The sequence below is a fragment of the Ixodes scapularis genome, unplaced genomic scaffold (genome assembly GCF_016920785.2).
Source record: "Ixodes scapularis isolate PalLabHiFi unplaced genomic scaffold, ASM1692078v2 PGA_scaffold2__306_contigs__length_199485367, whole genome shotgun sequence".
Lineage (NCBI taxonomy): Eukaryota > Metazoa > Arthropoda > Arachnida > Ixodida > Ixodidae > Ixodes > Ixodes scapularis.
In genome coordinates, this window is record NW_024609857.1 from 12,127,956 (window position 1) to 12,200,044 (window position 72,089).

The window sequence follows — 72,089 nt, forward strand, 5'->3', positions numbered from 1 at the left end:
CAAAAAAAACAATGAAATAGTAGAGCAGCATTGATTGTGTGAAATGTAAATCTATAGTGATGCTCCTGCAATTGTGGCCATATTTCTTCATTTTCATACACCAGCTGCGATTCATGCATTGCCTGCCCGTCAACCATGTCGGAAATGTCAGTTGAAGTTTCGCCTGCAGCTACAGGCCATGCCTCAATAAAGAAACAGGTGAACGCCAAGTAGAAACGAGCGCGCCGACAGCTAACGTCGTCACAGCCTCCACAGGGCGAGTCGGGGAAAAATTCTGTCCTCACCGTGACATCACCCCGGTCGCCATAAGGGGGCGTCACGCAAACTTCTCGAGGCTAGTAGTTTTGCAGTAGCTTGTACCTTAAATCGGTGACAGGTTAAGAATCCAGGGGAAACAGCGGCCCCTCTCCAGTAAGGGATGGGACGAGTTTCCCTTCCAACTCTTAGCCTGTCAAAGACTACAGGTACTTCGCACACTGCCATTTGGGTACTGGTTTTATCAGCTCTTGTAGCTTTCAACATCCCACTTTTCCATTGCAATGGCCCCAGAGGTGCCACAGCAAAAAAGAATCAAACACGAAGTAACATTCTGGATTGCATTTATTATCGAGTGACAACTGCATTAGAATTGAAATCATCGAGGCACAACAACACAAAAATAACCTTGCACTTGTAATGGATTGAACGAACCTTGTTCAATGGCACCAGGTTAAATGAGAATGCAATGGCTGGGCACAAAAAATAAAAAAAGGCAACAAAAACATAAGAGCCAAAGGTACTGGAGTAGGAACATTTGCTTACCAAGATCACAGTAGCCAGTTAACCAAGCTTCGTTTGGTTAACGAAGCTTGGCTAACTTCAATTACTTGAGCCAAATGCTCAGAGTGAGCATTAAACTTGGGCAGGCACTGCAGTATTGTAAATATACATTATGTAGTAACAAAAACACACAATAAAAAAAAACTATTGCAATCGTGTTGCTTTTCACGCTCTGGTTTCTTGAGATCAAAACAAACTCTGTGCCATTAAAACAGTCACGAGAAGCAACATAATGCTTCAGACAAAGAACATGGCCTCCTTCATGAGAGATTGCACAGAGATGGCAGCATCGAGGAAGTCCATTGATGGTAGGGAGCCACCGGAGCTGCTGCCAGCAGAGTCGTAGATGTCCGAGCGGGCATCCACATAGCACTTGGCCCTCTGGGTGGCGTGGTGAGCATAGTACACAGGCACTGGGATGGACACCGAGCGTGCACAGCGGGCATACGTGTGGCACAGTCCATAGGTCAGCTTCTGCAGGGCATCTGCAGTGAACTCATTGTCATCCCAGAGCACATAGTAGTGTGCTGGCCTGCTGGTACCCTGGATTCCGAAGTGGGAGCAGAGGAAGAAGTCGAAGTCCACCGGGTGAGTGACGGTGGTGTCGATCGTAGTCCCCGGTGGGATGTTGCCGCTCTTCCCGCAACCGTCCCGACGGTTCTCTGGCATGAATCGTGTGTGGTGCCGCTTCTGCACGGTCAGAAACGTGATGCCTGGCTCGTACCCAGCTTCGAGCTCCATGCAGGCGGCGCGAATTGCAGCTAGCTCGTGGTCTAGGACCTGGCGAAACTGGCCCTCACTCACACCATCACGGTAGAACAGGATCTTGTCTGGGCGCACCTGGTTATTTGCAATGTAGAAGCCCAGCAGCAGCTCTTTGGCAATGCTCTTCATATCCTCAATGATCTCCACACGGGCCTTGACCTCCATGTTCTGCTTCTGGATCCGGAAGGCAGTGATGTAGCGGAAGGCAAACCGATCGGTGCTTGCCACAACAGCTGCGATTGAGGGCCTGTTGAACTCCTTGGCACCAGGGTGAGTGACGTCGGCACCCATCACAATGACCGGCTTGCTAAAGATGACGGACTTGACAGACTTTGGTATAGTGTTATTCACACCGCCAAGCTTGGCATTTACTTTCTGCAAGATGTTGTTGACCAGCATCGGATTGCACTTGTTCATGATGCTCTTGTCCGTGACACACTGAGTCATCACCCCAACCTCAGTCTCCCCTGCGCTCTTGAGTTCATTGTAGAAGGGAGACTTGTTGACCACCACCACAAAGATGATTTGTAGTCCTGGAATAGTCTCCTTCTCCTTCCTAAGAACATTCAGCAGGCGATTAGTCTGACCACATTCCTTGATAGCCTGGGGTGGCTCCACAGACATGCCAAGCTGCTTACCCTGGGAGATCACCATGGAAACAAACTTCTGGATTGCCGGTAGAGGACAGAAGCGGGTGTTGCACAAGCTCAGCACAGACCATTTGGTCATGTTGACAGGTCGGTAGAACTCCGTGTCTTTTATCTCCCAGGCACCATTCCTGGGGCTCACTGGAACGTTATCTTTGTAGAGTACGTCGGGAGCTGGCAGCACTCTGGCTTGTACCTTCACTGGGTTGGTGCTGATGCGGATGCCAAAGTGGTCCAGGTACTCCTTGTTGTTCTTAATGCAGTCTTGAACAGCTCCCTGGATGTTCTGAAAACGCTCTGCTGGTGGGACTGCAGCCTTCTTCACAACTGTTGCTGTCTGGTTCTCATCCAGCTTCTGCCGGCAGTGCTGGCCATCGAGAACTACGCACACCTCCAAGGGAATGTAGTTCTTCCTCGTGCCCACTTCGATGCACGGCAGGTGGGGAAAACTCAGTGGGCGATACCTGGAGGCAAAGTAAGCTGCCACAGTGATGGGTGGATCTCCAAACTTTATTTCATTCGCACTTGCCCTTGTCACCCTCTCTATGACATACTTGCGGGGGTAGGGTAGATGAGTCACTTTTACCTTCAGCGTCTTGAGCTTCTTGTTCAGTTTGACAAACTGGGTATCATCCAGCTTTCGCGACCGGTTCAGGTCAAGGTTTCCTCTACGGTCACCGAGCACCTTGGAAACAAGCTCGAGCAGGGGGCCACCTTCAAAAAAGGCAGTTGCCACCGTGTTGACATTGAGAAGGGGCTTCCACTGAGCGGGCCGCACGCTCGTCTGATAGCCGTGCCAAAGTTCCAGGCCACCTCCAATGCTGCTATAGTTCCTCGGCGGAGCGAAGACTGACCTCCCGACCATGGCGTGCACAGTTGATGGCCCGTACCGCATGACAATGTCAAATGCCTGAACAACTGCCTGAGGGACTTCCTTCAACTTTTTGTCATAGACAGCCTGGAGCAGGCTCATGTCTAAGGTGGCAGCATACTGAATGGAAACAACGAAGGTATCCGGATTCCGGCCTTCCTCCTCCATGGTCACGTTGAAGACCTTCTTCTGGAAGTTGAGAGAACTCCTGGTGTACATGTTCTTCTGGCCGTCAAAGACCGGCAGGTTGCCATTCAGGTGATGCTCGTGCTGGCGGACAAGCAGCTGGAACACGCGTCTCTTGCAGTCCTTTGAGATGACTGACTGAACTGCCCCCGAGTGGCGGAGGCTGCCGATATCCACGTCGTAGTGGTAGAAGAGCCCAGTAGGAAGCTGAAGCTCAAAGTGGTTGGCAAGAATTGCAATGGGGTGACCGTCTCTGCCATAGCCCGGACGTGCAGGAAACGCTCCAGCACGTGGAGCAAGTGTGATGCCAACCACGTCGCTGCATTGCACGAGGGTAGTCTTTCCATTGCTCAGCACTGGCTTTGCCTGGTGCTGAGTTTTGCAGAGGTCCCCCGGCCTGGGCGGTGACGCTGATGTCGGTGATGCTAATTTTGGTGACGGTGATTCAGGAGGTGTTTCAAGGAGAGGTGGTCCAGGAAGGGCACGTTGCAGACGACACTGTTGAAGAGCTCGTGTCGCCTCAGTCAGTAATGCTTAAAAAAAAGAGGAGAAACAGAAGGTTCAGCGTAGAAACAAGGCAGAAAACAAAGAATAGCTGTATGTTGGCATATAGCTAATAAATGTGCATCCTACTTATACTATGATATTAACCACTAGCGAGCTCCATATATGAACAGCAGTGGCATAGCCAGGAATATTGGGGAGTTTTAGAATAACGCACTGAAGTTTAGCGGACGCTACGTTAAATTTAGTGCTTGCATTAGTGCACGCTACACAAGAGTTTTAGAATAGCGTTTCTCCTCCACACTCAAAAATTCCAAGCATCTTGCACTCGCAACACTGTCACTTTTACAACGAAATTACAAATCACTCATCGCGCATACATAATTGGAAAGGACCGCATTGAAAACGTTACGTCAACAAAGGAGGAACTGATGAAATGCACTTGGGAGCAGCTAAAACTACATTCTGGAGCAGGCTAGGAGCAGTTCAGATCAGTTTTCATGGCACTTCAGCTTGTGTCTTAGACAAGCACGGGAGCAATTTCGATTGTGCTTAGCAGCACAGATGAACATGACTGGTCGGGACCTAGGTAGATGGGATAACAGTGTAACAGATGCGAAAGCTTGAAACTTTGTGAGCCTTAATCAGAATAAAAAAGCAAGTACCATATGGTTCTGAAGATAGTGTTCTTGATATTTTCTGAATAGCTTTCAGCTGCTCAAAATACAAACTAGCACTGCTTATCGCACAACCCACACATGCTCGACATATTAATTATATGTGCGAACCACGTGACGTGCGTAAGCAATGGACGCGCGGTAGAATAGGGCAACAAATTTCAAGTCTATCTTATTGTGCAACTCAATATCGAAGCAGCAAACTATGATTAACGGAGTTTTCGTACTGGAAGCGATAAGCAGGAGCAAGGTTAACAAACGCCGAGCAGATCTACCGCTTGCGTGAGAGCTGTTGGCCGGCAAGGTTTCGGATTGGACAAAGGTTCAAACGAGTGCATTGGCTTTACTTCCATACAGCCGAGAGCCTAAGGCAGCCAAAAGGCAGAAGCCTGTGCATCCAAATGCTGGCTGCCTCCTCAGATGTATGTTAACAACTAGAGAATACATGTGAATGAAACTTCTATGCACAGATTTATTACACGTTTCAGTTCTATCAAATCACGATTTATCTTGCGAGAATGCAGTTCCAACTTCTAACGATGAAATACTAAAAGGAATCTTTTGCTTATTTGTTTTCGACTGGCTGCATCTGGATACCGGGCCCCAGAGCCTCAGGCAATCTGATGCTTAACGACTCGACCTCACCTTGGCCGACTTGCTTAACCGCCTACGGTTGAAGAACAATCCAGTCGCAGGTTGTGTAGCGCCTGGAATCTGACCCCCCCGAGTTTTTTCGTGCGCTTCCGATTTGGGATACACAAGAATAAACAGAACAAAGGATTGCAAGGCCGACAAAGCTAAACGCGCTCACTGTTGCCAATCGAGTAGAGAAAAACTGAAACTAAGACAAAATACAATTTTTTTGGCGCACGTTTTGCGATTTGGCGCAAAATAGCGCGAGACATTGGCTGTGGCGCAGTTTCCGCAACATGGCGCAGACAAATGTGCCTGGCGCAAATGGCGCAGCCGTTCCACCCCTGCGTCAATTAAATACCTCCGCGTCCACCTACAGCTAACTTATCATGCTAACTTACCTTCATATTGAACATGTATCCCGTAAAGCTTTCAGAGCTCTTTGTTTTCTTAAACGCCCTTTATTTCAAGCTAACAAAGAAACTAAACTCCTTGCCTATACTACCCTTGTCAGGTCGCAGTTGGAATATGCACCCATCATATGGCACAGTCATCAGATTTACTTAATCACGGCCAGTCTAGAGCGGAGAGGCGCGTGCTCTTCTTATGGCCCTCGCTCTTGCTGAGGAAGCAATGCGATTTTTTCTAGTCGTGTAATGCCACTACTTGCCACGTGAAGGCGTCTGACTATCAACGACAAGTCGGCCTCAACTGCTGTTTGTAGCAGACATTTCCGTCATAGTGACTATGCTGCTGAGTGCCACATCAAAAAGCTCCTTCCGGGTGCCGTGCCGACCGTCTTTGAAGACTCTTTGAAGACTATCCATCCGACCTGGCGCCAAGGGCGAAGAAGCCTCGCAAGGACCCTGTACCTCGCGATTCCCCACCCCCTCGGAAACCAACGAAGCGGAAAGCCGAAACAGCTGAATACTCGCACGACGTTTGCGATGTGTCGGAGGGCGTTCCCGACTAGAAACCTAGTGTTTGCACACAAACGACAAACAATGACGCTCAGCGAGCAAGCCGTTATCTTTCCATGATCGGAAGACTTCGCTCTCAGGTCGCATACTACCGCTCCAAGAGCGGGAAGCTTCTGCTGCTTCTGCAACAGCTCGCTACACTTCTGTCAAGAAGATTGCTGCAGATTCGGAGAAGGGAGAAAAAAAGGTGCTGTTTCTTCTTCACCAGATAAAAAGCTACGGGAAGAAATGGCTATGCTACCCCGAAGAGATCATCAGAGAATGTGTCATAAGGAGATTTCTTTCGCCAAAAGGCTATGATCATGCTCGAGCATCGAAACTTCTGACACTTCCAGCAAAGTGCACTCTTCAGAGATACATAGGCCAAGTCCGACATCATCGGGAATGAGCGCCGCCATAAAAGAAAGGCTGATTCACGAAGCCTCAACCTCAGCAGCAGGCAGCACATGGCGCCGTTAATCATTGACGAAGCTGCCATAAAGCCTAAGTGCATTTACGACAGGAAAGGTGATGCAGTGTTTGGCCTCGGGGACAAACCGGATAGCAGTACGCCCTCTAGCTCAAAAGAAACGTTTTTGAGTTAGAGGGCGGCTGGTGCGACTCTTGCGCCCTCTATCAGCTAGAAATTTTCTGCCACACTCTTGGACTGTGAAGAACCTACGTTTTTGCGGTTTTTGCATTCGACGTTTTCTCACCCCTCTTGAAAGTTTTCACTTAATTTTTTTTATGCCTGCTGCGTACCCTTTCTGTGTTATCTTCCATTGTGAGAAATAAGGCTGGCAAGTGCCTGCCATTCAAGCGTTTCTGCTTTCTATTCACAGGAAACGAAGGAGGTGAAGGACGTCAAACAACCCTCGACGCGATTTTGCTAACATTTTTCTCCCCCCTCCCAGAGATAATCCGCGTAGAATCCTCAGTCATCTCCGAAAATAGTTGTCCGGGTTGGGGTGAGAAATGGGTCAGTCCTGTTTGTTTCTTTGCCTTGGTGTGGTTGTGAAAAAAGAAAGCTCTCCCCAAAACGTGCCCCAAAACGAAGTCATCCCGGATTCCGTTTGATCGTCAAGATGTTACTGTCGTCGACTGTGACTGTTATTTGAGATCTTTCTCAAATAAATTCTTTTCGGATAACGCTGCATCGTGTGGTACGTACGATATATTGTTTGAATGTTAACACTTCCTCAATTGTATGTCCGTGTCCTGTCCATCGGTAAACACGTTATTTGTGAGCGTGGAAAATGCACGACTTTCGGCCCTCTTCTGTTGCAATTTATTTTTGACAGCAAAGCGCTTTGTCGTTTCACATGCGGCGAATCATGCGGCGCCGTCAAAACTTCTCTTAAGGGAAAAAAAAAAAAACACAAATAACTACTATACATTCCAGTCGCATTCATTCTGTCGTGCGCATACCCAACAAAAATAGTTTACAATGCTTTCTCAATGTCCTCGGGAACATACATGTACCATGAAACACAAAATATAGCGGGAAAATGCGAGAATTTAGCCGCCAGCAGAGTTTGAAACTGCGCCTATTGAAATCACAGTCCACTCTGTTAGGGTTAGGAGGGACGCCGGTGAGAGTCTAGCCTCAAACTCTGTGACTGGGCTCGAAAACGGTTTGTGGCCTCCTTGGGTCGAGTGATTTTTGGAAAGGTGTATACCCCTCAAACCTAGAGAAGATGAATGTGCTTCGTGCCGTGCAAATATTCTCCCTACAGGTAACTGCAGCCTTAGAACACCTTCAAGGAAACTCGTGCGGTGATCCTGCTCTTTATGTTTTCAAAGACGCAAGCCTTACCATTCATTTCATGAAGACAATGAAGGAATGGTTTGACATTCATGACACGACCTATGCAGGAAGTGCACAGAAGGACGACCCTCGACTGGTGTGGCTAGAAAACTAGTTTCCATGCTACGTGAAGAGCATCCAGGAAACATCCGTGGCTTCAGGAATGAATGCTTTCACAGATGAGACCTTCCAAGCCTTGCTTTTTAGCACAAAGTCAACTACAAAGTTCCTTCTAGCAAAAGGCGCCAACTTCGTCCTCACAAGAAAGCTTAACAGCGACCCCATCGAAGCACTTTTTCGGAGAATAAGATTCATGTGTGGTGGCAATAACATGCTCGATGCAAGGGCTGTGACGGCGGCTCTAGATCACATTGTGAAAGAAAAGGCTCTGCCTGCTGCAGGGGAAGTCAAGATACCCGAGGCTCACACCGAAGACCTTGCTCCAGCTCTACCACCAGCACTAATTGAAGAACTCGGAGGCCTAAGAGAACATCCCGGTGCTCCTTCACGCTCTGACCTACTCTGGACTTTGGTACGTTGGTGGGTATATTGTGAGGCTTATCAGTGACTTTGGATGAGATTCTTGTGTAATGCTTCTAACAACAAGCAAGAAAAATGACCTCTTGTTTATGCTTGTGCAAGGTCAAGGCAGTAATGGACTCTATTACCCAAAGCCAGAGTTGAGCAAATCTTCTCCGATCCCTGCAAGTACTGATTGAACCGTATCTTCGCAACTAGCCCATTCTGAGCTGCCCAGAAGGTGTTGACAACGGTCACGCCAAGCGGTCGGCTAGTTTGATTTCTGAAAAGCTCAACAGGATCCTTCTCGTTAACTATGCCAGAAAGGTTACGGACAATAATGATACGCCGTCTGCCTATGTACATAAGCCGCCGAAAAAGCATTTCAGGCTGTAAACTTGTAAGTCTGCCTCATGTAATTTTTCGTGGCGTACTGCTTCAAAAAGCCTACTTGTTTAGCGTGAATAAACACGGTGCATTGTTACTATGTGTCCCCGAAATGGAAGTCAGATTGTGTTTTTATTTTTTGTTTGCTACAATAGCGTGCATAGAAGACTGACGTTATAAGCACTACAGCCCATGACCACGTTCAGATTCAAGATTTGTTGCGGCTGAAGCGCGACACCTCCCATGGTAATTGGCTTATCTTTTAAAAAAATATATATAAAGCAGAAAGATAAATATCTCTGTGGGTATTCGGTTTTCTGCCGTGGAGTTGTTCTAACCAAGCGCAGTAATTCCTAAAACTCGCTCTTGGAGCGTACGAAGCGCGATAACACAGAAAACGCGCGAGTGCAAAGCGTGCCTCGTACGGAGGGCAGGGGCAGGGCGGTAGCACCCCCACGAGCTGCGGCGACAGGGAGAAACGACCCCTGTGCAAAGGCCGTAAGAAGAGCGTGCGCCTCTCCGCTCTAGACCGGCCGTGACTTAACCAACCGTATTTAGGCACTTCAAAATAAAGCTGCAAGATTTATAACCCACCACTTCTCCCATACCTCCAGTGTGTCTAACATAAAATGTAACCTCAACCTAACCCAACTGCAGTACAGACAATGTATTGCTAGCATGTCATTTTTCCACAAGCTTTATCATGGATCATCTCCCTTTAGGACCTCATTCAACCTGCACATCGTATTTCGTCTAGCGTAGATCACTTTAAAGTACTACGCATCTTTGCCCGCACTAACATGTTCAAGAAATCCCCTCTGGTTCTTGCCGTCTCCGAATGGAACAGCCTGCCTAGAGAAATCGCATTAATCACTTCACCCGATATGTTCATTAGTTCTTTAAGTAATATGTACCAAACTTATATAGTGCTGCTTTGTGTCATGTTTTCATATAGTGTTCTTGTTACTTATATTGTTTATTGCTTGTTTAACATTGTTTATGATAAACTATGTAATAATTTTTTTTTTCCACTTGACCCAATTGTATTAAAGGGACACTGACAGGGTATTTATGCTCGCCGAGGTTTTTAGTTGTATGTGACATATGAGAGCTCAACTACCCAGAACAGAATTTGCGGCTCGAAATTCGGTTTCTTTCCGCCCGAAAACTGCCGATCAAGAACTGGCCGGTTCGAGTCTCGCTCACTCTCTTTTCCGCGGTCACGGGCCGTTTTCTAAGGTATCGATGCGACCACCAAATTTAATCAAAGTCGTAGGTCACTGAAGGCACACACTCAATATTAAAAATATAAAAAAATATAAAACCCATTTTTTGTGGCTTCTAAAAAGCTGCAAATACGTTGATTGAAAAAAAAGTTCCACAGACAACCGGAAGCATTCTGTGCGTGCGTCGTTTCGCGTATCGTGGGACTCGCAGGGACGGCGATGGCAGCGGACGACGGGCGTGGGACCTCTATTTCAGAACTGTCGTTCGCGGTACCGGCGAATTTTGTCTGCCTTTAAAAGAGAAATTTGGGACTGGTCAAAAGAATTGGTATTCATCCCGTACGACACGCCCGACCACCAAGCCGATTTGCACGAAGACGTCGCCGAGCCGTCGCTCCCTTCTCGTGGCTGAAGACATCGCTCGCGCAAACGTCAAGCGCGACGTGTCTACTTCGAGTGGAATATGCACGCGTACGATTTCTTTACTAGGTGAGAATGTCGCGAATGCGTGGTGCATCCCGACTTCGACCCGGGAGTGCTTTTGCTAGAGGAAAATCGGCAGCAAACTTTTCAACTTACAGTTTATCGGCTAAATTATTACTAAGGAAAGAGATACCCGATTTTCGATATGCCCCAGTAGCTCAGTGGGAAAGACGTCCCCTTCACACGCGGTAGAGCCTGGTTCGATCCCCCGTGAAACCCTTTTTTTTTTTTTTTTTTTTCTAAATACTTTTGATGTCTACATTTCTGTTTTTTTTTTTTTACAATTATTACTGAAGAAACAAAAACAAAAAATAAGAAACAAATTTTGTGGACGACACGTCGCTGAATTAAATGGTATGGGATTTCCTTTTTGACACCTGCGAACTCAATGTAATCACTTTCCACAAAATGCAAGGAGCATATAAATCAGGTACCGTCCGCTTCCCGAGGTGCCCGTAAATGGTCTACAGGAATTGCAGCCAGCCATTGGTCCCGATCCCGTTGATCTTTCGGAAACTCTGTCGCACAATGCCACTTCTGTTTCGGACGCGGGACATGTGAGCCAGCTCTTCACGCAACATCTTGGGTGTATTCTTTTCGGAGCCGATCAAAATTCACCACGGGCACTCACTACTCATCTCCAACTCCTCAATGTACAAAACAACTCATCTTGGAGTACAGAACAACGAGCGGAACAAACATAACTGCAAAAGAATCCCACGGCGAGCAGTTCCCATACGCCGCATGTCGTCTGCTACCGGGAAGGAGAAAAAAACAAGAAAAAAAAAAACACACGGTCGGGTGCAGCCACGTGACTTCCGCCACTCCACTCTCGTCTCTCCACTTCTCCGACCTCCGTCAGGTTTCGGTTTCGGTTTCGAGCAGTTGCGTCTTTTGGCTTTATTAAAAAAATACGGTACTCTGTTGCAAAATATTAATTGGGTAGTCCTCCGACACCATAATGAAGCGCCTGGCAAAAAATTAAAAATAAATTTTGGGGGGTGTCAGTGTCCCTTTAAGCTTTGTACTATTGCTTCCCCCCCCCACCAAATAATGCCTGTTTGGGCCTTTAGGGCAAATAAATAAATTAAAGGTACAGTCACAGTATTTATTTCACATGCAATGCTGCAATTAAAAAAAAAAAAAAAAGTCTTTTGATTTAGAGTAACATTTCAAATTTGTTTAAACATTAGAATGAGACGCGAGCAGTCGACCGGCCGTGTCTGCTTGCGTCGCCTCGGCAAGAGGTCTCTTGTGTACTGACCTTCGCACACCGTACCTTCACCAAGAAATGTTTGCGCATCGCAAGCTCAGTGATGTGATTGGCCTAAGCCATTTTGGAGCAGCCAAAACAGTGTTTTGGAGCAGGAAATGTCGCTTTTGGAGCAGCCAAGAGAGTGTCTTGGAGCAGCAAAAGTGGCTTTTGGAGCAGCCAAAACAGTTTTTCGGAGCAGAAAAACTGACTTTTGGAGCATATATTCTTAGAAAATTAAATATTTGTTTTAAGTGCTGGACAAACGAAGGGCACTTTGTGTTGAGTCGTGATGTGACGTGTTGGGGCGGAACTCGCTGCTTGTGTTTTTGCTGCTGAGACATCCCACAAGTTCACAGTGCTGTAGGAGTTGCCAAGCAAATCCGTAAAAAAAAAAAAATTGCTATTGTTTTACTAATTCTTAACGTGGCAGATTTTTATTAAAAAAAGTAAGCAAACGTAAAACAACGCATTGCAAGCGTCCCAGCTGGTGCCTCTGTTGCAATCATGTTCACATGCACGTAAGGGCAACTTCGGCAGGCTTGCAGTTACACGTGCTTCGTCGCGCGGGCGGTGACAACGGCTGTTCGACCGAAACCGAAACCATGCCACTCCGCGCTCCGTCGCCAACTGCATGGTTCCCAAAATAGTATGCAAAATGTAACTGTCCAGCATACGACAATAAACAGTCCAGCGACACGTGCTTGCCAGGCCGGCAGGCGAGGTACAGGCTAAACACACAGAAAAAAAGAACCTGAGCGTATCGATGCAAGACACTGCGAATCAGAGTCAAAAAAGTTCTTGGAGCGCTTCGTGCAACGACTGAACTCGTGACAAACAAGCACGCTGTGTGGGTTCAGCGTGCAGACATTGCCTTCTTTGCTTTAGCTCACTTCTCTTCACCAACTTTCTTTCGCGGCAGATTTTTCACGTACCGGGGTCCCTCTCGAAAGAAAGCCCACCAAGAAAAATCTAAGTAATCAAAACTTCGCCATGCAGTCATTGAGTTAGAGAGGGATTTTATAGCAGCGTATGATTTAAACAAGAGCAGGAATGTCGATGCGTTTCAGTTTAGAAAGCGCCATATCTGCAGCGACGTGGGGACGGCAACACACGACGTCGCGCTTCAGCTCAAAACGTAACTCCCGCCGCGCAAAAAAGTGGTTTTGTTTCACAGCATGACGGCATGTTTGGCACCCGATACACTAACCTCCGAGAGTCCGCACACGCCCGCGTCTACCGCTAAAAAAAAAAAAAAAAAAACGCGAGACGAGATTCCCGAGACGAGTGCACGAAACGCGAGACGTCGGGAAAACTCGTGCAAGACCAAGTAGACGATTGACACAGGGTACTTTGTGTCGGGTGGCGTCTTGTGCGACCTAGCTTACGCATGCTCAATTATGGTTCTTAGTTTAGTTTCGTTTTTGAAAGGCGACCAAAATTGCTTCTTTGGCGCAGGCTTGGCGCAGATTAGCCATATTTCGGTGAAATGTAGCAGGATGTAGCAAGGTTAGCCCCTTGGTGCAGTTTGGCGCAATTGGCGCAGCAATCACATCACTGCAAGCTTCATGAAGCAAGTGATCGTTGCGAAACCACGTCGTCCCGTATTGAAAATCGAAGTCGCAAGGATGCCACAAACGTCGCGCTAATGACGCCGCCAAAGCGGCCACATACATGGTCCTGGGAGCCACCATTTAACTGTGCTCGTCTTGGCTTTACCCAAGTCGTAATCACAAATCCTGCTCGGAGAAGCGCAAGGACTTTGCGTACGCACACAATTTCCAAAAAATAGTGTGCTCTATTCAAAGTATGCGAAGCGCAAAACGTGGTTAGTGTTCGGCGCATGTGCAGTGGCGACGACGCTATTCTTTGCGTACGCCAAGCGTGTGCTATTCTAAGACTCCCTATTATTCTGAGAAGGGGTGGGGGCTGTGTGGACGCTGAAGGCAACATTACTGAGGATGTACGAGGGTGTAACTGGCAAGGATGATTGCAACAATAAGCTTGTCCAAGCTTCCACTATAGGAGAAGTCATCCAGTTGTTAAATCTCATCCGCCTTTCCACTGAATGCAGTTGTGGCAACTTTGAGATGTGGCACTTAGTTGGCTTTCTCGAGAAAATGACTGGGTGCGGAACTGGCAGCAAGTGACAAGCCCCCATCGAGGATTACCTCGTGCGATTGAGTCACATTTCCAGTAAAATATTTCAGGCTTACACTACACTTCCTTTCGTGTAATTTTTGAGAACCGCTGCAGCCACATATTGAGGCCAGAGCGAAGCACAGATTGGACACGAGTCCTGCGTCACCGTTTGGCTGGAACTTGCAGACGCATAGACTGACAGAGAGTCCGCAACCAAGCACCGACTCAGCACTTGTGTCCAGCGTAATTTGTACCCTGCACTGGCCATCTACCAGAGGTCAACATGAGGCACAGCCATGCTCCGTACGCTGACATGTGTCAAGCAGCACCCTGAATTGATTGCTAAGCTTCATCTTAACCACGAATGTCCTGGTGACTTGTGCGATGTAGTCAAACATGGTAAAGCGGTACCGTGTGAACAAGCCTTTACCCAGGTTGACAAAGTGCGCTCGCACATATGGCGCAGAGGTGTGCATAAGGAAAGACGGAAGAGAACAAGCTCCTGCTTCAGAGGAAATGGGGAGTGGCAAAATCGCAGAGCTGAGGCGTGCGACAGCAAGAGATGTGAACTTTACATTCCACTCCACCGGAGTGATAGCTTTGGCAGGGCCTTCTGTCCGAGACACTGTACACAATCATATTTCTACCATCAAGGCACAAAACCTGTACCTAGCTCCTCTGTGCAACACAAGGGCAAGGTTTTGTATTAGGCTACACAAATACAGTTTGGCTCATTAGCATTACATGGCCATGCAAGCTGTAAAGCACTCAAGAGTCGAAGGGGAGAATTTTTGAGAAAACAAAGCTATTCATGATTGAAAATCTGCACCCAACAGGGACAATAGGAGTCAACTTCACGAATCAGTGGCGTTGCCAGGGGTGTAATGGAACACGGAACCCTAAAGGTAGGGTTCCATTTTCCCTAATAAACCCAAAAAACTCGGGAAAATACCTGCCGGTAAAATTTTCGTCAATTTGGATTTACCTGATAAACTCCAAATTCCAATGTGCCAATGAAAAAAAATAAAATAAAAAGAGGAGAAGGCATTTTACAATTAAGTTCGGACAGCCCACCAGGTCATCGGTCTTGAGAAAATGTCACCTTAGTTTTCTTTCAAATTTCGGAGCACTGACTCTCGCCGCTCATCACGTCAAGGCTCGCCGGGACAATAGATCTTTTGAATCCCGACAAAAGTGCTATTCTGGTTTCCGGTGAATGTTTCCGGTTTTCGGGGAACCATAGAGATTTCATAAAAAGGGAAGGAGAGGGCAGGCAGTTGTAAGCTTCTATATTGCACCATTTACCACTCCACCCCACGCAGCCGCGCAAACCTCAAGGAGTTTATCGATTTTAAGATTTTGACGTTTATCGAATCAACAGATGCTTGCCACTTTCGTAATGGGACAAATTAGTAATGGCATTGGCACTCATGCCAAATCCAGCTGAGTAGATATTACTTGACACAAGCTTGTCCTTTTCGGAATTTAGCGCACATTTACACCCGGATATTATTTTTTTAAAAAAGGAACACCAAATTAAGCTTTATATTTCTAAGAATCGGGAATAAAAAAAAACAAAAAAAAAACTTGATTTTTGGCAAAAAAAAAAAAAACAAAGAACTCTGAAAATACAGAATCCTACCTATATTATAAACATACATTTTGAGCCCCTCTACCAAGTCATAGACATGACTTGGGGGATGGGCAATGTACTTTTACAACTGTATTTAAATACAAATACAGAATACTTCCGCAAAAATGTATTTAATTACAAATTCAATTACACCTTTAAAGAAATGGTGAACCAAAATTTGGATTAAAAAAAAACAACAAAAAACAATGCAGGAGATGTAGGCAGGACGCTACAATCCCTACAACACTACCCGTAAGGCGACATCTCGAATGGACGGCCGTATTTTGGGAAAAAGAGGTCGAGACTGAACCAGGCCAACGAGGTGCATGACGTAGAGATTTCTTGTTTCCTCCTCTCTCTGCTTCGCTCCCTCAAGGTGGCAAGGCGGGGAAGACGCGAGGCCGTTACCTCTCCTTCTCAGAGGAACACTATGTGAACATTTCTGTAACATGCGCCTCCTTTTTCTTTTAAAATATGGCCATCCATTTGAGATATCGCTCTCAAGTGATGTTTTGGTGTTTGTAGCATAAGGTTGCACGCTTATGCCGCATGTCTTGTGGAATCCAGATTTTTTTTAACCGAAATCTGGATTCCCCAAAACACTCGACAAAAGCGTGCAACGGGATGCTACAAACACCAAAACATCACTCATACAGTGATATCTCAAACGGACGAGCGTATAAAAAAAAAAAAAAAAAGGCGCATTTGGCAGGAATGTTGACGTCATGTTTCTCCGAGAAGGAGAGGAAACGGCCTTGCGTGTTCTCCGCCTCGCGTACTTGAAGGAGCAAAGCGAAGAGAGGAGGAAACTAGGTATCTTGACGGTCACATGCCTCGTCGGCCTGGTTCAATCTCAACTTTTTTTTTCCAAAAATATGGCCGTCCATTTGAGATATCGCCTTACTAGTAGTGTTGTAGGGATTGTAGCGTCCCCCGCCTTCATCTCCACCATTGTTTTTCTTTTAATCCAAATTTCGATTCACCATCCCTTTAAGGGGTGCTGAACCCGAATTCGGATTTTGCAAAACAAATATGCAGAGGCGTTGAACGGGACGCTACAAACTCCAAAACATCACTCGTCCATCAATATCTGAAACAGATGGCAGTATTTTTGGAAAAGGGTGCGATCAAGCGAGGACTAAGACGTCACAACCCTCCTGGAGCATTTGAGAATGGGGGGAAGCGGCCTCGCTTCGAATCAACAGCTAGAGTGGACGAAATGAAGAGGAGAGGGAAGGAGAATCGTGATGTCACAAGTCTTCTCAGCAGCCTTGAATCGCGCACCTCTTTTCCAAAAATACGACCATCCGTTACAGATATTGCTGCACGAGTGATGTTTTGGGGTTTTGCAGAGCCCCGTCCATCGCTCCAACCATGTTTTTCGAGCTCCAAATTTCGGTTTAGTATCATTTAAAAACTAGTATTTTGGAAGAGGTCTAATTAAACAATGCAATGTGCGTGGCTTTCGAGTGTTCAGTGAGCACATACAACAAGCTCAAAATATGACTGCTTCGTTCAAGAGAAACTACTTTCTCTCGAAATTGTATGGTAATCAAATCCACTGAATGCAGGCTTGAGTTAGATCCAACATTGGCCCGTCGGGACTATTTCAGCGTATGAGCAGCCTTCCCGAATTTCTCCCAACGGTGCCAATCTTCGATTAAGCAAATGGATCCGCAAGTCTAATAGAATCCCCCAGACGATCATTATTAGATTATAATTAGAGTTCCGTGCTTTCAGAGTTCATTTCTAGTCAAATTCGGAGGGAGATTTTCGGAGTTTATTTTTAGCCGAAGATTCCGAGTTTATCGGAGTTTACATTTGTTTCATTCCCAACTCTTCGAAACTCTGCGTTTAATTTCAGTGTATCCTATTAAAAATAAATATATAAATAATAACCGGATGTAAACGTATGCCAGATAAAAACGCGCTTGTATAGTTAGAATTTTTTCAGTTGAATTTGGCGTTGGTGCCATTGCCAATACTAATTTGTCCCACGACAGAAGCCGCAGACGAGTGTTGCTTCGACAAACGTCAATACCCTAAAATCAATAAACTCCGAGGTAGTCGCTAGAAGGCTATTAGCCCCGAGAGTGAACACAAGCGTCGCTGCGGTCGCCGCGCCCTGATTGGGCGAGGTGTACCGCGACGTCAGGGGAAGGACACCGCTCCGCGATCTCGCATCGGCTAGCTTCCCAGCACTGGTTTCCTGGTATGGCGTTGTGTGCTGCACGCTCTTCGAGGAGCCGGACCTTGTTTACCAGGTGTACAAGACGTTGAGTTAGGCCGGTATTGACGCGCTTCCGTACATTTTACGAGCCTGCTTGCCCCTTTTACTAAAATTGGGTTACAAATCCCGAAAGCTATCGGCAAAGGCAATTCTGCCGTCCGTCCACACGACACCAAGGCAATCTTGCGAGGGGTCGGTGAACTGCCGGTGCCAGTGTTTCAGACGCTGGAATTCTGTACCTTGCATGTTCATGATTTAGGACAATATTACATCCCGCTTTCAAGGCATTTGAAGGGGCATTTATATCATGGGCCTTTGGGCGGTTGGCGAATTAGCTCGCGACCCCGACTCTGCATGCGCTGGTTTACAGATGTTTTAAAGGCTCTGCGTCTGATGGTCTTTGAAGTCCTCATACAACAGGGTTGTTTTACATAAATGCAGCTTCTTCAGGAATTAATTATATAGTTTATACACGTATGCAGCCATATTTCTTAGAAGATGCACAATTACTGGAAATTAGTTTGTATGGTAGCAGCAAAAACGGCCGAATTGCCCCCAGTTGCCTGTATGATATGTATTGAACTACCCAAAATATGCGCACCAATAGTACCATAATTTGGAATGTTTATACTTTTTTCCGACATTCTTTATTCCAGCTTGGGTATTCGGAAAATACACCGTTTAGTTTGAATTGTCATTCCTAATTAAAAGAGACACTGCTGCAGGTCCCCAAAAGCTTCCTCAGCCTTAAAACTCCCTACAGCTGGACTTTCTGACAACAGAGGAAAACAGGAGCAAAAGCAAGCAGTTGAACGGCTGTCCAGCGGTAGATGCTGCACTAGTAGCAGAAAATGTGGAACCTGTGAAGGGTGACAGTCTGTGTGAGAAAAGATTCTGGTATTTTAGCTTCAGGACAATTTGACTTAGGTAAAATATCAATTTTAGGGCTTAAGGGACTAATAACGAGCTAGACACCTTCGCTTACGTTTGTTATACATTACTTGAGGGTTGATATAAAGAAGTCCACAGATACCACCCGTGTAGTCCATTGAAATACTATCCGAATCCAGCAAAGGTGAAATGCGAGCAATGTATATAATAAATGTTGCTTGTTTTTTTACTTTGCGCCTGCAGTCGGGCTGTCTTACTTGTGATTCTCTCCCCATGGCCCAGACTGTATTTAGCATGTTGCTCGCGCAGCATGCAGCTTTTCTGCTTCGGCGATATTGTTTAAAACAGATACAAAAAAATAGTATACATAGCCTGCCAATTCATTCAGACCACCAGCAGCATTTATTGTGTGTGATGTAAATCTATAGTGATGCTCCTGCAATTAAGGCCATATTTCTTTATTTTCATATACCAGCTGCGATTCATGCGTTGCCTGCTGTGTCAACCATGCTTAAAATGTTGGTTGAAGTTTCACCTGTAGCTACAGGCCATCCATACCGGAATAAAGCCACATAAAAGAATTTACACTACCTACGAAAAAAACGCAAAAAAAAATTATATAGAAACGAGCGCGCGGACAGCTAGACTAGCGTCGTCACAGCCTCCACAGGGCAAGCGGGGCAAGTTGGGGAAAAATTCTCTCCTCGCCGTAACGTCACCCCGGTTCGCCGTAAGGGGGCGCCACGCAAACTTCTCTTGGCTCGTAGTAGCGATCCCATCCTATTCCATTAATCTAGCCCGCGGCCGCACGAGATGGAGTGGTTAAAAATGTAATAGAGAAGTTTCAACTGCCCCTCTTCCCTACTTTATACAATGGCCCAAATTTGAAATCAAAAAGCGGCTTTAGTCGCGACCCAAATGTGTTGCCCTGAATCAACCTTGACGAGACAAGCAGCAAGACCCCTTTTGACAATGGTCCGAGAATTGAAAAATAATCATGGTGGCATTTCCCCACGACCAATCTCGCCTCCTCCTCCTCCCCTCCTTCCCCACTGCGCTGCTCAAATTGCGGGGGGGGAGGCATTGGCAAAAAAATTTCGAGTTCATTGGATAAATCCGAATTAACCAAAGTTTTACCGGCGAGCGTTTTTCGGATTTATCCGAAAAACACGGAACCCTAATTATAATTCGAGACTAGAATATCTGCACACGCCTACTAATAATAAAGCAGCATCCACAGGGTCTAGAATACAGTGCAGAGACACAAGGACATTTGAGTGCAACTGCTCTTTTCCCACGAGACTCGTGGCTCAGTGATCGCCATCGAAATCTGGGAACATAATGGCACATGCAGACACTCCACAATTCTCACCTGTCGTTGTCACAGGAGGGACTCCAGTACCTGGAAGTATCCTTGCACGGCCCCGACCCCTCCCTTTCCCAGGGGCGGCTTGCATGGTGCCACTTGAACCTCTGAGAAACATTTTTATGACATCAGTTTGTGCTTCCTTTGATTGCAAAGGCGTTCTCCCATAAAACGGCCTGTCCATCTACTACAGTCCGTTTGGACAAGGTAGTGGTGCCACTACATACTCCAAAAAACCTCTAGGAGAGTTTGAGATAGCATTACAAAGAAACCAAATGTTTTATCACTCGCAGATCAGTGTCTGAAATGCCATACAGATAGGAAACTTTCTGCATCGGCTGCTTCGTCAAACAAGCCAAGTCAGCAACCAGTCCGGGCTTGTATTGGCTCGATTCAAGAAGCTTCTTTGCCAGTAATGACAAATATGTTCGAGAACTGAATAGAGTCAGTATTTACAGCAACCATTGTCAAAAAAACCAAAACACAAGAGGCACATTGTACAGCTTGCTTTGCCCACAGCATGGTGTTGAACCAACGAAAGGCTTGTGGACTGGATTCTTTACGACATCTACCCCACCCTACCTTCTTGAGTTGCAATAGACTGTAGTATACATCTTTTCGTGATCTGTCAAAAATGCAGTGCCACGTCCATTCACTTCGCATCACACAAACACAAGCATGAACCAGTTCATTAAATTGGCATATTTGAGCATTTGCTGGTCCATTCTGTCGAGATTCCTCGTTCCCCACGTGAAAGCTGCAGGATCATTGCCTGGTTGATGTGGCGGGAGTTTGAACACTCCACTGAGTTTGTGTCAAGAAGCTGCTGTCAAAACTCACTTGGCACACCACAATTTTATCCGGCACGGCATTTTGAGCAGCTGTAAATGCTCTCAAATGCTCACGGCAATTTCAAAGTAGCGAGTAAAGCCTCACCTGGTTAATAAGATGAGGGACCCAATTATCGTGGCATAAGGTAATGTTTGCTTTAGCAACTGCAGCCTTATATATCCTGATGTGTATCATATCCTTGCCCTTGGAGGTAGCATCTAACTCGTGACCGTGGCAAATCGCATGTGCTATCCGTAAAAACTGAAAAAATATCATCCCCCAGTTTTCTTGTGGATACCCATGTCCACGGGCAAGAATTCCTAAAACTTCGTTAATTACTTAGCCAACGGCGTCAAAACCTCCAACGAAATTTTACACTTGACTTCCCAAGAACATCACTATCACCTTAGCAGTTGGCTTGAAAAACGTTTTTGCTGTAGTACATCTCTGCTGCATTTCTTGAAAATGGCAATGCTGTTTACATTTCTGACATCTTATTTATCGTGCATATTTTTTGGTTAGTACAAATAACAAAGTATATTGATGCCATAGCTTAGAAGCCAAAACAAATCAGAAGTGGAGAAAAAAATCTAATCAAGCATTGATGCTTTGATAGTTCGGTACCCTAACGTTCGACAACCTACCCACGTCCAGCGTTCCCCTACTTTTGTTGTCACGTGACAATCTGCCAGGGTAACCCGGATTTATTCGAGTGGATTTGGAACACTGCCTCGGTGTGACGCGCTCCTGTACGCTATGCGTCGTTTAGTTGCTGCGCTCGGAGTATGGAACTGAGCGTCAGAGTAGGAGTACAGGAGTGCGGACTTAACACACTCAGTACGTGAGCCAAAATCACCCTGCAACTAGACTACTTCGTCTGCGTTGTCACCCGTTGTTGACCCTGGCAGGTTTTTTGGCCCCAATTTTTACAGAAAAGGAGCTATGCTTTGCAATTTTGCATGACAAAAAAGACCTGTGAAATGCACCTTTCACGAAAAAAAATTGCTACGTGCAGGCGCCGATTTTTACGGCCCATTGCACGGCCGTAAAAATGGCGCCTGCACGGCCCATTCTGTCGAAATCTCGGAAATCTGGTGGTTGCGCAGTTTCGCATTCCTGGGGCGCGGCCACCCGTGAAGCCGGTTACTTGGTTTAGTTTAGTGTTGACGGGAGGCTGTACATCTGCACACTATGCAAAAAAAAAATAAAAGCTTCGAAAGGAATGTGAATATCTTTCCACCGGTAAGTTCGTGGATTGTTGGAAGTTCATGAAACTGCTCTGATGATATAATTATATTCGTGAAATCGAAGGCAGTTGGTAACCATGTGTGGGACCCCGAAGGTCTGCCTGCGTGCTCCGCCTTTTGTGAGAGCCAGAATGCATGGGAAAATGGCGGACCTTTTCCTCTAGAGTTAATGGGCGCGTTAAGTCCGTGCTCCGGAGTGCGAGAGTTTAGTGCTCCATTCACTAAACAAACAGGAGTGTCACCGGAGACTGACACTCGAGCGCGCTCTTCGTGCACCGAGAATTTTTCGGAGCACGAGTGACTTCTTCGCGCTCCGTGATGTCACGTAAACAAACAAGATAGCTGCATGGCTGTTGAGACCGTCGAGACGAAAAGGCGTAGCCGGACCGCTGCCCCTTTTCAGTTGATTAGTGCTTAATCCAGCGCATAAAAACAATTTGATTTAAAAGTCAAGACAGCAATTAGCCTTCCGAAAAAGGTTTGTTTGTGCATCTCGCTTGAAAAAGGAATTCATATATCAAACGGTAGCATGCCGATTGCACAGCGACGGAAAAGTTATCAAGATGCGGAGACATTCGGACCGCTGTGTCCCTTTTATAATGCCTAGCCCAGCGAATAAAGATACTTTGATTTGAAAGCCGAAACATCAGTCACCGTCGAGGAAAAGGTTTGTTCGTGCGTCTTGCCTGAAAACGAATTGACCTATCGAACGAACGTGCCGATAGCTCGGCGACAGAAAAGTTGTGATGAAAAGACAGCCAGACCGCTGACGTGTTTGGAATGCTTATCCCAGCATCAGCGAATAAAGATACTTAGATTGGAAAGCCGAAACACCACTTAGCGTTGCGGGCAAGGTTTGTTCATGTATACCGCTTAAAAACGAATTGACGTGCAATCGAACGACTGTGTGCCGGTATCGGCGTAGCTTCAGCCTCGCTGCGGGACGGAACCAGGGAATCTCCGACAAATTTGAGGATTTCCTGCGTCGACGAGCGGGTTCAAGAATGTTGTCTTTAACTCAAATCGGAACAGCATGCATGGTCAATAAATAGATCGGCCTGGTAACCTTCCACATATGTGCACGAAGCGAGTCTTCAAGCCTTTGAGGAATATTAAAACGTTTGTAGAAACTTCACAACGTTGCAGTCTCTTTTGCTTTAGACTCTGCCGCTCCACACGGGCCTAATTTATCTTCGAAATATGTTCAACTTCTGCCACCTATTCACGGTCGGAAGGAGTTTGAGTGGCCAGTCTGTAGCCAGCCCGTCAATAGTTTCTGGCAGTGTTTCAAAACTTACTTGATCTAACTCTAGGGTAAAGCTGGTTATCGAAAACCTACCCGCGTCCGGCGTTTCTCCATTTTTGTTGTCACGTGACACAATCTGCCAGGGTAACTCTGATCCATTCGAGTAGGTTTGGAACGCAGCCTCGGTGTGTCGCGCTCCTGTATGCCATGCGCCGAACGCGGAGAACGCTTGGCCGCTTGACCGCCTGAATGGCGGCAGTTTGGGGCTTTGGCGGTTACCTCGAATCGCGCGCAAAGAAATAGTTGGCGCGGGGTCGTGTGCGGGTGAAAAGGTTTAAATAAGAAGTCATATTCCAATGGAATGCGACAAGCTGGTCCCGAGATGTCAGTCAAAAACATTTATATCCTTGTTACACGGGCACACTTAACTGCAGTTACGCTAAGCCACAGTTAGCGCACAATATTTGCGGACAACATTCTGCGGCTATGCAGTCAAAGCTATGGGCGAACGTGCGCTTGAGCATCTTGAGCACCCATCAAAGCAGTGCGCGCGCGCTCTTCACTTCTTCTGAAATAGCTGTCCAAGAGTATAGTGTGGTATCTGTGGTGCCACGCAACAGCAGTTAAGCTGAGTTAACCGCAGTTAAGTGTGCCGGTGTAACAGGGGTATTAGATTTCTTGCTGTCAGTGCTGCAGGGGCAACATCATTGAACCTCCTCTAGAAGAGATGGTTGGCTTCACTACATGGCAGGTTTGTACGCCTCGGTGGCACCACCGCACGGCAACCACACATACTATTTGCCCTCTCCCTTCCGCTTGCCACTGCTCGGAGCTGACAGGCATAGTGTAACTTATATGAGAGCGCCAGCCGAAAAGACTGGCTGCGCCCTCTCACGGCGCGTTGCCGCACTCAAGACTCGCGCCGTGCGCATACGTTTCCTTTCTTGGTCGCGGTCACGCTTCTTTCGCTCGCTTCCGTTTGACGCTTACGAGATAACAGGGACTGGCGCAAGGTGCCGCGAAATGTTATCTGTAGCATGCGCGAGCCCCGTCACCCATCATAATGGCCGAGGCAGATGCGCGGCATGATGGCTGTCCTAGCGGCACCTTGCGCCGGTCGTCGGGCGGAAGCGAGCAAAAAAGACATGACTGCGAGCACGAAAGGAAGCACATTCTCGAAGCGTGAATCTTGAGAGCGGCCGCGCGCTGTCAGAAGGCGCAACCGGTCATTTCGGCAGACGCCCCCGCGCCCCGCAGACTTTCGCCGCCGACTGTACGGGGACGCTAGGACGCCGCTTCACGTCAGCATTAAATGGTCGCGTCTCGCGGACGCCTCTTTTGTGGTCGTGTCTCGTGAACGCTACAGTGCCCCCTGGCCGAGAGAAACAGGGCTGTAGGAAAGTCCAGGAAACTCCACCCCACATGTGCTTTCCCCCCCCTTCCCCCCCCCCCCCCCCCACACAAAAAAAAAAAAAAAAAAAATTGCGACATGCAACGGGTGCTTTTGGCTTCATATCTGACAGACAAAGAGAAGTTATGCCTTCAAAGCGACCAAAGTCCCGAGTTTAAGCACTGTCAAAACAGCACAGCTATCTTTACCGATGTGTTCAATAAACGGCCGCGTTCACCTGCATTCCGAAACTTTAGTCGATGTCAACCATGTAAGCACGCTGCGAAACGCAGTTTAAATGTGGCGCTATATCATGCGAAGCATGCGATACACTTTTTCCTTCAAGACTGAAATGGAAACCAGACTTTTTAGATACCCGGCAAAAGGCGACGCGGATTGATGAAGAGGCAGCGCGCGAAGACGCTAAGGTTACGCTGTTAAGTTAGTAGAACGTCCCTCCAAAAGCGACATCTAAAGCAGAATCGTATTCGTATACTTACGGACAGAGTGCCGCGTCGAGTCGCGGGACCAAACGTCACTCGGGAAGAGGGCAATCGTGCACTGGCGCGATCGACAAATGAATTATGAAACCAAGACAAGCAACCCACGGGCCGTGGCGAGGGTGGCGAGCCACCAAACAAAGCGCCAAAGTAAAGAAAAAACAAAAATTAAGTGCGGGATACGTGTTTCGTAACATCAGGCTCGATGATTGGATTTTAGATGTCACGTGATAGCAGTTCATTTAGAAAAAATCTGCAAAAAAATATTTTTGTTGGGTTTGTTTGGAACAAATGTTTAAAGAATTAAAATGCTTAAAAATTATAAAAGTCCAAGACTATCAGGATTCAGCTGCTTTGGAAATTTCGCAAAGCGTTCGGTAGACTCAGATTTTTGATAGCTGGGTGAATTAGTTTGTTAAGTTTATTTATATTGACTTTAAATTCGTAGAAATAAAGTTATATTATATATATATTCAGCAAATTCTTAGATAATTGTTATCTGTCACATTCGTCACATTTGACCAGAGGCGGGAGGAAGATCGAAGGCGAAGCACGTGCGAAGCTGTTGCCTTGCCTAGGCTGCCTAGGCTGTCAATCGCTTTGCCGCCCGTGGCCCGCGTTTCGGCCCTTGTTTGCTTTCACCGGCTCCGAGTGTTCCTGCAACCTTTGGAAATCCACCTCAATTTGTCGTGAATCCACGTTTCTGAGCGTTGGTTTTCCCTTGGTGTATTGTTGATATTTTCACATAAGCATTTCTTTTGCAAGATTCGATTCCTTGTGTATTTCGCCCGAAATTCGTCGTTCCACCATATGTTTTGATTGCTGGGGGTTTCTTGTGGAAAGACCTTCGGGCCTTTTACCATTGAAACCCGACGTGGCTGTCAAGATTCGGTCGATTCGTCCTTTAGCGGCGATTAACCCTTCGTTGCATGCTTCAAAAACGTCCATGCAAATCGTAAATTTTGCGTTTTTGCATTTTTTTTTTTAGCTCTCAGGAATGTACTTTATTAATCACGGAAACGTCCACTACAGTGGACAACACGCACTAAAACTTAAAAGCATAAAAAAAGAATGTTTTTGACGTCTATATGAAATCTGAAGAAGCATTCACTTCGTCCGTCAATGCAAAAGTTCACTTTGCACTTCTGGCAAACGTAGGTCGACTTGCACTTATTCTGCCGTCTTACATCTTTGGGCCGGAGCCGCAGCTCATAGCGAACGTCAATCATGACCGAGGCCGCTTTGACAAGGAGCGTTGTTTTTGGAGCTGTTGCAAACTCCGAGCAAGATGATCCTGGTTGTTCAACTGTTCTTGCTTGAGCCTGGATCAGCCCCGTTGCCATGGAGAGCTTGAACCTGCCAAGTTGCATGGCGCAATCTGGAGTGAGGCGTCGGTACAGAAGCCATGAGTTGACGACTGCAATGTCTATGAGGTGGATGATTAAGCATTTATACCACTTGCTTGTATTGAAGTGTGTTGTATCTTAATATAGACGCTTTAAACACGTGCCAGATTGAGCCGCCATTGCCGACCTTCTCTTGTCTTCCCTAGATTCCAAGTCACCGAAGTGGGCGTTAATGAGCCTTCACAAAGGCCTATGCTGGGGAGAAGGACGCAGTTACCCCTAAAATGACGATAAGCTGTCCTGCTGTGGTAATGATGAAGTGGAGCGAACGGAATAAGAGGGAACAAAAAGTGAAGGTCGGTTATGGTGGCGCCAATGCACGGCTGCCTAAAAGCGCCTATAGCAGGGGTGGCCAGGCTGACCCAACCTAAGAGCCCCAAAGAAAACTGAAACTTTCGAAAGCCGAGCGAAGGGGGGGGAAGCAAACATTTCTGCAGAGCAATAAACGAAACTAGAACTACTTTCAATCTATCCAGGTCGAAAGCAGTCCAACGGTACGTAAGGTAGCAGTAGCACAAGCCTACTAAACTGCAACCCGATTTTCGATTTAAAACGCATTCCATTTCTCTTTTTGGTGAAGTGCTAATGTGACCGGGAGGAGTTGGGAGGGGGGGGGGGGGTTGGAAGGGAGCCATGAGCCGCACTTTAAGGGGTATTCACACGAGGGAGAAATCCCGGGGATTTCTCCCCGGCACGCGCATCCCACGACGAAAACGTCAGGCTTTGCGATGTGCAAAAGCCTCGCGTTTTCATCTCGTGATGCGCGCGTGCCGGGGAGAAATCCCCGGGATTTCTCCCTCGTGTGAATACCCCTTTAATGCACGAAGAGCCGCAGCTTGAGCTGGGCAAAAGACCAGCTGTTTCATCTTCGTCTTCCTTTCACTCCTCGTCTTCCTTCTCCACCACCTTGCAAGCACTTCTTTCCGACAGATACCAGACACTACCTAATCCCCCCTCGAAGAAAAGAGTACGGAAATGAAAATTTAAATATTCAAATTTGGTTCGGAAATGAGTCAAGCATGACGGAAAATAACCGTAAATGATAATCGCACGTTTGTATTTTGAATGACTGACTATATTTTTCGCTCCCAACGGTGCACTCGAGCAAGCACTGAAAGAGAAGCGAACCGAGAGCGCGACGCGTCATTGGATATCCAACCCAAACAAAGAAAGAAAAAAAAAAAATTTCCCGCATTCCTGACGTAGCAAGGCTGGCATAGTTGCGAGCTTTGCCGTTGGTTGCATTGTCAGCGTTGTGGTGGTGTCAATAGTGTCAACACGTTACAACCGAGCCGTTTGAAGTACCCGTGGGGTGCCGAGCGTGTGGCTAGCCCAAGGAGCATGTAACTTTCACAGCACTGTCAGCTTAGGGGTGAACAGGGTGGGGAAAGCAAGTTTTGTCCAAATTTTGAATGACTGTCTAATCTTCTAGGGGGAGAATGGTTGTGTCCAAGTACACAAATGAGGGTCCATCTTGAACTGTTTGGTACAATGCACGATTTGTGGGTTGAGGAGGAAAGCTATGAAGGAAAATGTTGAATTCCAAAGAGCGGCACTGGTCCGATGGAACTTGCTACGTCATGACTACGTAGCAAGTTTCTCAACATTGCTAGATTAACTCCCAAATAGGCTCCACATGCATCCACCAGGTGCACATTGAAAGATTGTTTAATTAGCTTTAAAATTAGTTTTCTTATGCCTTTTAACGAAAGACTGGTATTTTTGAGGTTGTGCTGTAACTATGCAATGCATCAAAGTTAAAATTTCATTTCCGCACCCCTTTAAGGGAAAAATCTGTCCGGTTAATTCCTGCTCCTGTTGGACCTTCGTAGGGTTAGGGAAAGTGGTTGTTCCGCGTCTGTACCATCTTCCCGTGCCCTGTGTTGTCCTCATGTGACTGTGATCCGACTGGAACATATGCTCGCAATAACTGCAATGAATTCCAACATCCTCCTCCAGATGTAACAAACGTGTCTTGGCCGACCGCTTTCTGAATTCGTTCAGGTTGTCCGAACGCTGGTGTTCCCTTTGCTTGGTGTGTGGGAAGTTTCACACACACAGAATCTCCCACGCTCCCTTTAAATGGTCTTGCTGTGCGTCTTTCGTCTGTGTACTGCTTGCTTCGTCGCTGGTAATCGACAATGTTTTGACGGAGCTGCTGCATCTTGATATGAACCAGTCTCTCACAATTTGGAAATCCGACGGTGTCCATTTTCGTCCGCATTCTATGTCCATGAGGTAGTTCAGCTGGGGAGAGTTTTGTTACCGCATGTGGTGTACTCCGGTAGACGCCCAAGAACTCAGTCAGGCTAGTACGAACGTTACTTTGGTTTTGTATGATAGTCTGGACGTACCCTTTTAGAACTCTGTTGAATCTCTCCACCTGTCCGTTTGCCTGTGGGTGGTAGATGGCAGACCGGTGGTAAGAAATTCCTCTTGTGTCCAGGAACTCTCGGAATGTGCTAGACAGAAACTGCGGACCATGATCCGAAACAATCGCATCCGGGCATCCTTCTTGGCTAAAAATCATATAGTTGGAAAGTTACAAACGACTTCAGCCATTACTCGAGTACAAAAAGCGACTTCTAGCTACTTGCTGAAGTAGTCTACCAAAGTAACCGCAAACCTATATTCTGGAGGAAGTCGGTAAAATGGTCCAATAATGTTGATTCCTAGCTGTTTCCATGCGCCTGATGGAACTGCCACTGGTTGAAAATTTGGTACTGCTGTAACTGCTGTCTTGTCGTTTGCCTGACACGTGTTACAGTCTTTGATGCAAGATTCTACTTTGATGTCCATCCTGGGCCACCAGAAGCGCTGACGTAGACATTGCTTCATTCTCACAATACTCGGATGTGGCACGTTTGCTAAGTTAATAAGTCTCCGTCGGATTGAAGTTAGTGGTACCAGCACTTCTCCCCGTAGTAGTACGCCGTACACCCAGGAGAGCTCTTCTCGTAGTTTGTAGTGTGGGGACAGTGCTGGTGTCTCGTTGCTGTTCGAGACACCATCCCGTTCTGATACACTGTATCAGTCAAGGCAAATCAGGATCTTGTTCCGTTTCACTTTTGACCTCTTGTATGTCTATAGAGTCTAGGTTGTGTACCAGGCAAGTGAATTCTTCTTCATCTTCGCATGTCTCAGAGTGGTCGGAGCCATTCCGTGCAGGCAGACGAGAAAGTGCGTCTGCCACAACGTTTTCCTTTCCCCTCTGATAGTGAATCTCGTAATCGTATTTTAGGAGTCTCATGACCCATTTGGCTATTCTCATCGGTTGTCGACCGGTTCCCTGAGTAGAAAGCAGGGTCACAAGAGCCTGGTGGTCCGTCTTGAGCGTGAAATGCCGGCCAAAAAGAAAAACATGCCACTTCTCGCAGGCCCAGAGACATGTTAAAACTTTTTTCTCTCCTGTAAAGTGGTTGCGCTTTGCGCTAGAAAGTGTTTGTGATAAGAAGATGGTGTGTATTCCATCTGGATGTACTTGTTGCAATACCGCGCCCAACCTGTACCTTGATGCATCCGTTGTGATGACGGTAGGAAAGTGTCACATCAAAAATGGCGAGTGGAACACAGCTCCGAATCAGGTGTTTGACTGAGGTGATCAATGCTTCCTCCTGTTCCTTTCCCCACTGGAATGCAACATTTTTCTGTAGAAGTGCATGTAGAGGCTCTACGATGGTTGCAAAGTTGGGAACGAACTTGAGGTAGTACGTTAGGAGACCGAGCAAAAATCGTAGTGACGTTACGTCTGTGGGAGCAGGAGCTTGCATGATCGCCCTGATGTTATCTTCACAGGGCTTGATCCCATGAGGAGTGACCACATGTCTTAGGAATTGAAGCTGTGGCACTGAGAAAATGCCATCCGCCTCTTGTAGGCGGGTAAGAACTTGTCTCAGTCGGATGTCATGTTAACGCTCATCCCAGTGATACACGCCTGACGAAATGTCCCTACAGCGTGCAATTCGCGTAAACGACCGTGCCGACGAAACTTGTGTCCATGAAAAGTTGTCCTCGAAATGTAATTACACGAAACAGGTTTCGACGAAATGATAGGGACTCCCCCCTGCTACTGCTGTTGAGCACTGCTGCAAGAAGACGTGACCACGTGGCTTCGCCTTGCGCCTTATTTGCACGCGCTCTCGTGCAAAGGAGACACCGTAGCAATAAAGTCACACGCTCGCGGAGCAGTTTTGGTAGCAAAGCAAACTGTTGTGTGTATGTTTATACAGCCGGAAGTTAGTCGGCTTCAGTGGGCGTCTGGTGTCTCAGCTGTAGATGAGGAATTTAGCCAGTGCGGTACAACCGCTGACCAGGGGTTAAAGACGCCAGGTTATCTGTGTTTGGAGTTTTGTGTTTGTACGTCCTCTTCTTTGCGTTTGCTCCTGGGCACGGCCAGGGCACGGAGTGCCCCTGGGAAAGCTAGGTGGCTACGCCACTATACGCTCGCCTCATGTTTGCGTTTGTCTTGCAAGTAGTATTGAATGCGCCAGGGTGTAAGAGGCCCCTGTCTCCAGTGACCCTTGGAAGCAAATTGTGGCGCAGCACTGAAATGAGCGGTCCTTGGAAGCGAAGGGCGGTGGAGCACCCGCTCGTGGCCAGGGCCAGGGGCAGATTTATGGGTCAGGCCTGGGAGGGGCGGTAGGCATTCGGCTGGCTGGGGGGGTTTCTGAGGTATTACGTCACGGCCGAAACGTTGCCCAGATCTGGTTTGTTGATCTACTATTTGCTATGTGACCAAAAACTAAACTTTTGGCTGGTGTATATCAATGATTTTATTAATATAAAAAAAGTTGACCTTGCCTTAAAGAGCTTAAAGGTGGGGGGGGGGGGGGGGGGGGAGCGGTCGCGCCCCCCCTAGATCCCCCCTTCTCGTGGCTTGTTTCTTGCGCATTTTCACAACAATGGTTGGCGGCACTTGTAGGCGTGAATTTTATCAAGAGACTTTACTCACCGTGACTGGCCTTGATTACGTGGCATGCTGGTCCATTTAAGCTCTAGCGGTAGTCTGAAGCAACTATGGTTTGCTCGATTTGAAGTTTTAAAGCAATTTCAAGATAGCCGAAGCTGAGTCACACCAGGCAATAGGGGCAACAGATTCAGCAGATACATCGTCTGAAAGTGTGACTGGTGTTACTGTGTCACTCCAGCACAGCCTCGGCGAGATCAGTGAGAGCGGGACATTGCGGGACACGTAGGTCGGTGTCATCAACGGTAGCATGACTTGCAAATGCTGTCGGCGTGCAGCCACCAACTCGTTGGAAGACTTCGTCGTGAGGTGCGTGTACTTGTGAAGTTAGCATCGAATAGCACAGCGTAACTCATAACTTCAACACTGCAAACAGAAGCGTTATCTCGTGGGTTTCCTCCGCACTGTGAAGGTTAGGAATTACAAAACTAGTCAATTCAAACCACCATTCGCTCAGCCCATTTCTCGTGCTTGTTGCCCACAGATATTTGCTGCACCTCATTTACCCCTCACAGGCAAATATCCGAAATCCGCACCAGTTTGCAACGTCGACAGTATTACGGAGACGGTGTGTGTATGTGTGCGTGTCTTCGCTTCTTGTGTATCTCGGGTTTAACTATGTTGACAAGTGTGACCTTGAGTAGGGTGACCAGACGTCCCGTTTTGGCCGGGACAGTCCCGTTTTTGAGGTCCGTTTCGGCCGTCCCGCCTTTTTGTCCCAATAAGGACTCGTGTCCCGTTTTCGCAGAAGTGCATAATTTCTAAATTACCACAAAGCGAGTTGAAGGAAGCGGAAACTATGCAACTATACCTACTTGTTACAAATATATTTTACAAAAGAAACAAAAAAAAAAACGTAGGTACTTTAAAATATCTACCCAGTAAAATTGCGAGAACTGTTCTTGTCTACAAACACTTTTTTTTTTGTCAAGACTCGTGAATAGAAATATTTTTTTTCTTTAGTTACTGAATACAGCACGCATGTAGTACGTTAACGCTTTGAAATAGCAGTTCTTGCATTAAATGTTTTCTTCCAATTTCAATCTTTAGGATTGAAATTGGAAGAACTCCCACTAGTCAGCTCGTGTGTAGTGAGAAACATTCCAATTGAATATCGTTGCACCGCTCCTTTAAGTTTGCTATCAAGGGAGAGAAAATATTCTGACTCAGCTTTTTTTATTTTTACTTTGAGATCTTTTTGAAGATTTTTAAGCTGGCCCAATATCAGTGAATCGTTACTTTTTTTATATCGTGCAAAAACACGGTTATTTTTATTTATTGAACGTCTGATTTCTGAATTCATCCATGGCTTATCTTGTTTGCGCTTCGCGCTGACCATCTTTGTTGGAACATAAATTTCTACAAATTCTTGTATTTTATTTCTAAAGATGTTCCATAAGGTATTCACATCACATGACACACTGTACACCTCGAAATCAGACAAAAAATTCATCAGGTAAAAACCTAAACTATCATAATCCCCTCTATTGAACATGTACGCCTTTTTGGGTGGGTTTCTATATCTAGGCACATTCAAACATTTCCTAGTCGCTACTACTGCCTCATGATCACTTATTCCGGGGACTACTGAAGCGGAGGTGATCGATAGAAATCTATTACAAAGAAGAATATCCAAAACACTTGCACGACTGACGCCAAGTCTTGTGGGTTCAGTAACAAACTGATACAAATGGAATTCATTAATAATGTCGGAAAATGTCGCGTAGAGCGAGGATGAACTTTCAATCACGGGGCGGTGGTCTAGCCAAGTAACATCTGGTAGATTAAAATCACCACCCAAGTCTACATGACCCGGCGCAACCACAGAAAGTGCGTTATATAATGAAAGAAGCCGGAAGGTGAAGCCCGGCCGCCGCTGCAGGGTGTGCGTGTGTGTGTGCGCGTGCTCGGAGGATGAGTGGGGGCGGAGCCTGAACATGACGTTTGTTGGCACCGCGGCCACCATTGGCTGCCAGCCGCGAGAGTACCGAACCGCGACCCAATAAAAGGAGCAAACGGGGGGTCGCATGTATGCTCTCGGACGATGTAGATACTTTGTATATTTGAACAGAGTTTGTCGCGAGAGACCCTCCCGTCTCGAGATGTTCCTGCCTGGAGTCGGCCTGCGGGGCCTGTCCTGGCCTGGCCCTGCCTGAGGCTGCCTGGAGAAACACGCGGTCTCAACAAGACGGCTCAACGCATAAAAAAGGCGGGAACAGTGCCCGTGGCTAACCGCCTGGGGGCGAGGCGTGCCGGGGCACGGTGAACTAGGGCTCACCCAGCCATGGGGTTGGCACAGACAGGAACCGACGGGAGCCGCAGAAGGCCCAGCCGGGACCAAGTAGTAAGACTGATCGAGACGAAATTCAAGGCGGAAAAACCCACGCGGAGCGTTCGACCGGCTTTTTATTCAGAAACATGACGTCATATGCCCAAGCCACTGCACGCCCGTTCAGTGGTGCCATGTCAAAACAACACAAAATAACAGACAAGCAGGTTAAGGCAAAAATCAGGTTTATGTTTTTTTTTATTATTATATTATTTGACGAAGGGTATTTCTTGCACTGCCACTTTAAAAGAAAGCCTGGGGCTCGGGAGGCCCCACTACGGGGATGAATCCTCGTGGGCAGGGGGATTGCGAGATTTGGTTTGCTAGTATCCCCATTAAGGAAATTTACCTCGATCAGTTACGATCAGTTAATGTGCTATAGATTGCTCTCAATACCAGTGGTGCTTATACTGGCTAATGCTACGCTTGTCCAGAGGGAGAATCCAAAGCGTATTCAGACTGATCTGAGCAGCGTCACTCTGCACTACCGCTCGATAGACATGGTGAGCAGCTTCGGCAAAACTAGAATCTTGTGCAGGTCCAAAGATCCTGCTTGCATGCGGGGTATATTTGCATACACGTCCTTCGCCTCACAGCCCGTCGAGGCATTCTTTCGCACTCAACTACGGTGAAGGAAGTTGGGAGGGACGTGGACAGCAGGATGACCCCGATGGAGGTTCTTGAGATCTTCCGGGATGCTGAAGCCACCAACGTATATCCGTGCGGTAGGACGGCTGAGGGAGTCCGAACGCCAACTGAGTCAGTGATCGCCTCTTTTGCCGGCGGCTCGCACCCTACCGAGATTAAGGCTTGGGCCCTTATTCACAGAATTGACGTGTATTGGGTCCGGACATTTCGTCGAACGACGTTTCATCGAACGCCGTTTCATCGAAGCCGTTTCATCGAACACCGTTTCATCGAACGCCGTTTTATCGAACGCCGTTTCATCGAAGCCGTTTCATCGAACGCCGTTTCATCGAACGCCGTCACAGCCTGTAGTATATTTGTAATTTATTTTAATTTTTATCTACAACGTCATCTAATTCTCCCTTTTTTTAAATCACAGGGTGCAGTGACGGGATAAGTTCCATTGGGAACATATCCTGCTTAGAGAAGAAAGCCTCCATGAAACAATGACCCCTCTCCATGTCACATGAAACAATCAAAAATGAGGCAAAAAAAAAAAAAAGAAACAGAAAGCACGATTTGTTTTCTGGGAAGCGGGTAGTGTTCTGTCTTCTTAGGTGACAGAGTACACCCAGGGCTTTACTAATGTCTGGTGCGGGTTGGCCTTCCTAAGAAAGCGTCCTGAAGATCAATCATAGGCAGGAGGGTCGGTGGTAAACTTGACAGTGAAGGGGAGGTGTAGCCTAAAACCATGTTGGCTGACACTTTGTGCAGCTTTTGACTCTGTAAAATTTGAAAACTAAAAAAAAAAAAGAGAAAAAAAGCAGAGACGTTTAGTCTGAGCATAAAGCCGATAATCAGAGTATTGTTATATTTTATTTTGTGTGCTCTCCTGGCAGAGTATCGTTATATTATAAGCGTGCTGCCCTGACAGTTAAATATGTTTCGTAAATAAGCCTTCAACTAAGCGTAAGTGTGCAAACGAGCTCGTGTGAATTGCACATTACTGAAACCCTCAGACAGCCGGTAAAAAAAAAAAAAAAAAACGTCACAGACATTCAAAAGTGTTTTAAGTGTCGGTCCTTCACCTCCAGTGTCATGTTTTCTGTCATGTACACGAGTAAAACTTTTCAGTAAGTCGCATATTCATTTGTTTTTATACCAATGGTCTTTATTTCTAGTAATTTGGCTCCACCCTAAAAACAGTTTCACAAGTGACTACCTTAGTCTTAACAAATGTAAGGTAAAAAAACATCTATAAAGCACTGTTATGCCCCAAAACTCGATACAGAAAAATTCTGTGAAACGGCCCTTAGCGATTCGATGAAACGGCGTTCGATGAAATGGCGTTCGATGAAATGTCCATTCATTCGATGAAACGGCGTTCGATGAAACGGTGTTCGATGAAATGTCCGCTACCCGACGTGTATGATCGGCCATCCCATGCAATGTAGAAAATGCTAGCGATATGGATTCATTGAGAAAAGTTGCAAATCAGTCATTTGATACTGCAAGTGTGGTGCTGGCCACACCCTGACCCACTGTCCGAAGGGCAACACCCGCTGTTGTCTCTGCACCGGCACCCACACAGCCAACTCGGTGGAATGCCTATTGCGAGCGCAGAAACTTTCCGTCACTGAAGGAATAAACAACTGCCACGTTTCGGGATTCGAAGCATTGGCCACTGTAAAACAGTGCTCAACGTCTTTCTCTAACTTTCTCTAAGTCACTCCTCAGAAATTGGTGAGCAGAAAATTATAAAAATGGACAACTTACAGTGGAAAAGACTATAGCCCAGGCGATGGAATTCATCTTTGTATCTCTCCTGAGCTTGTCCTTACGAGATTCAAGGAACTTATGGAACCAGTGACAGAGGCCATATTCCGACGAGCGACAGATGGCAAGAGGCCCCCATACTTTCCAGAGAGCATGTCTACCCAGGCTATCACACAGTGATATACACGCGAAGGAAGGAAGCCCTTTTTTTTTTTAAAGCAGTGTTCCCTTTTCGATGAACGGCATTTCTCTAAACTGAGGCTCCGCTTTCTCTAAACCGATCTTCAATAAAACGAGCCCGTGCTCCAAAACGTGTTTCGATGAAACGGCGTTCGCTCAACCGTAGTAAACCCAAACCTGCTCAAGTGGCTTCAGTGTGCAGAGCTGCAGTCCAACTGCCAACCATTGTCAGATTTTCATTATTTCGGGAGGTACTTGGTTAGATTGTTAGAGGGGTATAAACTAAAAACTCTGCTGTGAAGTAATTGTTGGGAAATGGAGCCTTGCATGGGGCACATGTCTGGGCTAGAAGAGGCACTGTCCCCGGTGCCATACCTCCACACTCTTTTCCTTCCTCTTTGTATGTTTGTAACTTGCACATTTCTAATCTCTGCAATAATTCAAATCGATTTGGTTGAGAACCGTCCCTCTCTATTTTTTAATGATTTTTTATATTGATCTAATATTCAATGTACACAATTTCAAGAAATTCAGATACATTTAGTGACAGACTGGCATGAATGACGGCTTGATCTCATTCTATCTAATAAAATAACTTTAGTGACATGCACGGTAATATTTGAGTGCTTGTTTGTTGCTATGAAACAGAATATTACAGAATAGGTATCGAAAAGCTAGCACGATTCACATGCAAACTTGTTATTTCTAGTTTACATCCTAAAGGGGCAATGCAACAATTTTTGTACTTATAAAAATACCGCTGCAATTATTATTGAGTGTTCATAACCAATATGAAACACGCATTAGTGTTTTCTAGGGCTGAGAAATTGATCGATTAACCTACTGATTAATTGATTAATGCTTTAATCGCGATTAATTTTAAACCGGTCTATCGGTAAAATTTTGACAAACCAAAAGAATGCAAAAATATAATAGCTTTCACCACGCAGACGTGAATGAGTACACCTATATGAAGGGCAAATTGTAAGTGAAATTATAACCTAAAGTAAACTGCAAAGGTGATACCTGTAATTCTAGATAAGGTGCAGGAGGTTACAGGTTTCTCGGCCACTTTAATGCCGTGCGAGTGTCCGTTTAACGCAGAAGAGACTAAGTTGAACAATCAAAAGAGGCCGCTCTTGCCAGAAAATACCAACACACTTCTTTGCCTCATGTAGCTGAAGTGATGATTTGCGAGTGTGCCGTGTGAGTGTCCTTGAACTGTTCTCAACAACGTATCGAAATTGATTCATAATCAAACTTGTATATTTCACCGTTTATCACATTATCAACAAAGGTAAAAAAAAAAATGTGTAATTTTGACTTTAAAAACAAAATATTATGTATGAAAATGAAGGAGACCGATTAATTGTTTATAAGGTGGCAATTAATCGAGTTAAAGCTTTTAATCGACGACCAGCCCTAATTTTTATTTCTTCTCCACACAATGGGAGTCGCAGAAAAATTGTGAGAAAAACGAGCAGCGTTCACACCCCCACGTCGAAGCCAGCCAGAACAAGTGGCCACATAATTTGGACTTAAAACTATTTTTTTTTGGTGCTGTTTACTTAGTGGTAGGCACACATGTCCACCTTCTCGACAGGCTCGGCTAGGAGCCAAATGCCCTGCTTCTAAATTTTATCTCGGGGGGGGGGGGGGGGGGGGGGGGGGGGGGAGGAAGGGGGGGGGGGGGAGGGCTGTACGGCATTATTAACCCCCCTGAAGAAGCAGGGTGAACTCGGCGCTACGGACGCTCATGCAAAGATTAGGGAGGCGGGTAAAGCAGCATTGGCATTTTTGAAAACGGAGCAGGCTTTATTTACAGGAATACGGGCACGGTGGCTCACTGTTCTAGTGTCGCCGCAGTTGCGGCCCACCAACTTTAAAAGCTTCCTCACAGCACACAACCCCCTCCGCTTTTGAGGTAGCACTGCATTGTTAACGCGTGCCGGCCAGACAAAACAAAAGGATAGCTATACTGTCACAAAAAGTTAAACAGCAACACACACACAAAAAATGAAAGCCGCTTACAACTCCCTGTAACACCGAATTAGAGCGCAGCTCTTGAGGAGGAGGAGGGAAGGGCACTGGGGGGGGGTTAAACTAACCAGTGGGGGGTCACGTGACCTTGGGGGTCACGTGACCCCCAGTGCCGATGATGTCATCACTGACGTCACTGATGACGTCATTAGTGACGTCACTGATGACGTCACCAGTGATGATGACGATGACGATGCGAATGTCGGTGACGTCATCAGTGACGTCGCTGATGACGTCATCAGTGATGATGACGTCATCAGCGAGTGATGAGTGATGATGACGATGCGGATGCCGGTGACGACATCAGTGACGTCACTGATGATGTCATCAGTGATGATGACGATGACGATGCGGATGTCGGTAACGTCATCAGTGATGATGACGATGACGATGCGGATGCCGGTGACGTCATCAATGATGATGACGATGTGGATGCCGGTGACGTCATCAGTGATGATGACGATGACGATGTGGATGCCGGTGACGTCATCAGTGATGATGACGATGACGATGCGGATGCCGGTGACGTCATCAGTGATGATGACGATGTGGATGCCGGTGACGTCATCAGTGATGATGACGATGACGATGTGGATGCCGGTGACGTCATCAGTGATGATGACGATGATGATGTGGATGCCGGTGACGTCATCAGTGATGATGACGATGACGATGTGGATGCCGGTGACGTCATCAGTGATGATGACGATGCGGATACCGGTGACGTCATCAGTGATGATGACGATGACGATGTGGATGCCGGTGACGTCATCAGTGATGATGACGATGACGATGTGGATGCCGGTGACGTCATCAGTGAGGATGACGTCATCGGGGGGTCACGCGACATCGGCGGGGGTCACGTGACCTCGGGGGGTCACGTGACCTCGAGGAGGGGGTCACGTGACCTCAGGGGAGTCACGTGACTTCGGGGGGGTCACGTGACCTCGGGGGTTCACGTGCCCCCCACGAGGTCACGTGACCCCGGGGGGGGCTCGCGCGGCGCATTATGGGACATTTCCCATGATGCACCGGGGTCACGTGCCCCCCACGAGGTCACGTGACCCCGGTGGGGGGCTCGCGCGGTGCATTATGGGACATTTCCCATGATGCACCGCGCGGTTACGCCGACGCCGACGGCGACGCCGACGGCGACGGCGACGGCGACGCCGACGGCGACGCCGCTCAAGCCGGAAACGGGCCCCTAAGAGCTGCGCTCTAAAAAGTCTCGACGCTGAAGAATCAGAGCAAGCGTCCACCCACAAGTACTAGGCAATATTCGAAGCCACCATTAAAATAGCTGAGACAGCGGAAGTTGAAATTTAGACGACGCGAGTAACAAGTCGGCAACGTCACAGCTCTATAACATTCCCGTTGAAAGCACGAACGAACATTTTCAGCGCTCCGTGTTCCTTCCTTTCATGGATTAGCCGATCACGCAGTTAGATGGAAGATTTAAAAAGCACCGGCGTATATACGTTGCATTTACTTTCGTCGTTTCTGCCTGCAAAGATCTTGGAAAGCGGGGCAGCTCCCGGTGCTGAAAAGTTTTTGGAGCCCTACTCAGGCCTGGTTTCAGTTCCTGTACTCCAATGCGAGCTGCTCATATGGGCTGCCAAATGCAAGAGGGAGAAACGTTAAACGCCCGTCACATCTGCACTACAGGTGGTCGCCCACTGTCCGGAGGCATTCCCAAACGTCCATCGTCTCTTGAAGATCCTAGCGACTCTGCGCGTAACAACGGCGGAAGCTGAGCGCTCGTTCTCTTCACTACGACGGTCGAAGACATACCTGACAGCGTCCACTTCGAATGAGCGACTGCTCGGTCTTGTGTGTTTGAATGTTCACCGCGACATTAAAGTTAAAGCGGTGGACATCCTGGATATTCTTTGCCGTGAACGCAGGCGGCTGCATCTTAATGTGTAGTCGCTTGGCATAAATGAGATGATCAAGAGAGCCTGTAAATTGCTTTCTGACATAACTAGTCACAGTCACTTTTTTATTCGTGGTAATTTCTAGTCAAAAGCACGTAGCTCTGATCAGCACTCAAGGTGTGCGAGGGCGCAGCGCCACTCGTTGTTTACAGTGCAGTTGTTTTTACAAATCATTTATTACTTACATCACTGACATTGGTTTATATTATCACCATGTGTTCGTTTTATTATGTCCGCTTTGGTTTGATTGAACTGTGTATTTGAGTGAGGATAGTTTGCTATACTTGACCTTGAAATTGCCATCCTAAGCCCCACAAATGCTTCGAAATGTCCGTTCTCTATATATCTGAGATCAAGTTCTGCAGCTCATAAAATAAACACGAATGAAGAAATATTGCCTATTTTATTTATTTGAGCATTTTCTACCCCACAGACACTTTTCCCGAAAGCATCTAAGTTAGAGATAGTCCGCGCGTCCCGGGCAATGCCGACTGCCTGAGCAGGGCAATGCCGATGCCTGAGGGGGGGGGGGGGGGGGGGGGGGGGGGGGAGGCAGGCGTTCCGACTCCCCCCCTCCCCCTCTGCCTACGCCACTGCCTGCTGGAACCACTTTTTGGGAGTGCCTCACATCCACGCCTGGACAGCACCTTCCAGCGTATTAATGGCTTAAATGACTGCGACATGGCAGCCTTGCAGGTTTTTCTTAACGCCACCCGTCATGTGATAACCATGGGGCGCCTGGCCAGACCATACCCATACACGGCCCAACGTACCACTGGTTGTATGAGATGCCAAAAAGACGGCTGAGCCCGATAAGACACTAACAATCACGGCCTCACGTGAATGCACACGACGGAGTGAGTGAACGGCGCTTGATGAGGTTTGGACATGTCTTTCCGACATGTCGTAAGACCGGTCGGACATTTGGTCGTGCATGCGTATGGCCTGACCGGTTCCCCATTGGTTGTCATCTGTTCGGTGGCATGAAAAGAACCCCATGCAAGGACTCAATTTCGCGGTCATTGATAAGATGGAAGCAGCTGTCCAGGTGTGGGTGTGAGGCACCCCCAGAAAGTGCTTCCAGCAGGGCATGGAGAGGCTGCCACATAGTAGCGCAAGGTCATTCTTCTCTTGCACACCAAACATTTTCACACTTTTATAGGTGTAAATGGGGTGTTCCATGACTGAAATCTTAATAGGTCTGGCGATACACATTATAAAAAAGATGTAAACCTCACAACCTTAAAAAAAGGGTGTGATTTTTCTAAAACCTTTACTAAAAGGTGTGTTTTTTAACACCTTTACTAAAAGGTGTGATACTGCAGCACACCTTTTTTATAAAGGCGTAAAACCACAATACACCTTCTTGTAGAGGTGTAATTACCACAGTACACTTTTTTTTTTTGTATCGGCCAGATGTCGCAGATGCATCTGCTCTGTATCAGCCGGACGTCGCCTATGCGCTCGCTTTGTATCGGGAATATCGGCAGTATTGGCTTCGCACGCACACATGGCGCACTTCGCACGCACACATGGACAAAGGGAATTGTTTTCAATCTCACAGAAGTTTATTAATTCACTATCATTACACAGAGCTTGTTCTCGCCAATTTTTACCAAAGTGATACTTCTCTGTTGAACGGAAAGGAAATGATAAAATACAATTCCACTGTTTTCATGCCCGGCAAAATACATAAATCAAACGCGAAGGACCGTGGACATTAGAGATTTTTAGTAGATCACTCCGATAACGGTACCCGATACTCCGCCGCCACCTTTGCGCATGCATTTTATCGTTATCGGGGGTGTCGAAGGAATCGGAACCACACACTAAAACTCTCTATTGAGACGGAAGCAAAACTACTATCAGAAGCAGGCTGGCCGTGTACTTACGATAAAGCAACATTATCATGAAATCCGTGATAGATGCATAATCCAACTGGGGCAGCACAGAGGAACGCAAACACAAAGTCGTAAAAGAACAAGGTCGTGAAAGAACATTCGACGAAAATTTCGCTGCAGCCAATGAGCAGTTTTTTGCCGAAGCGCGTCCAGCAAACACAGCACAATATTTCCATGGACTCCGACGACGAAATTGGCTATTACCGAAAAGTTGGCATGGACGTATTCCGGTCGTTCACGACGAAAAACAACGGCCGCGATTGCAGCGCACGAGAAGCAGAACACTGAAGAGCGCATTTCGGAAACTGCGGACCCAAGTGGCCCTCTAACCAACGCCACAACTTGGCATACGGCGAAGACTACGGCCCCAGTGAGCACATCAGCGTGTCAGAGCGAGTCACGTGACAAAGTTTCGTCCAAGCGATTTTTTCCTACGGAGAGTGGTCACATGTTTCGATGCTAATATCGGTGCAACTCTTCTAGCTCTTGTTCCCCTTCTCCAGGGATTATTTTCATCATTCTTGTCCAGCTCGCTTGCACCTTTGCATTTCATTGCGTTATAATCATACTGTGTGCTGCCGTGGGCGACATACGTGTTCTTGGACAGAAAGGCTTTCCAATATCTGAACATCTTTACCTGGTGAGAGTCGCCCGTGGCAGTGATAATACAAAGAGGAGGCGGCTGTGTGAACGACGCCTTACGCTGATGAGCGCGGTCTGATGCGCATATAGCCATGCCGATGGTGCTGTGGAGGTTCTGTGGGGTGCTGAATGATTAATTGCTACGACTCTTGAACATTGAGCACAGCGGGAGGTCTCCGGCGTTCTTGGACGATGATTACGACGTCGGTCTACTGCAAACCCACCTCCAGGGGTTGACGCGCTTAGCTTTCCCGGCAGGACATGGGAGCCAGGCTTTCTCGCCGGGACCTATGGGCAGGTGATGCAGGACTTTGGGGTGAAGGCGGGCGGGGTACTTCGTTGAGAAGCGGCAGCAGAAGACGGTGGACGACGAAGGTACTCCTCGATTTCTCGAGGACGATCGCCGTAGCGTAGGCGAAGTCGTTCCGGTGGAACCCGCGCAGCACGTGTTGCTGGTAGAGGTATCGCCGGCAGATGTGATCGGCTTCCCCACAGTGCTAGCAGATCGGGCGGTGGTCTGCCGTTCTCCACACGTCCGTCTTCCTGGGTGCAGGCCGCTCCGGTCGAGCGTACTGAGGGTGTCTGTCTTGGCGTCGGGAGTACTGCAGCGATGGACGATCACGTCGGGGAAACGCCTTGCAGTGTTGAGCGACGGAAGGCTGCGCGGACGACGAGCCACGATGGCGTATGTCAGGGCGGGTGCTTCCTGTGCGGCGTCGACAGGGACTTTTTTCAAATTCAAATTCTTTATTTGACATTCCTTGTCGAACAAAAAATGCCAGGGTAGGAACAAAAAGCTACAATACAGTAGCTTGACGGGGTTCCTGCCCCTACCTTGGCATAAGAAACAACCAAACCGACAGTTTAAAATTGAAAAGACATGTACACAGAAATTCAAACCATGAAAATATACATGTAATCAATTTACATAAAACATAAACTAATAATGACATCGTGCACATTAAAACATGTATTCCGACAGTTCATACTATACAGGAAAAATATAAAGCAAATACAACAAAATTTATCTATCTGGAGTGCCCATTGGAGCTCTTCGCGCACGGTGCCGACGATGAAGAGAGATGCTGGGCGACCAGCGGCAGGCAGCAGCTTTTGAAGCTCCTTTTGAACGACTTCTAGGATGATGTCGCGAAGGTTGTCGCCTCCAGCGCTATTCTGAGCGTGCGGCAGTGCAAGGGTTGAGGCGTCGCCGTGTCGGTGGCAGTGGCGGGCTCGGGCTGGCTGCGCTGGCTTAATGTTGGTTGCCTTGGTGACAAATCCATCAACCGTCGTCGGGGGATACGGACGAGGTCACCGAAGATGTCGTCCCTCACGCCGCGCATGAAGACTTGTAGCTTCTTTTCTTCTGTGACCTGAGGGTCGGCGCGGGAACTCAGGCTTAAGACATGTTCCACGAAGCTAGTGACAGTCTCATACGGGCCTCGGGTTCTCGATCGAAGCCGGTCTTCGGCTCTCTCTCGTCGATGTTGACTTAAAATCCGATCGTCGGAAATTCTCTTTGAGCGGTTCCCAGAAGGTGATCATTGTCTCGTGGTTTTCGTACCAGTGCCGCGCCGTTCCCTCAAGGGAAAAATAGACGTTCTGCAGGCACAGGTCCGGCGTCCATCCATTATGACGAGACACTCGTTCATACTGCTGGACCCAGTCGTCAACGTCTTGTCAAATATCGCCGCAGTATGAAGCAGCTGTCCGAGGGGCAACGGGCCGGCAGATGATCGGGCGGCGACAGGGGTCTGCAACGATTGGTTGCTCATCGTTTACTTTTTTGACTGGTGGGTCTGCTCCTTGTGAATGGGACCAGCTGAACATGAAAAACACACAAAGAAAATATTATGACATTCGCACCGCTGGTGCGAATGTTATAATGTTGCTCCGGCAGTAAACCGAATTCCGAGGGAAAACCTTGAACACGGCGGTTTCCTCGAGCCTTGGGCCGTTTCCACGGACGGGCTCCTTGTGCCGGGGACTGGGCTTACGCTGCAAGGCCTCGAAGGGGTACGCTTCATGGGCTGCGTTACCCCGCACCTCCGCCAGAATGCCACGAATGACAGACGATGAGGAAGGAGGAAACGGAATGAACTAAAGATTTAATGGGGACGAAATTGTGCCAGAAAGGAAAAAGAAGAACACACGTCGAGAAAGCAGCAGCGAGCGTCAACGGCGGCAGCATCAAGCCACGGTGCGTCGGCGTAACAGCTGGCTATCGCGAGAAAAAATCCGTGAATGAATCGGCAATACGGCGCACGGCTCTTTATCTACTATGCTCGTCATCTCGAATACGTATTCGACTTAGAATGTTCTGGAAAGAACTAGGGCGAGACTGACTAAGCAAGGTCATTCTGGCCTCCTTACTTTTTTTACACTCGGGGTAAAAGTGTACGCGAATCTTCTAGATGAACGGAGAAGCGTATCTTCTCGATCATGCACGCGGCAATATTCGTGATGCTTGAAGTCGAAGAAAAAAGAAGTGAGTGTTTTTAATCTAATTCAAAACCGCTTCAGCTTTCCTCTAAAGGGGCTGTGCAACAATATTGGGCGGGAATGTGTTTCACTTTACAGAAACTTACTGGCACTAGTGGGACCCAGTAATACTCAAACTCAACACCACTGACCAAGAAGCGTCTTCCACGCGGTGGAATTCGAAGGATTAAAGTGGACATTTTTTTCAGTCTATTCTTCGATAAACTTGATGACGGATTTGTTGGGACAACGCCGACAATGCGATTTCTGGGATTTTGTTATCAATCGTTGTGATACCCGCTTTGACGACATGATAATGCGGCCCGTACAGTGTATACGAGCACTGCGTATGCATTCCATTTGGTTTCGTGACAAACAATGCCTCGACATGCATTCGGGTAGTGGCTCGCTCCCAATCGCTGCGACGATGGGAATAACCAAACTTTAAAGGAGCTGCGCAGCAATTTCAGGGCTTTGCTTAAATAATTGTGGAAGTTGATGCCTGACACTTCTGAAGTGAACTACAGAAAACAAATTTTGCCTGGATACCCCCTAGTTTTTAATAAAAAAAATGAAAAAGATCCAAGATTTATAGAAAAGTTACTTTTGATCGAACAAATATTCGCACAACTTGCTATCTTTCTACAAGACCCCCATTGACGTCATGCCGCGTGTTTCTCATGGCCGCCGTCCGCGGCTGCAGGTCGGGGAATATTCTAATTTTTGCCTCGCTATTACGCGGCGGAATCGCAACATTTTGATGAAAGAAGGTGTGTTTTCTGTCATTTGTGACAAGGTGAACAATGTCAAAAGTAGAAGATGCCAATTCTTTCAACGTTAAAATCGTTGCACAGCTCCTTTAACAATGCGTGCGTGAACTCAGCGCGCGCCCTGTGCTTTGCCAACCCCGGCATGTGGCTACATTAAACATTGGCGGCATTTAATCGGCTCCCGATCGTCGGGCATCACTTTACTCTGGTCACTTGTTCTGATTGCGATTTTCGGGAGTAAAAGGTGTTCGATCCCTCGATTTTTACGGGCGAAGCTCCTTAGGGGCTAGCCATGTCCGTATGTCCGTCCGCCGTCGGGTGCACGTGCTCATGCTCGTGTAGGGCAAAAAACAACAACAAACAAACAAACAAACAAACAATCGCATCTTTATGTGGTGAATGACGTTTATTGGGGCGAAGCTCTGGTGGTGCTTGTCTGCGTATACGGTGAGCCGCAGCATGCCAAGCCTTTCGTTCGTTTTCATCCATGTCAGAAAGAGAATGCGTGGTATGGAACGTGGTTATATATGCATTTGAGCATTTGACCGCAGCGTGACATGGATGAAAACGAACGAAAGGCTTGGCATGCTGCGGCTCAGCGTTTACGCAGACAAGCACCACCAGAGCTTCGCCCCGATCAACATCATTCATTACGTGGAGATGCAGTTTTTTTTTATGTCGATTACGTCGAGAGAAACCTACAGAAACCCACGTGTGTTTCATAGGATATGGATGCAAAGAAACAACTCTAAGCGGTATTTACTGAAAGTACAACAATTGTTACATCACCCCTTTAAAAGAAAACTGAAGAGGTTCTTGAAAAAAGAAAATGATTTAGAGGCAAATTGTAGCGTATCTTTATCATGTGAATTTGAATATCACGAGCATTTGAGGCGAACATATCAATAGACGCGGGACAAACCGAACAACAATAACCGCTGGGCGTGATGCCATACTCAGAGGTTTCAACTGCATCGCGCGTGCCCACATTGAGGGAACTCGCGCAGCGCACTTCACAGCTCAAGTAAAGGCTCGTCCACACAGTTGCGTCGACCGCGTCGCGCAACGTTGGGTCGCACCTCACAGCACCTCCCCATTGACTCGTCATAAGTTTCGCCATAACAATTAACAGCTCGACACATAGCCCCTTCCCCTGGCAAATGGCGAGCGCTCGCCGAGAAAATTCTTGTTCCCCTCGCAAGGTGCGAGCAATCTCTCCGTGTGCCACTTGCAGATCTGGAGTAGGCGGGGCGCTCGCCGAGCGGCTCCAACTGCACAGTGAGGAAGTGGCGGAGCGCGTTGAGCGGTCCGGAGTTGTTATCCGCGCTGCCTTTTTCGGAAGAGTGCAATCTGTAGTCACTCGCAACTTTTATTTCCGATTCCATATGAATGTTCCCGCGAGGGAGTGAGGGAGTTTCGCGGCGTTTTGGTTTCGATTGCTGAGTGGGCTTTCTTGTTGTGTTCACTCTCATTCCTCTCTTCGTGACCGACTCGACCGAGAATACTGCGGTGATGACATCGTTTGGCAGTTAATTTTAGAAGGTCTAATAATAAAGAGAAAAGTGACAACAAAAGCATCGACGAACATGACGAAGATACATGATCCTCAAGCTCCAGTTGGAGTGACGACGAGCCAGCCGTTCTCGGCGAAGTGTTTGCCGAGTCGTTCACCTTGCCAGCGAAGATGCCCAATATTTAGCGTTACGTCGAAGACGTTGTTCGCGCCTATTTGGAGGAAAAGGTATGTCGTTTGTTCGTTGCGTGGTTTCTGTAAAGTTATTGGAATAAGTAGAAGGCAATGCGCCAGATACTCCGGCGATGGAAGTCGTCTTTTAAAGGGAAGATGGGGCACTTCTACATTTGAGAAAAAACGCTTGAATTGCGTTCATTTCGCCTTTAGAATAACAGATATCACAATTATATTTCAATGCGACGCGCCGGAGAGCCATAAGAGCATTTTGAAAATAGGGCTGAAGCCCCGCCTCCCTAGCCTTGGCAAGCCAAAAGATCCGTCGATGACGTCACGGACAGCGACTATTTTTCGCGTTTTTCTCGCGTTTAAAAATACTTGCGCGGCAAATGGTTTTGGTATTCGGGTTCACGAGGTAAAAATACACTAGAATTCACTTCTAACTCATTTTTTTCAAGAAGCTCCGTAGCTTCCCTTTAAGATGATGACCCTTTGCGGCATACGCGTTTAGTTTTCTGCTTAAATGAATTATACGGCTCGTTCGAGTACTTCTAGTTGTCTTTCTCGGGTTTGTATAACAGTAAGGAAGAAGAAATTGTCCCTTACCGGTCGGGGTCACCGTTAATCAAGTAGTAAACGATGTGGAGTGCTTCCGATCCAGAGTTCAAGCTTTCAGCGAGATGGCAATGGCAACCTAAACTGTTAAAAAATGCGGACAGACGCTCTAAAAATAGTGGCGCTGGGAGCGTTACGCTCGATTTCTTCCGCAGCGAGTGGCACTGGGGTGGATCACGTGACCGATCGCTCGCAGAGGCCGACCGCTCGACGACCACTAGCGCGGGGCGTTCGGCATCCCCAGTGGAAGGGGCTATTAACGAGACGCAGGTGGTTGCAGACGAACTCAAATGCAACTGTGTGTACCAGGCGTAAGGCTTGCGGAAGGCGCTGAAATGTTGAGATTTCTTTATATTACGTCACGATTGCCTCCTCTTACCGAACGAACCGGGAATGAGGGGCTTCAACACTATTTTGAAAGCGCTGCCGAGGCTACTTGTCATATGATTCTGTAATACAATTTTGATGTTCGGAATCATGGAGGTCAAGTGAAGACGATCTAAGCGTTTTTTTTTTGTTTAATCAAATAAAGAATCTTTTTAGCTTCCCTCCAAACCTACGAGCGTCGTGAGGTGGAGAGACATTTCTCCCAACGCTTCAAAAGTATGCGGCAAAGCACGCTTGCCGTAAAATGTGTCATCCAGTTACATTTTGAACCAGTGCACGAAGAATATTTCCCGAATCACTCGCACGTCTGTAGACCTCCTCTGCGCGAGTGCTGCCATCAGAAATCGCGGAACTTCCGGTATGCGGGAAAACATTGTTTAGGTCTCGTCACACCAGCAGGAGAAGCTCAGGCGTTAATCGCGACTGTCTATCATCCTTGTTTCGACTTTTCAGTATTTTCTTACTCGTTTCAGGTTGTAGTGCTTTGCTTTCTTTCTTTTTCTCCTCTCATCCCGAATATTGGGTTTGTCTACTATGTTGCTGGAGACAAGGGTCAAGGAAAAGGTCCATAGTCACTTGCTGCTTGAAAAAGGCAACGCGTGGCTTATTCTGTTCCTTGCTTCGTGATTGGTCCTTGGGCGTTCTTATCGGCACAAGCCGCACTTCTATTGGCTACGGTGAGATAATGAGAATCTCGGCATTCGCCACGCCCTGCGCTTCTTATGCTAGTAACTCTAAAGTACCTCCTTAAACCGCAAACAATTAAAAAATGTTTTTTTTTAGGTTGTTACCGGTTATTGTAATGTCAGCGCATACGTGTTATGATTGCCTTAGCATTTTAGAAGGAGTAAAATTAATCAAGACGCTATAAAGGATACCTTATATTCATGCATACGCAAGCTAATAAACAACTGCACGACTTTGACATCAAATCATTGCCTTTGTATATGTACACCCGAAACGACTTTGACAGAAAGGTCGGCTAAATTTTATAGCTATAGCTGTTGTGGACTCTTACCACCACTGTAAATGACGTCCGTTGTTTATGTTCTATACAAGTCAGTTGCATGTTAAGAAACGTATTTCCAGGAAAAGGAGGGCTGGGGAGGAGGAAGGAAACGGAATGCTGGAAAGAAAGAAACCTCCTCCTTTCTCCAGCGGTCCATCTGCTTCCTCCTCCTCAGCCTCGCTTTCCGTCGAAAACAACTTTTCTTAACCTGTAACTGACTATAGTTGTTGATGGTGTAGTTGTATTCGTAGTTAATGTTTGTTTCTGGCGTAGTGGGGTGGGGTAGGGTGTCCGTCATCGACGTTGCCATATCCTCGAAAAAGATCACTAAGCTACGCCACAGCGTTAACAGCCCAATTTGTACTTTAATAATTTTTTTTTGTAGAACTCCATGCATATTGAACGCACTCTCTAAAGAAAAAGATATATGATGACAAAACGTTTTTGTAACACTGTCGATGCCAACAGCTCGCGCCGGAAGTCGGGCTCTCACGCGTTTCGGGAAAAAAAAAAGAAACAAAAGGCGTTCGGAACAAAATGGTCAGATGTCTCTTTTGCTTCGAAAGCTTCTGTTTCCGAATCCCACGTGACATGTCGCAGCTATCGTTCTGACTCTACTGTAGATTAGCACGAGCCTGCTTGATCGTTTTTATTTCTTAGCATGGATTTGTCTAATGCAATGGCACGTTTTCAACATTTGCCTACATTAGCCAGTTGAGGAATGGCAGTGATTATAGAAGCGTAGTTTATTTACATGAAAAGGGACAGACTCCGTTTCTCTTGACTGAATTCCAGACATGTACGTAAGGCGTTACTAGTAACGAGTTACTTCTACCTAGTTACTTTGGTTTTCAGTAACGAGGAACCTCTTTAGCTACTCCTTTTGAAAAGGAACGTGTAACGACATTTCGTTACTCTTGGGGAGTAACGTGTGCAACACCGCTTAAATACTCTCGTTTTAATCTTATAACTAGGGTTCCGCGTTTTCGGTTTTTATTTTTTCGACATTCGGCGTACTTTTTTCGGTGTTTATTTTAAAATTCAATTTTCGGTTTTTTTCGGCGTATATTTATTCCCAAAACAGTTTACCGGTTTCTTTCGGTGAATATAGAAGAAGCAGCATCGGCTCTTGTAGCTGCGATATTTGCAATCACTCAAAGAATAACGACACACACATACGTAGTCCTCGCTACAACTTCCGTCAGGACACACCTCAATATTCCGGAATTCACGGGCATAATCTTCAGTGCGCTTATTTTTCCTTCCCATTCTGACGACGTGACCGTCTGAGGTGATGACCGTACAAAAACCAGCGGAATGTCAAAAAAAAAAAAAAATTCATCGTGTTTATGCTTTTAACAACAGGGAAGTTTGAGAGAGCGTGTTAAGAAAGGTATTGACGGCTTTCCTCGGTGTCCTTTGAAGTGCATGAAGCGGAAAACCTTAAACTAGCCCACATACGAACCTTTTTTTTTCGGGACCGGAAATTTGACACACTAAGCCCGATCACAGAAAAGACACAGATGTCCGACGAAGGCCAATCCAAGACCTCTTTTGTTGCATGTTGAACCTTGGAAGAGGGCAATCACGAAGACGTCACATAATGTCGAACCTCGCAAAGCTCTCTCTCTCTCCCTCCCCAACCACCTCAGCGCGGCCCTAAAAAACTGAACTTCTTCGGTTAAAACCGAATTCTAGAAAACGGATTGGACGTACTTTTATCGGTTTAAACCGAAAACGCCGAACCTACAAACTGACCTTTTTCGGTTAAAACCGGATTTCCGAAAAATGATTCGGCGTACTTTTATCGGTGTTTATCGGTTTAAACCGAAAACTCCGAACCCTACTTATAACCCGAGTATGCGTCTACTGCGGTAAAGGCAGATGGAAAACCCGAAAAACAACTAGGTGTCCAAACAGGACACTACAAAACGCACGACTCCGACAAATCGTGAAAATTGAAGCGGACGCTTCTATTTTTACGATTTGTCGGAGTCGTTAAAAGTTTTGCAGGAGTCGTGAAAATTTTCACGATCACGACTTCTCTCCTCGCCTCCTCCACTTTGCTTTGACGTCACACGCCACCTGCGTCTGGCTCACCTCGCCAACGTCCTCGCGTACCGCCGTCGCCTCGGCTCGAAGGCCAAGGAGGTCCGGCTTCAGGTGGATTTGGGACATTCCTGCGTCGAAGGGTGCGTTTCGCCCGCCTCGGATCTGCTTTCTTTGTCGAGATTCACTTTCGTCGTGATGGCGTCCGACGCGGTTCCGTATTGTGAGCGGAGGCCTTGAGCGATTGACCGACAGCCAACAGAGCGTGTGAGTGGCTCTCCGGACCCACGTGATGAGCAGAGCAAGGCCGCCGTGGAGGAAGCGAGGGGGAGATTTGACGGGGGGAGGTTTCCCCCCGGGAGCTTTGACGGAGGGAAATTTCCCTCCGACAGCCGGAAGCGGAGCGCGGCACGATTTGCCGGAGTCGTGAGTTTTGTAGTATGCTGTTTTGACAGGCCTTTAACAGTATGACAGTATAGCAAAGTTTATCGCTGAACACGTCAGTCGAACTCTACAGCCGGGAATGTCCTTCACCCAGCGAATACAATTAGAACCCTATTGTGTTCGCACGCTTCTAGAAGGTTGAACCTTCTAGAATCGTGCACAGACCGAATGTAATCCCGTAGGTTGCCAAGGCTGGTGGACACAGAACCCATTGTCAACTTCGAACTTTACAAGCAGAGAGAACGAAAAAGAGAGGGGAATCCCAGATTACTCTGCATTTCCTGAAGCTAAACACCGCCGTTCCTTCGAGCGCGTCAGTAGAACGATTCCTCAGCCTCGCCGGAGATTGATAGTCTCAAGAAAGCGGGGAAACCTAGCAGATGAAAACTTTGACAGGCAGCTACTGCTTAAGTGTGACGACTACTGAAAAGATTGCGGGCTTCTAACTACGATTCCCTCTGATCCTGTCCCTGGATGAACATGACACGGCAATACTTCGCTCTCGGCAAAAGGGTTTATTCACTTACTTATTGCCTAGTGGGATTCGGGATCGGGGAACGGTCACCAGCGAGACCGGGGGCAGGTACGCTGCCACGGCAGATTCTCCATGTCCCAGCGATAGTCGTCCACACCGCGTCATGGGGACGTCGTCGTCCACGGCCGCTGTCCGGTCTGTCCGTCGAGTGCCCAGCTCAACGTCGCGCCCGCACTTCCCCGCGCCAGCGTCCGTCTCCCGCCGATTTCCGTGCCGAGTCCTTCCCTGACACCGCTGCACGCTACTTCGTGTCCGTCGCCCGAGAGATCCTCCTTCTGTACCGCGTCCCCTTTTCAAGCCTTGGCCGCTTTGTTCCGAGAAGCCGGTCGGTTGACGTCATTTGGCTTAGGGGTGTGGTACATCCCGATCTTCTTGTGCCCGTGGCCATCGAAGCTCCCCCGAGGAACGACGCATCTCGGAAGCATGGAGCGCGTTAAGCTTCTGCCGGGCCCATGACGAAGTCCGAATGGCTGGAATATTAAGCCCCGAAGCTCAGCGCGGAAGAGGGCAATGAGATCTCCACAAGGTAACAATAAACCCTGAAACGAAAGCAGTTCTGTATTGGTCATCGAGGTAAGTGTAAAACCGTAAAAGTGACTGGCTAATTTTGAGGCAAAGTAAGGCGTTCCTTTTGAGAACCGCTGACAAGTAACGTATTTAGTCACTTTTTGAGCGAGTAACAAGTAACACTATTTAGTTACTTATTTTTGGGTAACGTGCACGCGTCTACTAAATTCAAATGAGCCGGAGAGAAATGTAATGGGTGAAAAGATCGGTTACTCTACCCGTGTTCACCTCAAGAACTGTAGTAGAAACGAATTCCGTCTTTTCGCGGAACGTCGCTAATTTTCCCCATGATGTGGTGATCTAAGATACACGCTGGTGCACGCAAAATTATCTTTAATATATTTATCAAGACGGAAAGGTTTCAAATGCCAAAAAAGCGTCGTTTCTTTCTTCGACAACCAAATGTTGTAAGAACTACTTAGGGCAGCGCATGACGCTGAAAAACTTTTTTTTTTTTTTTTTTTTTTTACTTACGTGACGACGAGTATCGATGTTTTCAGTGGGATCGGCCTCTCTCACGCAAGAAAGCAGGACGTTCAAGGTCCGCTCGCGATGGTAGGCATATTTAGTGTGATGGCGGCTCGTACACTCGGGTGTAACTTCAAGTGCGGCACTCTGGGGGCACGGCACCAAGGTGGAGATTTCAAATAACAAAGAATTTCGAACAGTTCCAGATTAAGTCGGTGCATGTTGCCGGCGCTCGACTTTGCGTGCACAATGGACTAAGGCTCGTGGCCCCTGAGGTGGTGGGTTCCCGGAATATAGCTAGCCAAGCAGGAGTGACGGCTGATTGTGTTTCTCACCTGCGAAGGCAGACTCGTTCACCTCTGGAGTGCCCAGGGGAAGGAGGGGAGGGCGGTCGCTGGGAGCAGAAACGCAGCCAGGCGAGCCTTCTTGGCTTTCTGTCTGAGCTCTTCTAGGTCCGGTGAGATGAAATCTCCAGTTGAGACCGAGGGGTGAACGGGGCCTTGTGAGGGTTGGGTTGCGTTGTCGGGGTCGGTGGGCGAGCGTGTGAGCGCGCCGCATCTCGGAGTACTTGGAGCGAAAGCTCGCGCCGTAGAAGGAACCCTGAGTTCAATTCCCCCTCCTGCACGTTATTATCTGGATGAGCAACGTGAGGAAGCGCGGTCGTGTATCACTACTGCGTGATGCACGTTAAAGACCCCCAGGATAGCAGTGCTACTGAACTGGCCATCATCTACATAATTTACGCGACTGCGCTGGCTATAATCTAGCGTTAAAGACCCCAGGCTGGTGGCTGTACACTCTCAGAAAAAAAAAGGTGTATTCTTACACCCTTTGTCCCATATAATACACGCCAAAACTTCAATTCGACCTACAGCGACCTATAATCGAACAGGCGGCCGCAATTTTTACAAGGGGCTTGACAGTCGTGTGGAACAAATTATTAAGGTAGCTAATGTACGTATTATTGACTACAAAAAAGATTATCGGAGTTTTCTTGGCCCTACTGCAAAAACTCTGTGTTTTCCTTATGTGGTCTTTGATACGTACTTTAGAAATTTAATAAGTTCTATCGCACCGTTATCAAGCCCCTCGTAAAATTTGGGGCCGTCCTTTCGACTACTGGGCGCTGTACGTCGAAATGAAGTTTTGGGGTGTATTATATGGGACAAGAGGGTGTATGGTGATACCCTTTTTTTCAGAGTGTACTGCACCGGCTAAATTGCTTATCTAAAGATGAGAGACAAGTCGCCCGCTGAGGAAAACTAAGCTCAGGCTGCATAAACATACAAACAACCCTTTTTTTATGATTTACGTGACTGTATTGACTGTTATATACATTCTAATCTACAACGAAAGCCAGTGTCGCCGTACCTCAAAGAAAGAACCGACCTTATGCTGTCTAAACACAAACCTCAAGTTTGTTCCTTTCTGTGCTTTTGTTTAGCTAATTGTTCGCAAAAAGGTGCACTTTTTCACGGAAGCTGTGGGCTCTGCACGTGCGCACAAACCCGTTTTTGAATACGCAAATCGCTTTCGCATACTCTCTTAAACAGTCAGCGCCACCAGACTGGCATGAGCCAAGTAGAACGATACGCGCTGGGATTACGACCATGACGTTTCACTTTCCCCAGTGTCCCTGCACACATCAAATCTTCTTTTAGAATGAATCATGTTCTAAGTTTTGTCATTCGCTGGGATTTTTATATTGTTCGCTATTAACAACCGGCTCGACATTTTTCTCACATAAGGTGGGTTGAAACGCGCTGAAAGATTTCCTTTCATACGGTTTGGGTTGTACCGTAATTAAGACACTCAACGCTTTCGTGACGGAAGCGGAAGTACTAAATCCCGCCACGTCTTGTGACGTGAATTTTCACCTTAGTTGTGGACGGAAGATACAAATGCGCGGTGTCATAAAAGCAGTTCTTTTGGACATTGTTGTATTCAAAAGAAAATGAAATAAATAAACTGAAACGTCGCCAACACAATCGGCCCTCGCGATAGGTTACGATTTACATCTAAAATACATATTTTTTTAAAAATAAAATCAATTTTTTAAAATAAGCTTCGGCCAAAGAGTATACTATAGAAATAATTTCAAGCCCGCTAGCCTTATTGCTGTCCCCAAATAATTACTGTTTTGGCCACTTTTTGTACAGCACAGCTGGCAACACGCGGAAGTGCTAGTCGATAATAATCTGGACATTGAGAACAAGGCGTTCCGCTTCTGAACACTCGATTTAATAGAGGGCTTGATTTATTCTGGATCGTCATGACAACCAAATGGGACGAGGTTCCCGTCGGGGCTTGTTCTCCCCAGTAATTAAAATGTCTCAACAAATTAATTTACGACGAAAATATATCGATGAATATGATTTTACTTTGCCGGGAAATCATACCATCGCTACCGCGGCATCATCCGATAAAGTCACCCGAGGACGAATCACAAAACAAAAAGCGTTTCGTAAGTTTTGGGTCACTAGTCACTACAAACTTGTTTTTTAAAGCTGAACCTGCAATGGGCGATACGGAGCCCGGATCGTTTGGCGTACAAACGAACGTCTTCCCACTTCCTCTCCCCACTTGGGGAATCCTAGGGAAGACGGAGGCTTCAAAAACGAAAGACGGGGAAACGCATCAGAACGTTGTCCTCCAAACCCACCAGATGTCGGGACGCGCGGTAAAGTCCAGCGCCAGACTTTCTTCTAGCTCCTCCTAGATGGCGCTGAGGGAGCCAACCTCTTCAAAAGAGGGATGCAGAGCAGCTCTAGCTGCTCGATCGCATCGCCCAACCTTAGGGACCGGGCTTATTTCGACGCCGGTCTAGTCCGACGTTCCATGTGATAGCGACGCAGCGGGCCTCCGATATAAAAAAAAGAAGAAAAAAAGAAAGAGCCCCACGAAGTCCGCAAGGTGCCGTACAGTGGAGCATTGACAGTGTGGGAACACATCGTCGCCTCGCAGACGCACAACGCGGAGACAGCGAGTGTTTTTTTTTCTCTCTCTCGGCCATTGATGGAGTATGGAGTGAAGCGAGCCTCCCGTCTTGAGAAATCCTCGTGATGTCGCCCGCACCATCTCCGTGAACGATCGTTCGCAGACGATAATACTCGCCATCACGTCGGCTTGCGGCGGTTCACCGGTCGTTTCCACGTCGCCCCCAAGTACAATCGCGAGGCGTAGTATAGAATGACTAAATTACGAGCGAAGTTTGTTTATCTCGGAGGTTATTGCGTGTGATCTGGATCGAGTTGATTGTAGAGTGATTGGGGAAGCCTCTAAAGTGATCGACAAGTTCGAAGGGAGGAAATTGAAGACGGTGCGAGGAGAATTTCGTCTTCGAGGAAAAGTTCCGTTGCTGCTCGTGATGCCGTCGTGGATGTGTCCCGCATGAGGAATTCGCCGGCGCACCAACCCGTTCCTGGGGATGTATCGTCGCACGGACTGCCGAGTGAGTAACAAGTTTGTCATTCTTTACAGGCACGAATACAAATAGGGAAGAATACAAAACCACGAAGGGTGTAACATTATACAATAATTGGAATCGTATTCTTCGTTGGTTCAAAGTACTAATGATGATGAAAACAACAACAACCTTATATTAATTCTCAGTTAAACTGTATGTCAACCCTCAAATTACATTATTCGACTGTTACAAAAGAACAAGATCGTTTACGTGCTTCTACTTTGATGCTATTTTGTCATCTAGAACTGTGAGATTAAAACAACAACAACATACTCTAAAAACTTCAACGCACGAGCCATTTCTAAAAAGCGGATTAAGAGTCTGCCATTTAGAGAGATCAATGCTCGGACCGCTAATCGAAGGGCTCTGTTCTAACGGTTAATTTACAATCTGACTAAATGTAAGGCAACGCGGAATGAACTATCAGTTGGAACATCATTGCTATTGCAATTGTAATTACGCTAGAAAAGTACTATCATGCAAAATTCAGTATGATCGCACTGAGTGTCATTATCGGGGAGGTTGTCGATTCGCCTCCACACCTAATGAAATCTGAAAGCTTGGAGGAAAGATCGTGTCGTATTTAGCAGCTTTCGGCCAAAATATGCTTGAGGAGCTGATCACCCATGAGCACAATTTGTTCTCAAGAGCGTTTTAAAACGCAATGTGCAGAACGTAATTGAACCGCGCCGGGAAAGTGGGACGTGGAAGTTTCGTCGTTCATATTTGGTTCTTCTCTGGAACTCCAGTAAACTCTGGATGGACCCGCGATACCTTCCTTAAACCATGTCCTCGCTCGGTGCTTCGGCATAATAATGCATACGACTCGTTTCCCATTCAAATTCCAGGAAGAGTAAACAAGCAGCCCCTTGTTTGCCCTCGGGATTTCGGCGCATCTGAATTTTGAGCTTGTTTCCTTCTCGCCACATCGTTTCGCCCTTACTCGATCCACGTACAGTTGTCCCTCTTCACGGCACGGAGAGGGCGAATGTCAGTTGATACCAGTTAGCCATATCACATTATTAGTCGCTCCACGAAAAATCCACAAAAAAAAAGACTGCTAACCTATTATAATGAAATTCACATTAGAAGAAACCTTAACATGTTAGCAAACAAAAGTATAAACAAAAACCTCCGGCACAATGCAACGAGTATACAAAGTCAACTTTTGGTGTATGGATGTTTAGACATAGGGGAGTCAGTGTGCCTGGAAGACCTTCTCGGTTGTAGATGGACAATTAACAGTAATTATGCTTCTGACTTCGCGATTGGTCTTTTGGCGCGTTCTGGTCAGTTAATGCCTCAACCTGATTGGCTGCTGCTGAGCGATAATGCTGCCAGTGTCAGTATACACTCTAAGAAATGCCTGCGCGTCTACTTACCCGCAAAACACTCGAAGAGCCAATCTCTGCGACGTACGAAATCAGCTCAGCGAATGATGAGGAGGAACATCTGTTTAGACCTCAAAATTAAGTCTGCGCTGTGGCATTACGCAATGCAAGCATGACGTTCTGCATGGCGTAATGCCACAGCGCAGACTTCATTTTCAGGTCTAAACTGATGTTCCGTTTCATTATTCGCTGAGCTGATTTCGTAGATCGCAATGATTGGCTCTTTGAGTGCTTTGCGGGTAAGTAGACACGCAGGCATTTCTTACACTCTAAGAAATGTCTGCGCTGTGGCACTACGCAATGCAAGCATGACGCTTTGCATTGCGTAATGCCAAAGCGCACACTTAATTTTGAGGTCTAAACAGATGCTCCGCCTCATCATTCGCTGACCTGATTTCGTAGATCGCAGAGATTGGCTCCTCGAGTGTTTTACGGGTAAGTAGACGCTCAGGCATTTCTTAGAGTGTAGAGTATAGTCGGGTCAGTGCACGACGTTTATCCTGGGAACTTTTAACGTGCGTCACGCAATATGGGGATCACACGAGAGCACCCCTGTAGGATAGATTGTGATGAGAACACGATAACGTATACTAAGTTGAAAAAGAAAACGCGGAATTAACAAATAAAACGGCGCCCAAACGACACAGGAAACGTGGAATATGAAAGACTTCACGGCCCAACGGTATTCAGATTTGGGCTCTACCAATACCACTTCGAAGCAAGCGTATACCCTCATTGTTATTGGGTTCCTGACCAGCCTCCAAGTGACAAACACGCTGCAGCTTGAGTGCAGCCCAAAGCAATAGACGCGTGCTTAGCGTCGCGCTTATTGGGAGACGCTGCAAACGCGCTGGCATGTATTCACTTGTGTGACGTCTATCGACGCTCGACGGCGCTGCATGAATTCACTAGTGATGTCGTCTGAACATTTTGCCTCCACAGTGTTTTATTTTTATATTGAAAAACAAAACAAAATTGCTGTCTAGCGTCCACAAACTTATCTTGGCAGTCACACTCTAAAAAACTTCCCGTGCGTCTGCTTTCCCGCACAGCACTCGGAGAGCCAATCACCGCAACTTACGGAGGCAGCTCAGAAAATGACGATGCCGAAACATATGTTTAGACCAAAAAACGCAGTCTGAGTTGTGACATTAAGCAATGCAAAACGTCACACTTGCATTGCTTAATGTCACAACTCAGACTGCGTTTTTTGGTCTAAACATATTCTTCGGTATCGCCATTCGCTGATCTGCTTCCGTAAGTTGCGCTGATTGGCTCTCCGAGTGTTGTGCGGGAAAGCAGACGCACGGGCTTTTTTTAGAGTGCAGACGCAGCGCTTAGGCAAGGTAAAGGATGAGGTCTCATAGGGGGCTTCCTCACCATCCCTAAATCAAAACCGAGACGTATATTCTAAGCGCGAGAAACGATGGGGGAATCGCCGGGTCATCGCCCCTGGTGGACGGTCGCGATTTATGAAGTAGATGCTGAGTGGACGCTCATTGGGCGGGTTATGCCGCCACTGAACGCGCCGCGAAACGCTCTCGTTATAGCGCAATGTTCCCCCCGTACGCAATAGCTGCCATATTTACGACCAGCTATTTTTTCTTCTTTCCGCGCCGTAGTAGATATGATTGCAGTACAGTCATGTCTGGTTAATATGAACCTTGTTAATATAGGTAGCCTGTTATATTAGACGTACTTTTTGGAAGCGAATAAATGCGCGCTTTTTTTTTTGTCTCATTATGAGGAACAACTCTCATTCTTTATATAGACGATTTTGTGTGCGAGCTAACGGATCGCCGATCACAACTTGAAAGATTTTGTAAGTACCGTGCTTTGCGATCAGAAGAAGGATAAAAAAGCTACAGGCTGTTTCAATAAAAAAAAAAGAAGTTTGATATTCATTAACGGGGTGCTTTCAATGATAAACATAAAGATAAACGCGATACCGTGTTCTCCTCTGAACCAGGTGTCCGCCTAAAGAAATTCCGCAAAAAAATATAATTTTGTTTAGACAGTTTACGCTCGGTGCATAGTCCGCACGTCAAAATGTTTTATGCACAACAAACTAAAAAAAAAAAAAAACTGCTTTATTGGTACACAAAGAAGCGTGTATCAGAAAAATAATGATTAATGTAATCCCTCATTCACAAAATATGTCACATCGTTTTAATGGACGTTTTCAAAGAAAATATATATGTTTTAATATATAATCGCACGTGTAGACAGTCCGCCCAGCACAACATTTCAACCTTTAAACATGCACAGTCTGCGCACCACAGTTCGAAAAAATACGGTATTCGCATTGTCTTCTTTACCGTAACTCGTCGAGTGATGCTACAACAATCGCGTGACCATTCGGCTAAAGCTTTTATATGCCATCATTCACAATTCATCACGTCTCTCGTTGAAAGGAAAATGCAATTTATTACGTCACGTCAGGCACGCCACAAACATACAAGCACTATTGTCGTGCCCTACCGCCATACCGAGTGTTTAAAAAGAATATATATTTTTCACGCGTCCCGTTAACGAATAAAAAGCCTTCCAGCTACCATTACGAGTGCCTCGTCCATTCAAGAATTTCACCATCGCTTCAATGTAACATGTCAAGTTCATTTTTGACAATTTAGTTACTGTGGCCTATTTGATTTGTGTACTTTTTACAACTTTCTTGTTGCGTAATATTTTAGTTGTGTATGCCCCCTCCTGCCTTGCCGGCCAAATGGCAGCTTGCAGCGAGCGTAAATAAAGATGTAGTCGGGTGTTGGTTGTAAAGCGTTTTCCGACGAGGTGAGAATGTGAGCCTGTCCGTGCTTCTGCCGGGGCCAGAACGATTCTCAAATCTGCAGGCTTGTGGATTCCGTAAAATTGCGCCTCAATTTTTTTTTATCCTAGCATTACTAAATTCTCGCTGCAAATGTTTTTATGCACTTAAAATAGTGAGGGACACATTCACTAGCACTATGCCTATTGGGACTTCTGCATTAATTTTTGACGTTGTGATGATGGTCTTGCATGCAACATCTATGATAAAAAAAGTAATAAAGATATATTAATATTTATTTGAAAACTGGAAGCCTGCATCGGTGATGTAGCCGCACTAAAACAGAGCTTCTTTTAGTTCGTTTTTGTTTGGCACTATCGGTCATACATAAGTTATTTAAAATAATTGTGGTTCCCTCGATTTATCTAAAAATATTTTACGAATGCCTCGGAAAAAAGTAAAATTAGTCGTTATCAAGACCCACAAATGCTTAGAATTGGCGAATTAAAAAATAAGAACCGTCACGCTAGATATGCTATAGGGAAGGAGCGTAATCGAGAATTTGCTATTAGAGATGGAACATGCGAAAATATTTAATGTCTTTTTTTTTTCTTTTTGTGTATCTTGTTTGGTAATATTTTTACTACAAGATTTTGTTGCCGTGAAGATATAGTTGTAATAATGCTATCCAAAGTGCAACAACAATTTCGTAGGTATTTATTTTCTTTTTTAGAAAAATAGAGTCGGTAATTTGGAGGTCCGAAATTTTCCGTGTTGAACCATGAACCTCGAAGCAACCCATTTATTTTGAGATGGTTTGTTCTCACCTCGGTATCTAAAAAAAAGAAAGAAAAAAATACAGGAACAAAAATGTTGAGTATCTGACGAAAACTAACTATGCGAACTATGCGAAAAATAAAATCGAAAACAGTTCAAGAGCCCGCGGCAACGAGAAAATGTAATCACCCCTCCAATACTAAAAAAAACAAACAAAAAAACCTAAAAGAACAAACACAAATATTGTTTTTCGTGTTTTGTTTTTTCTCCGCATCTTCATCACAGAAGGGGTTTGCGAAAACATTAAATGTACTTCTTTCGTCTGTTTTTTTTTGTTTTTTTTAAAGCGATAATTACGTCGTGATATTTGCAAATTGTTCCAAGTCTCAAAAACGTCGAGGATTCAAAGTGAAACGAGTACCCGCACGGCGCGATTCAATTAGCGTGAGCATGCTATCTTCGCTTTCACATACCAGCTTAATGTTACATGACCTGCACATGACGTCATTCCATCTTGCTGGTGTCACTCTTACGTTTTTGCTTTGTTTTTGCTGCAGAATCTAGGCGGGGAAGGCCACCACAATGCCAGCTGACGTGACACGAATGCAATGTATATGTGAAATGTGTTAAAAAAATTACCGCAAAAGCATTAATTACGCATCGCTGAACGATCATGTTGCGCCAGATGCCAAAGTTTCAGAACTAACTGTTATGTTATCCAAAAGTTATACGTTCATTTCTGAAATTTTCAATGGGAAAATGACGGATGATGAAGGTCTCGAAATATACATGGATCAATCACTAACAACTTTTCAATACGGTAACGGTGAGTTGTGCAAGTTTGGCATCTCGTTCGGACTGCTAGCGCTACATTTGGGTGGGTGCCGAGCGTGTAGCTATGCGTTGTCTTTTTTTAAGTAAAAAAAATCGTAAAGCATTTTTTTGGGGGGGGACAGGCTGTAGATTAAGGAGCCTGTGGGCTCGCACCCTGGGCCGCTTCTCCTGTTGCGCGAGAGTACGTGCTGCTGATTCGCTTTCTTGTGCAAAGAGACCGCGTTTCACTTCCGACAGAGAAGCAACAAAGAAATTGGGGATTGCACGTTGAGTGATGAGAAGAAAAACAAAAGATCCAAACATTTTCGCCATGTGTTCTGCTGATCTCCAGTTAGTTTAGGGTTAAGGATATTGTAGGAGCCAAAAACAAAGGAGCAAAAATAAAGCTAGAAAAAGAGAGGAGAGGGAAAAGAGGTAGGCTATTTCGGAAGAACTATACGCATCACTTCACAGTTGCCGAGTCTATAGCGTGCACATATGCAACCGTAGCTGAGTGAGTTTTTAGTGCACCCTACGTTGCGAAGATGGTCAAGTAGACTTGGTGCCTTCCAAAGACGCGAGGAGTATTGCGAATCTTTTGGTGGCATGTCTTAAAATGCCCGGGGACAAAGAAAGTACCGCGTTGTAGAATCGGATTACCCTCTCAATTACTTCCTAATTTATGTGTTCGAATCAGCGGCGTAGACTTTCCATTTTCCCGGGGGGGGGGGGGGGGGGGGCGGGGGCGGAGGCGGCAGACTGAGAAGTTCTCCGGGGAGGGGGGGGGGGTGCTTTTCTGCGCAATTTTTTTTTACACCGGCAATTATCAGTAGTTTATTTTAGGGGGTACATTTTAGAGCCTATGTATATCGCCATGTGTCCGTCGCTGTGTGTCAATGTCAATCACGGCCGAGCATAGCCGTGTGTTCATCGCCGGTACCACGGTGCACGCGCCGGCGAGCACAAATATGAAATCTTTAGTAGCGACTCCGTCAGAGTCGTTACTAAACGGACTTTTTGAACAACTCCGGATGGAGTAGGCGCCCTCTATATGGACTTCCGGTTGCTTTGTTTACCTTTTTTTTTCTGGTGGGACATCGCAAGATGGCAGGCTGCTAAGGAAGCAGACCAAGCGGACGTTAACGTGATTGATGCCGCGTTACCTTCTCGCCAGAACTGGAGATTGGAGTTAATGAAAGCACGCTGGGATTCCATTTCCCATGTATTTTGTCAATAAAGGCAACGTGGGCGTTATTTTGTTTACATGCCACCACTAGAAGCTCGTTACATGGCACGTGAACAGCGTCTCGGTACGCTCAGTAAGGATTATGGCCCCGGGGGGGGGGGGGGGGGGGGGGGGGGGGGGGCGGGCGGTCTGACCGCCCTGGGGCCCCGATACGCCCCCGTAGTCTACGAGTATGATTCGAATGATGACAAAATTACCTTCCTGAAACCGTTACTAAAGCTCGTGATGTCTCATTTTCGAATCGTAACGGTCGCAACATGTGCCCGCTCTGTACTAAGCACTAAAATAACGGCGCACACACAAAAAAGTTAGAATGTCGGTATTCTAAGCATAGGTTATAATATAGTTGTTCTTGAGTAGACCTGGCAAACCATGAGAGAATGATAGATGACCAGGAACACGAATAGTTGAGCCGTTTGGGCAGGTGCTCGGGCCGAACCGGTAAAGGGCTGTCGTGTAGACCCTTTCCATGTTTATTTTTTTTATTTATTTATTTACAATACAGCGGACCGAGAGGCAGCATAAAAACACATACTAAATACATAATCACGCACTATGTGCGGGTAAAGCGTGCACAGGCAATTCGAAGTGCCTGCGTATACTTTTTACATACAGTACTTAATTTCTTAAAAAATCAGTTAATTGCACTCCAAACAGCTCAGGGCTGCAACAACTGAAAAGTTATTCTGGCAGAGCGTTCCAGTCAATAATTGTTCTCCAAAAAAAAAAAAAAGAAAAGAATATTTGAACACATCATTTGTGTATTGATACGGTGCAATTGCTTTGGTAATGCCTGTTCTTTGGGAACAGGCTGTTGAACGCAACAAATATTTTTTGGAATCATCTTTTGTCAGTATTTTGAATAATTCTTTCAATCTACAAATTTTTCTTCTGTTCTCCAGGCCATTCAGCTGCACCCCAGTTCTCATTGCAGTAACAGACGACGTACGCCTATTTTCTGAAAAAAAAAAAAAATAATCGTAGGACAAGGTTTTCAATGCTTTCTATTTGTGTGACCTGTTTTTTTCTATAAGGGTCCCATACTTACAAACCGAAACCGTCTCTTGCCTCCCAAGAGACTTTCGGCTGCTCCGTTTCGGCAGGCCTTCCGATCCTGTTGATGTCACGATTCTTAAGACGATTAAGTTCTACAGAAATCGCGAAGTTGGAGACTTGGTGAGGTCCTTACGCCGTGCTATTCAACACATAAGAGGAAAATAATCGTCTTACGGGAGTTTTAAAAAGTCTCCAACAAATTTCTCGCTAACCGGTCCTTTACAGCTAACCACCCGGAGAACCGGTCATGAAATCCTGAACGTTGCAAGAAGCGCTGCCATTGTGGGGATTGTTTGTCCCTCTTATTGGACCGGAAGCGAAAAAAATGCCACAGCGCCCCCTTTCAGTCATTTTATAAAAAAAGATCTACACACGAGCCCCACTCTTTGACGTCAGAAGAGCTTAGGTGAACGTAGCTCGGCTAGTTGGTGAGCGAAAGTGCTGACGTCACTCCACTACGGTGGCGCCGCTGTCGGCACCACGCATGCGCAGACGTGTCGCCTCTCGCGAATCTGATTTCTGTGCACGCGCACGGCCCCCACCCGGTGTGGGCACACGCGGGTTACTTTGTAAATCGCGTGTTTGTGTACACTGAATGCACATCCGTTGCGGAGTGTGTGCAAAAGTGAGGCCTTATGAAAGCGTGAACTAGGGGTCGCCGGGACCTTTGGGTGCGTGCAGGTGATCGCTTGTTTCGCTGAGCGGCAGGGTCATGCTCTACGCAGGCATGTACATTACTACGTTAAAAAGGTATCCCGTTAGAAAACCGGATTATGGCTGTACTCGGAGATTGCCTCGGCGACCTACCAACTTTCCAAAGAACACCGCTGCAACGTTCGTGCGCCCGCAGAGCTCTAATCTCTGCGGTCAGCGAAAGGAGCTTAGGGAAGGAGAGATCATTTTCCGCCCGAGAAGTCTGAAGTTCGTGGCGATGGTTTGGCACGTGAAGGATTTTGGTCAACGCTACCACGCTTATGGATTTATTTTTTTTTCTTTGAGGGGGGGGGGGGGGGGGGCGTAAAGGTTTATTTTAATATACGTCGCGCGCGAAAAAGCGCCGGAACGTTTCTTATCGAGTTCTATATTAATATTAAGATGCGTCGTTTCCTTATACATCTCCAAGAAGTAAACGTATACGTTGCAAGTCATCGTTGAGTGATAAGTGTGGGTTCACCTCCCTGAGCAACGTAGACTTTTCTTAAGTCACGGGGGTTCCCGAATAATTACTTTAATAATGGGCATCAAATTGCTGAATTGACTAGATTACGCATCATCGCATATTTATTTAGAGGCAGCGCACATGAAACAATTCTCCGCCGTCTGCTCTCGTAGATACGTTCAGTTTCTTGACGCGGGGAGGATGGGCGATGCCGCCTTCAGCTGTGGAATGGGTGGAAAAGAGGTCCTAGGTCTGTTCACGCGCAAACTTCCTGTTGTTCAGATTGGCCCGATTTACGATTAGAGGCGGGTGTTTAGAAGAAAAGCGAACCGTGTTTTTCGGCCAAATGCGAAGACATTATTAGTAGTCAAAATAATTGTGTCTGACACGTAGCTGAGGTAGTCGTATCTGTAAGTATTGACGATCCTGACGTAGTCACCAAACATGCACACTCGGGTTAACTCCCGTTCCGTTTAATGCAGCCCGGCTTTTCTTGCCAGCGCGTAACCAATCTCAGCGATGTTCAAATTGAGGTTGGTATATCTTTCGTTTCAATTGGCCAGCGTCCTCCTTATATTATGGGATTCATTTTGAATAAAAACGTTGATAGAATGTTGACGAAAGTGGTTAGAAGTATATTAAATATTAAGAAAAGAGAGGTCTTTGTAACCAATATCTAAACGAGTATGAATTTGACCATATTAACTTACGAACTCATTCATAGATTTGATGTCTTCTCGTGACAGATACTTAGGGGCTGCCTAAAGGGGCATCCAAACAGGATACTTTCAAAGGCGTGAAGCGACACTTCTTCGCCAAATGAAGGAAAGGCCCGTTCACACACTTGCAACCGAGCACAAACGAATGAGACAAGACCGGTTTTTAGGCCTCTTACGATCGAATGCGCAGCTGCGGAGCAAGTCGTAAAGGCAGGTTCACACACTTGCTTGAGTCCAACTGAGTGCGACTGCAACGGACTGCTATGGTAACCGGGTGGTTGTAGGCGGCTGAAAACCCCGTCGCCATAGCAACCCGTAAAAAGATTAACGTCGGAACCCGTTGCAGCTGTACTCAATCGGACTCATGTGTGAATTGCCCTTAAAGGCCGACGTACAACCTCGGGTTTCTGCAGGGAAGATAATCCACTTAGTGCTCCCCTCTAGCTCAACTAGCTCCAGCCCAACTAGCTCAACTTACTACTTTCCTACAGCTCCCCTCTCCTAAGCTGCGAGGGAAGCCAAGTTGGGACAAAGTAAAAAGTGGAGAGGGTATAAGAAATGAGGAGGTGGGCAAAAGTGGAAAGCGCGAAGTGTACATCGGCCTTTAAGCCGTCTCAAGAGGATCAGACGCAAGCGTGTGAACGGGCCTTTAAAGTTGAAATCCGGCCGTCCATCTTCTGTTTGGACGTTCACCTGGCAAACATCACGGCTTTTCTCCTCGTCTCCTCTGATGTTATGTGACGTCGGTGCATGTCCGTATGTACCCCTGCCGCGCCCTCGTATCCTTCCCTTTCTCGTTTTCGGGATGAAGGGCGATTCACACACACGCAGTTGCGTCACGTCCGACTGAGTGCAACTGCAATGACGTGCGACGTATACGGGTTGCTATGGCAACACCTGCGTTGGCTCCAACAAAACCGGCTTTTTACCCCGTTTTGTTGGAGCCGACGCAGCTGTTGCTATAGCAACCCGTATGTCGCATGCCGTTGCAGTCGCATTCGGTCGAACTGTGTGTGAACCAAGCTTTAAACATCAGCGGAGGCCATGAGCGATTGACTGACGGCCAACAGAGCGTGTAAGAAAAACTCCCCCCCCCCCCCCCCCCCCTCCCGCTTTATGAATGATGGACGAGCAGCGTGAGCGTGGCTTAAGGAAATCAATAAGATACGTTTTCTTGCGTGATTTTGAAATCGATCTCTACGGCGCGTAAATGAGGGAGAGGAGGGAACGAGAGAGCGCGAGGGAACGTCGGAAGTGCTGAGCTCCAATTGGACCGTTTAATGGATAGACGGAAAGGCTGCTACATTAGTTTGAACAGTGAGTAAAAACAAAGGCTGCTAGGCTTGGAGTCTTTACCCACGAATCCTTCCAATCAGAGTTCGGCACTCTCACGTCCCCGCGCTTACTCATCTCCTCCTCTCCCCGAGTTTCTCACCGTATAGTGGGATATTTCCGGTTTTACAGTGATTGGGGAGGGGGGGGGGGCATCCGTCAATGCATTTTCTTTTCGTTCTCTCTCAAGATTGGTGCCTTCAAAAACGAAAGTCCTCCTAATGCCTTGTGTGCTTCAAAATATTGAGCAATGTGCGGATCGTTTTCTTTGTTCTTGTCTGGTGCACGGAGCACTTTTCATGGATCTTACGCTGCCACTGTAGCGGTACTCTTGACGTCTTAAAAAAGAAAAGAAAAGAAGATACTACAGGACATTTTACCGGGGTGCCAGCTCACTACCTGAACAAACGAGAACAACGAAACGAGCGAAAAAACAAATAAACGAATCGATGTGCCGATAAACATATCTCTCATGTCTGAAAAACAGCAGGAACAACATCAACAGTGAAAAGAGAAACGAATAAATACCCCGAGGCACCTTTTTCAGAGAGTGCAACCCAGGTGCTATCGGACGACACGGAAACGTACGACGACGTCTCGTTGCCTTCGAGAATTCCAGCCTCTTCTCCCTACGCTTATTTTAGTTTTATTTTTGTTTCTTCCTTCTCCATTCCTTTTCGTCCCAGGAAAAACGGACGTAGAAGGAAGCCGCCGAGTTTTCGGGAGCGGTTGCCCCTGACAACGAAGTGGCGGAGGTCGACTTGGCCCTTGCCTTACGGCCGCTCGTTATTGTCGCGATGATTTGGGCACGCGTTGTTTGACACCGGCCGGTATACAACCGCCTGTTGGATGCCGTCGTCGTCGTCGTCGATAGAGCCAGGTATACCACGTAGAAGACAAGTCCTGCCCATGACGTTATTATAAGCGGCAAAAACGCTGAGCCTCGCCAGTGCTCGTTGTCAAACCTCGACGTGCTGGCGGCGATGCTGATGTAAGCTAGGTGCGGGCGCCGCTTGGATTCACTAATGATGGCGTTTTGGGGGGGGGGGGGGGGGGGGGGGGGGGGGGGGGGCGGGCGGCGGTGGCGCATGCTTTCTCGACTCGCCCTCTATTTTTTTTCTTTTAAAGGTGGTATTGGCGGTATTGGCATTACCATGGCTGGGCCAGAGTTCGTGGGAGACGCCGGGAGTTTGGTGTTCGGAGCGTGATGAGCGATCGGGGGACGCTGCTGCCACGGTTGTGCAACGGGCCGTGAAGATAATGGTGGCCCGGCAGTGTGCCGGAGCGGGGTGACTCGGGGTCACAACGAAACGGAGCGTTCATCCCTTACGAGCTGGTCGGAGTGGCCTAAAATCTTGTTCCCCCTCTCTCCGGTGGAATCGATCGCGGTTGTTGCTGGGCAAAGCAGATCTTTTCTATATACCCCCCATGGACAATACGAGCCGAAGCACCCGATCCGACCTTTTTTTTGCGTCTTCGATCCCCACAGTACCTCATACATTTCAATTGATGAAATAGCCCCAAAAAATGGGACCTCAACTTCGCGTTCTATTCCTAGGTCGGACCCCATGCTCTCTCAAAAACTGGCAGATACGCCAAAGAGGCACGAAGGAGGTCTGTTTTCAGCTCGTATCATCCCTGATGTTCCTAGAACAACCCTAGGAATCCTGGGTTCAAACCTTCGTTTTGATTTTGACGAGCATCGTACCGGCGTATGGTCGCGTATCGCTACTGCCCCATGCACGTTAAAGAGCCCAGTGGTAACAACTGGCTAAGTTTCTCATCCCCAGCGGAAACGCCAGGGCTGACTAACTGCCCGCTGTCCAAAAAAACATCCTCGTACTAACAAAAAAAAGAAAAAAGAAGAAAAAAGAAAAGAAATCGATTACAATTACAATTACTCTCGCTTAAAAAGTATTATCGAGACGAAAAGTAACTGAACGTTACTTGAAAAAGTAACCCTTATATTTCTCCCGATTACTTCTGTTCTTTTTCAAAACGACAGATATTTTTGCTGGTTTGAAAACGAATCTTTCGTGCTGTCTATTATTAGAGTAGAATCATGGAATGTTGAACTGCATATCTTCTTAATCCAACAATATTGGTAAACCATCCTCTTGTCGGAGATTTGGTTGGAGGATTCCCTGGTGGGAAACTTGCACGAATAAAGGCCGCCATTAGAAACTGGAGGGAAAAAAGTTACTGTTACAGGTAATTTTACTATTTCCAAAAGTAATAAGATTACTCTGGTGATTACTTCCTAACAAATGTAATCGAATAATTATAAAATTACTCCAATATTCTTCGATTACAAGTAATTTGATTATTCGCAAATGAATATCGTACAAGTCTGCTAAAGACGCACACAGGACTATTACTTTGCGCAAGGTACGGACAAGCACATTTGGCACGCTTTGCAAAATTTAAACTCTAAATGTACATACTACCTCAAACTGAGCACGCGAACGTCGTTTCGCAAAAAAGATTTTTATGTCTATATTAAAACAAAACAAAAAAACAACTCTGGTCAGACCTGATAACAAAAAACAGAGCAAAAACAGCGGTCGTGCGTTTCCTATGTTCTTTACCGGCCTCTTCATCGTCTCTGTTCGGGTTTGCAAGCTCGCTTCCAGGTGGCGTGGTGAACGCTTAGACGCCTACAGGAAAAGTCACCGTGGGACGTAATGAGCAGCTTTAGAGTAGATACGGAATACTGAAGCTTGTGAGAAAATACATACAGAAATAACAGGGTGACATTAACATGAGAAGGAAATGTAGCAGAGCCAATTGCGGTAATCAAGGTGTAAGACAAGAATGCCCTTAATGACCGTTGCTCTTCATGTTGTGCTTAAGAGGACTTGAGAAAAAAAAAAACTGGAGAATCGGGGTCGTGGTTTTGACCCGTAGGGGAGGCCAAACGATTAAGCAGATATTACAAACTTAGATATATTTGCACGATATATGGGTGATATTGGCTGATAACAGTACAGAAATATGTGATATCGAAGGAAAAGGCTAGGTCTAGAAGTTAATAAGAATAAGTCAGAAAGATTTTTAATAATGACGAGAAGATTGAAATTAAAATACAAGAATTCCCGGTTAAGAGAGTAGATAAATATAAGTACATACAGGTATGGGGATTCATGACAGTGCGAATTATCTCAGTGAGCAGGAAAACTGTGTAACTCGTAAGTGCAACATAAATGAGCTGTAATCAGGAATAGAACTTTGTGGAAATATAACGGGTATGAAGTGAGGAAAGTTTGGAAAGGAATAAGGGTGCCGAATTTAACTTTTGGCAACGCAGCCTTGTGTGTCAAATATGATATTCAAGCA

The 72,089-nt window shown here is 46.7% G+C and overlaps 1 protein-coding gene across 2 annotated transcripts; it reads right to left on the reverse strand.

Moving 5' to 3' along the window:
• Positions 1-582: 582 nt before the first annotated feature.
• Positions 583-25,387, reverse strand: LOC8038887 (protein argonaute-2). 2 transcript variants are annotated; one of them, XM_029984137.3, is made up of 3 exons: positions 25,212-25,387; positions 20,004-20,104; positions 583-3,821 (listed from the first exon to the last, which is right to left on the reverse strand). In XM_029984137.3, the coding sequence occupies exons 2-3, from the start codon at positions 20,086-20,088 to the stop codon at positions 1,057-1,059; spliced, it is 2,850 nt and encodes a 949-aa protein (XP_029839997.2). In that variant the 5' UTR covers positions 20,089-20,104; positions 25,212-25,387; the 3' UTR covers positions 583-1,056. The 2 variants fall into 2 exon arrangements, with proteins under 2 accessions (XP_029839997.2, XP_029839998.2); XM_029984138.3 differs by lacking the exon at positions 25,212-25,387 and adding an exon at positions 25,088-25,170.
• Between the last annotated feature and the right edge of the window lie 46,702 nt (positions 25,388-72,089).

Coding starts and splice junctions, on each gene's coding strand:
- LOC8038887 (XM_029984137.3), bottom strand. CDS start 20,088: ATGCAAGCCGCCCCTGGGAAAGGGAGGGGTCGGGGCCGTGCAAGGATA. Junction 3,822..20,003: donor CCCTCCTGTGACAACGACAG/GTGAGAATTGTG, acceptor CTTTTTTTTAAG/CATTACTGACTGAGGCGACA.